At 37.8% G+C, this 70534-nt stretch overlaps 2 protein-coding genes across 5 annotated transcripts in view; both read right to left on the reverse strand.

Moving 5' to 3' along the window:
• Positions 1-39633: 39633 nt before the first annotated feature.
• On the reverse strand, positions 39634-59103 carry LOC121368205. Its single transcript, XM_041492839.1, has 4 exons — positions 58988-59103; positions 54639-54816; positions 53718-53855; positions 39634-49510 (listed from the first exon to the last, which is right to left on the reverse strand). Exons 1-4 carry the CDS (start codon positions 59021-59023, stop codon positions 49269-49271), a joined length of 594 nt encoding a protein of 197 aa, XP_041348773.1. The 5' UTR covers positions 59024-59103; the 3' UTR covers positions 39634-49268.
• An 8136-nt stretch (positions 59104-67239) lies between these two features.
• The window catches only part of LOC121368206 (E3 ubiquitin-protein ligase BRE1B-like), a 47246-nt gene continuing 43951 nt past the window's right edge, over positions 67240-70534 (reverse strand). For 2 of the 4 annotated variants that reach the window (XM_041492841.1, XM_041492840.1), the window contains exon 19: positions 67240-70534. This exon is cut by the window's right edge and continues 479 nt beyond it. The gene's annotated coding sequence lies outside the window, so the exon portion shown is untranslated. The other 2 variants (XR_005957483.1, XR_005957484.1) reach the window with 2 other exon arrangements.

A 70534-nucleotide genomic window follows, 5' to 3' on the forward strand; every position in this document is an offset into this window, starting at 1 on the left:
CCGTGATCCAAAATATCTCAACATCGTGATATATAATGGCCGTGATGCGAAATATCTCAACATCGTGATATATAATGGCTGTGATGTGAAATATCTCAACATCGTGATATAATGGCCGTGATGTGAAATATCTCAACATCGTGATATATAATGGCCGTGATGTGAAATATCTCAACATCGTGATATAATGGCCGTGATCCAAAATATCTCAATATCGTGATACAATGGCCGTGATCCAAAATATCTCAACATCGTGATATAATGGCCGTGGTGTGAAATATCTCAACATCGTGATATAATGGCCGTAATGGGAAATACCTCAACAGCGTGATATGTAATGGCCGTGATGTGAAATATCTCAACATCGTGATATAATGGCCGTGATCCAAACTATATCAACATCGTGATATATAATGGCCGTGATCCAAAATATCTCAACATCGTGATATATAATGTCCGTGTAGAGAAGAATCACATCGTTTTGATATAATGGCCGTGTATAATTACCGTTATGCGAGGTATCTTATAATGCCCGTGATCCGAAGGATCTCATCATCGTGATATAATGGCCGTGATCCGCAGTATTCCAACATCGTATCGTCCATTGACCTGTTTTGGTGAGGGACCTCTTTTGGTGGTTGCGTCGTTTGTGCGCAACATTACGTACATTTGAAGATTTCTAACATCGTTGACTTTTGCATGAGGAAAGTAATCAAATGTCTGTCACATTCACAGAAATGTTCTTAAAACTAATATTAAAATGAGCAGAAAGCAAGACTGAACTTAACCCATTCATAAACACGGCACATTTCTTAATAGCTTTTTTCTATGATTTTCAAAGACTGTCATTTGAAAGAAAACTTGATTTTTAAAATTATTTTTCTTTGTTCTTGCCTGTATTGCTATTTTGTTATTGATGTCACATGACTGACACATCGTCTGCTGGCAAAACTCTCTTTACAGATACTTGCCAAAAATATATGGACCGTATATGTTTTAGCATAAATATCTTTCTGGATGTCTGTTTATATATTTATTAAAACTCAGAATGCAGTTTATATTTTTTAACCAAACAATTTTACCATTATAACCATTCATTTGCTCAACTTATAACACGATTGAAAGACATCATAATTGCTATATTCGTTTTCCAAAAAGACTGTCTGTTAACATTGGTTCTAGAAGACTCCATTTTGTAATTTGCCTTAAAATGTTTAAAATATTTTGTTATAAATTATTATAAGTACGTTTTATTGAACAATATACGTGCTTTGGTAAAACACTGAAAAGTTTTGTTTTGGAACTTGGAACGTTTTTGCTGTAAGCTATACCACTAAACGTTTCACTCACCGAAACAGGTGGCGCAGTTAACAATATTTACGGCTGATGCATACTACATTTCTTGAAGCATGTGCGGTAAACTTTGTAATGTAGTGACCAGTATAGTGCTCATTTGAAGCGTAGCAATACTAATAAAAAAAAAGGTAGCTATTTGGATAACAACCGTCTGTTTATAAATACTGATATGCTTTAGAACCAAATGCCTATGTTCACCGAAACTGGTTCACCCATGATAATATAATGGCCGAGATTTCAACATCGCGGTATAATGGCCGTGATCCGAAGGATTTTAACGTCATAGACATCACATCGCAAGCTGTCGACTGTTCAACATAAAATACTAGTAGGCCTAGGTCACATACCATGTCGGCGCTAATAGGTGTGTGTGTGTGTGTGTGTGTGTGTGTGTGTGTGTGTGTACGTGCGTGGGTGTGCGTGGGTGTGGAAGGTGAAACGTACAGATATAGTTGCTAGCTTGATTAAGTTTAAAACTTCTTTAACTAACAATAAATGCATTTTTAAAAGTAAGCGGCGGGACGTAGTCCAGTGGTAAAGCGCTCTCTTGATGTGCAATCGGTCTGGGATCGATCCCCGTCGGTGGGCCCAGGGGTCTATTTCTCGTCACAGCCAGTGCACCACGACTGGTATATCACAGGCGGTGGTATGTGATATCCTGTCTGTGGGATGGTGCATACAAAAGATCCCTTACAGCTAATGAAAAAATGTATCGGGTTTCCTCTCTATGACTTGGTCAAAATGACCATATGTTTGACATCCAATAGCCGATGATTAATAAATCAATGTGCTCTAGTGGTGTCGTTAAACAAAACAAACAATTTTTAAAAGTAAACGAAAACAAACTTACGAAGAAAGCTTATTTCAGCCACATCCAATCACTTTATCTTGCGGCATACCCTTTCCTCAGCCCGTGTATGAGAAATGAATACAAGTAAAGAGAAAGAGTCGTGTGTCAGGAGCAATACATGGGGCGGGGTGTAGTCCAGTGGTACGGTGCTCAGTCTCCATGGACTGGGGATTTCCCATCTAACCAGTATTCCCCAACTGATGTATTTGAGGGCGTGATATGTACTGTCCTGTCTGTGGAAAAACGAATATAAAAGATACCTTGCTGCTTTTCCGTAGGTGTACTATACGTGATGACAGTGTGTTGTATATCTCTCGACCAACACTTTTATAAGGGTGTTTATTAGGTTAAAAAAAACACCATATCCTAACATAATTTTTTTAAATTAATATTATAAAACTGTTTCAAGATAAAACAGTGTTACATACACGACGTTGGTTTAAGGCTCCGTTTATATTTCAAGACATATAGTATGTCATGGATACACCTGTGGTGCAGTCATGTAGGTATGGGTTGGGCGAGATATCTAGTGGGTGTGTCGGTGGCTTCACCTACGACTTTCTAGTATGAAAAATCAAACTGTAGTGTTTTAGATGATACTGCATATATTCGGAAGTTCCTTGCAAATTTAATTTGGCTTGAAAGTTAAAAACTTGGGACATGTTCATTCCTTTCCTGTATTGGAAGTTTGTTTTGTTTAACGACACCACATAAGCACATTGATTTATTAATCATCGGCTATTGAATGTCAAACATATGGTCATTTTGACACAGTCCTAGACAAGAAACCCGCTATTTTTTTCCATTAGTAGCTAGGGATGTTTCATATGCACCATCCCACAGACAGGATAGCACATATCACGGCCTTTGATATACCAGTCGTGACCCTGTATTGGATTCCTATACGTCATGAGAATGCATACAAGAAAAGATATAGTATGGGGTCAAGCAAATGAAACATCGAATATATATCTCAATACGCTCACCATTGCTTTGGCGTCAGTGGGGGAGGGGCAACAACACTCTATATATTAATAGTGTTGTGGGCTAACAAAACCTTCGTCTTTAATCAGTGGAATGTTTGTAACAAAAATGAAATGAACGAAAATACATCTATATAATATTTGAATGATAAAACAGTTATCACAATTCGTATCTCTACACGGGGGGGGGGGGGGGGGGGGGGGGGGGGGCGGGGGAGTATTTTAACAAGGTCTGAGACGCTCCCACTAGTCAGCGGCATGTGTCTTACCAAAATATTTCTGGTATTAAATCTGCTGAGGAGACGTTAAAGAAATATTTTTCTTATTTCGTTTCCAAATCCTTAAAAAATATATATTGTTAATTAATCGTTGTGGTTCTAAACATGGCTTTCAAATGGAGATCTAAAGGCTATCTATTAAATGACATACCAGCACGAACACAACACCAGCTGCAGCGTATCTGTGGGCTAATCGTTGCAGGAACTGTAATATTTGCTCTCCTTCCGTTTAACGAGGCTATGACGAATCACTGTTAATTCGTCCATCGTTTCTTCGTGTGCATGTCTGCCATGGGTGTTTACATGTTTAACTACTGTGATATATTTACGCGTATTCCCGTAGTGACGCCAATCACTTCCCATCAAAGCGACGCTTCTTTGTCCACGCGAGATGGGCATGTAACAAAGCAAGACAAAAAGGAGCTTCAGAATGACCTGCCACAACTTAGAATTGGTCTCAAGTTTATCTGTTAGCAAAAGTGATTAACTGGCAGTTGAGTGTCCGCTTGAACACGTGTATCATGAACATATAGGTAAACACAGGCACAGACATCGTAAACCTATCTCCTGTTATTCTTTATTTGCCAAGGCCATATGTCATAGAATGGCTATAAACGACAGAAGTTCTATAAAGCGGTGCTTAAGTAAGGAAACTGGTGGAGGGCATTTATTCTCTCTTGAATAAGTTAACACCATGAATGACTATGGCATCATATCTTACTTTAGAAACAAAAAACGGTTTGGAATTGGTAATTCATTTTGAAATACTAGTACACCATATATATATATATACACACATAACTGACTGTGAAATTTACTTTCGTTAACGGTTGGTTGGTTTGTTGCTTGCTTGCTTGGTTGGGTTTGTTGGTTGATTGGTTGGTTTGTTGGTTGATTTATGTTTGTGTCAAATCAAGTTATGTCTTCTTAGGACGGGTATAATGCATGGGTAAATTTTCCGCCTGATACGAAAATGGAGAACGGACTTTAGGGTCCTTGGGTGATTTCTACAGTGAGCATAGCGGGTGAACTCTCGCCATCTAATTCGTTTAATATCCAATCATCCACAAACCAAGAATATTGTTCACAACAGCTCTAAGTGATCATAAATATGGTATTTCACAATGGTTATTGGTGTATAGTTTATTTTCTAAGCTCAATAATTTCATGTTTCACCGTTTGAAAAGGGTGAAAATGTTAAAGCCACAAACGTGATATTCTAAAGTGTTGTTAACCCAGTAAAATGATAAATGGTCCCTGTCCCTTAAATGTAGATTATCTAGAAAGTCACTAGGAAACAATACAGATCATTTATTTTCGACTATGGTAATATTATCTATTACAACTTTACCATTGAAGGGGCATATTTCAATTGGTTGTTCTTCGTACAATTTGCAGTGCTGTTTGGGGAAATTCTTACCAATTACAAGATAGTTTCATACCTTTATTTGAAAAGGAGAAAAGCGCACCAACTTTCAAATAAACTGTCGCAGTTCAATTGTGGATATGTTGGTGATATCAGGAACGTTTATTATTAAACAGACTCGAAACATAAATTTAAATGGGATCCTGTTGCACCGTCTTATTTTTATAAAGACATAACCGACACCTAGCCTACGCATAGCTGACCTTTTTGGGGTAATAGACTTGCATTGTTACAACATTGCACACAACGTGAATGACCGTCCATCCTGCACTTGCGGACACCCTTTCATTGCATTTGTTAGACACTTTTTACATTGTTGGTAATTTATAAAATTATTATTATCTTAACTAATACTTTATTATTTTCTAATCCAAACCTTTATGTCCAGTAAATATTCTATAGTAAAAAATTAGATTTTTTTTTTTTTTTTTTTTTTTGGGGGGGGGGGGGGGGGGGGGGTGTCCAAAACCTCTTTATCAATAGCAAACGTTTCGAAAAGAAATAACCTTTCACGATTTAATTTTCTTCGATCCTAATCAGGTCAAATATAATATAATGTAAATATAATTACTTTTCTTTTTTTCTGTTTCATCTCTTTGTTAGAAATTTGGAAATATTTTAAATTATTAATTGCTCCTGTCATCTTGTTTTATTAAAAAAGAATACAATGTATTTGTAAATGTAGGAAGAGGTCTTAATGTAAGCTTATATACAGTAAATATACAGTGTGTGTGTATCTATAGAGAATAATGCATGAGTGGCCGTTAAATACCATTTATCTTACAGCGAGTTGTTTTAAAATGTATCCAACAAGCGAAAACGAGTTTGATACGTTTTTAAACGAGTTGTAAAATAAATGGTATCTAACGGACATGAATGTATTATTCTATTTCTTACATATCCTCAGAAACCAGGTTTTAAGCAAAATTAATGTTAACATGTTTTTTTAACTAAAAGTGTTTTACAGCGCTTGCACTTCGCGTCACAGACAAATTATTGTCAAGTTAACTATACGTCACAGTGTAATCGACTTCACTCGTACCGTTTTTCATTGGATGTATGTCATTGGTGACATGGTCATCACCTAGGAGCAGCCAGTTGTATATCTTGAAATTGTTAACACACGTACATGTGTTAACAAGTATGTGTTATCAAAAATAACGAATGGTGTTCTCACCAACGGGTGTGTAAGAAACTATTGTTTGTATACATTTCGGATTGTAAAGTAAAGTAAAGTTTGTTTTATTTAACGACGCCGCTAGAGCACCTTGATTTTTTATCTTATCATCGGCTATTGGACGTCAAACATATGGTCATTCTGACACTGTTTTTGGAGGAAACCCGCTGTCGCCACATAGGCTACTCTTTTTACGACAGGCAGCAAGGGATCTTTTATTTGCGCTTCCCACAGGCAGAATAGCACAAACCATGGCCTTTGTTGAACCAGTTATGGATCACTGGTCGGTGCAAGTGGTTTACACCTACCCATTGAGCCTTGCGGAGCACTCACTTAGGGTTTGGAGTCAGTATCTCGATTAAAAATCCCATGCCTCGACTGGGATCCGAACCCAGTACCTACAAGCCTGTAGACCAATGGCCTGCCACGACGCCACCGAGGCCGGTACATTTCGGATTGATTACATTAACCACTATGGTAATTTTATGTGTTGTGTTTGGCTTCTATGTTCCTTTTTTTTCCAATTAATGTCTACATACATTTCAGATTAACGTGAGTGCGTATATAGCTGATTTTTATTTATACATGTATCATATAAGGTTTCAATAATATAATATCGTGATCTTCCGGTTACAAAGCATCAGTTGAAAATATAGCGTGGTTTGTTGTCTAACACCAGTCATTAACATACACCGGGTTTGTCTCATTTACAATAAGTATTAGCAGAATAGTACATTAAATTGTTTGAAGAAAAATATATATTAGGAATGGCTGTTGACAAATGAGTATAAATCTGGGATTTACATGTTATACTTGGTTATATACCAATACTGCCGACTTCCACTTTCTGTCTGTCAATATTCAATATTATAAAAGCGCTAATGGACTAAGCCATAAAACAAATATATTAATAATCAGGGTTTATTTGAAAAAAGGCACTCAGTTGTTCGTTGTTCGTTGGGTGGTTGTTGTTGTTGGGCTTGTGCTTTTTTGGTTGGGTGGGGTTTTTTTGTGGAGTTTTTTTTTTTTTTTGTTTTTTTGTTGCGGGGTGGGGGGGGGGTCGTCTTTAAAATGTATGTTGTTAGTGCATATTCCTCATGTAATAACGTAAGAAACAAACAAAAAACGTAAAGACAATATTACATTAATTAAAATAATTTATGTGTGCTCTTGTCTATGTTGTGGTGGTGGGTGGGGTTGTCTTATTGTGTGATCAGTTTAAGTTGGGATTGTGGTTTATATCGGTTTTGTTATTGTGTTTCACCTTTCGGTGTTTTGCTTATGAATGAATCTTTAATCTTTTTCAGTCTTAATGTTTTTAAGAGCATATAAATTGTGTCATGTTCATTGTTTCATTTACCTGTTGGGAAATGCTCAGTCAAAAACAAGCGTCACACTAAAGTAATTAAAATTATTTTTTATTTAAATACTATAGGTTATTTCAACGACGCATCAAAATTACCCCCTATGCCTTTTATAAATAATTCAAAATTGTCCCATTAATAAGTAATTTATCTGTCTCACACTCGACCACTGGCCATGCCAGAGACTGGGTGTGGGAGAGACGTGCTTGAACCTTAATTGGATAGAGGTAAGTTAGTAGAGTTTACGATTTGGATTATGAATGAATGACGCAAATATTATATATATATATATATATATATATATATATATATATATATATATATATATATATATATTTTGCGTCATTCATTCATATATATATATATATATATATATATATATATATATATATATATATATAATATATATATATATTGGATTATGAATGAATGACGCATATATATATATATATATTTGCGTCATTCATTCATAATCCAAATCGTAAACTCTACTAACTTACCTCTATCCAATTAAGGTTCAGGCACGTCTCTCCCACTATGGTATATATATATAAATTCACCATCACTGATCGACATAAGGCATGCTACCAGATTTACATTTAATTTGTACAGCTAATGCGCACATATACACCCGTAAACAAACACCTACACACGTCATATACACACAAACACGCGCATCCGTACACACACACACACACACACACACACGCACGCATACATACATACATACATACATACATACATACATATATACATGCATACAAAGAGGCTGAGCATTCTTTTTATTGATGCGTCAATAGCTCAGAACGTATCGTGGCAAGTCTGCAAGTTTTATTTCTGTAAGTCATTCTCCACCATTGTTCCGCACTATTGTACATAATATTGTATTTCTTTGTTATAATGCTAATAAGTTGGAAAACTTAACGCAATAAAGAACTTGAACTTGAACTTGAACTTGCAAGTTGCGGGAGATTCGATGTCATAGTTTCGAGTGTTTGAGGCTAGAAAGGATTTAATTACCCCCTGTGCTAGTGTTTTAATATATATGTATGTAATCGTCAACCTCGACATAATTACAATATATAGATATCCATACATCAATATATACGTACATACTTATAATTTGTGAAGTCAGAGAGGATTTACTTATATCCTGCGCCAGTGCATTAATATCTATATACATGTATGTAATAGTCAAACCCGACATACAATATATAGATATTCATATATCAATACATACGTACATACACATATTTATACGTGTGTGTGTGTGTGTGTGTGTGTGTGTGTGTGTGTGTGTGTGGTGTATGTGTGTGTATGTATGTGTGCGTGTGTCTGTGTGTGTGAGTGTGCGTGTGTGTGTGTATATATGTGTGTGTGTGTGTGTCTGTGTGTGAGTGTGCGTGCGTGCATGTGTGTGTGTGTGCGTGTGTGTGCGTGCATGCATGTGTGTGTGTGTGTGTGTGTGTGTGTGTGTGTGACAGATGATAAATCTACGTGATAGTATAGTTATAAATTTAGATATTAAATGTCTGTATATCGTTTAAATTTTAATCATTTGTATTTTATATGGCAAACACGTCTTGCGCTAGTACCACCGGTGCTGAAAGTATTAACACTAACTATTAAATACTATTTATCCCTCACCTTAGGTTTTACACACACTATATCAAATAAGTAAACATAGCGAAATACGATTGCGTGCTTTGATCTAATAAACGTAAAATAATACCTATTAACGTCTAATCGGGAAGCCGTTTAAATAATGCATGATCGAGTGCTCAACTAAATAAACGAGGTTCCGCGAAGATTGACTTCGGCATTTATAAGACGGAAAGCTGACCGCAAGGTGCGTGCGAGTTTTCAAGTCCCGACATGCATACTGAAATCGTAACATGGGAAGTCCGTAGGTAGGTCATACAAGCACTCCTATAGTCAAATTACAGCCATCAAGAGTGTTGTCCCTTCGCAGACATTTTGTTTGTTTACAAATATATTAACATGACTGGATTTGTTGGGTCCATAACAATGACCAAAATCTGATCAATGATCATTTTATTATACAATAACATCAATAAAGGAGACGCCACACGATACGAGTGCCTTCTACGAGAATAGCCGATTGCATGGCAACCAAAAAATTCGTAGTGTTTGTCTGTTAACAATTGGCTATTCTCGTGGGTATTCTCGTACGCAAAATTCGTATCGTGTGGCGTCGGCTTAAGTTGTTTGCATTTCTCGCGATACGAGTCGAGTCGCTCCTACAAATCGTACCGCGAGAATGCGGCTTAACCCGCACTTCTAGGTAATGACAACGTTCGATCTGGAGTGAGTCGGATACGTGCTGGGAATAGACAAACCGGTCAAAGACAACTCATCACAAACAGGGGCGACACTCAGAGGAGGTACACGAAAGGAATCTTTGTTTAACGAGAGAGAGAGAGAGAGAGAGAGAGAGAGAGAGAGAGAGAGAGAGAGAGAGAGAGAGAGAGATTTTATTTAACGACGCACTCAACACATTTTATTTACGGTTGTATGGCGTCAAACATATGGTTAAGGACCACACAGATAAATGAGAGAGGAAACCCGCTGTCGCCACTTCATGGGCTACTCTTTTTCGATTAACAGCAAGGGATCTTTTATATGCACCATCCTACAGACAGGTAGTACATACCACGGCCTTTTTATATACCAGTCGTGGTGCACTGGCTGGAACGAGAAATAGCCCAATGGGCCCACCGACGGAGAACATTATGAGCTACAATCTTGTGATCTTTCCAGAGTGACAAAACAAAACATTCATTCTAATCCATATAATGATCTCCTTTCAACTGTGTTAACCAATATTGTGGTCCTACCCCGCCACAGGGGTTGAAACTTCAAAGTGGTTCAAAGTGGTTCAAACAGCACACCAGGAGTGCCATTTTATACATAATACCACATGTGATGAAAAACCACAGCAATTATGGAGATACACGAATCCAATAAAATACCACAAGGATTCAACACTGAATGAACTCCAAAATGTTGATATTTTAATTTCTACTAAAATGGTTCTATTTGTTTCAAAATAAAAGCTATGTGATAAATTGTTACACTCCTGACACATATCAATTTTAAATTTTTATGCCCATTTAATTGTGTTTTTTGGCTAAATTATGCTATGATATGCCTTTAATCAGACAGTAGTATGTAAATAGAACCGATGGAAATATTTCAGTCTTAATCTACATGTAACAATAAGATAAAAATTATGTCATTTTTGTTAAACTATACATTACATATAGTTAAATTTCTGTTACATTCATTGCAATATAATTCCATTTTATAATTACTGTTTTGCAATAGGCGTCTGGATTGGTTAAAACGCTATCACGTGATCTAAAAAACCAACGTTCATTCTTCCATGAACGCGAAAACTGCACTTTTTCGGTAAACAACGGAATCCCCGTTTCTATTTTTATCCCAAGTTCGTCTGCACTGTGAGTGACGGTGACAATTCAGGCTTGAAACGACTCCGGTTTTGAACTGAGACATATAATGTATATGGCAGGTCACAAAAACGAAGCTTTCATTAGAAGTTATAGCAGAGAATGCTCAGCAAATCAAAAGAGAGACATGAAGATTAAGCGCGACTCGTGAGATATGATTGCAAACTTCACTCGATGAGATATAAATCATATTTGACAAAAAACATGAAATATCATCTAATCTTAAATGGCTCGACATAATCTAGGTTAAGGAAGCGATCAAACAATCTTCTAAAAACAATTTCAGCCAGCCTTCCTCCAATAAAGCTGAATCAAAAACACATAATTATTTGTATTATTTACCAGCATTTCTTAAGATGGCTTTTTCTTTCAGAATTCTGCGAGACGGGAAGTTTGGACTTGCGCCGGGATGATCTATACAGACAGGTAATACTCTTCGAAGACATGGACACCGTCCACAGAGTACTGAAGATCATCGCCGGCGCCCATTACGTCGAGCTAGCCAAGACCTTGCTAGCCCACCGTTGGAGGAAACTGGTGCCGCAGTTCAACGCCAAGCACTTCATCTCGTCCCCGTAGTCGCCAACCGTTCCAAGGGCTTAGCTGGACTTTAAAAAATTTGGCTGGCATTCGAATTGTTTGTTTTTTTTATTATTTTTTTATTTATTATTATTATTATTATTATTATTATTTTTGGTAAACAATCCGACGCACTTTATTTTGGTAGCCCGTCTAAATTGCTCAAATCACCTTAAATTCATTTCGGTCGAGCACTCTAATTTTATTCTTTGGACTTAAATTTTTGTCCCGACACGAGTAGTATGAATGAGCTCATTTTGGCTTTAGGTCTTTGACCTAACTACTAAATTCGTATTCCAAATTCCGCCCTCCTAAAACTCCCCCCCCCCCCCCCCCCCCCCCCCCCCCGGCCCGGACCATATAGATCGGACTTTAAAGTTTTAGACTTCCGTTCAAAATTTTATGTCGAAATTACTTCTTTTTTTTTATTTTATTAAATAGTCCGATCCTCTCTTCTTTCTCTCGTTTATTTTTGGACTGCTCCAAATTATATAAATATTCGGCCGAGCAATCAGTTCTTTTTATTATTGGCTTGTAACTTTTTTTTTCATTTTTTTTTTAAATTCTATTAACTTTTTTTTACTAATAGCTATTTTCAAAATTCTGCCCATTTTCAACTCTATCCTCCCCCCATCCCGAGTCAGGCCACCGATCTTATCGGAGGTCGGACTCTGGATGGGCGTGTTCGAAGCCCTAGTGGTATATGGGCACGTTAAACTGTTATCTATCTATCTATCAGAATTCTGGACATTGTTCCAACGGATCCTTTTACAAAAATGCATTTACCAGCATTTGTCATGATGAATTTACTCGTAGAATGCAGGAAATTACATTTTAGGACATCTAGTTTTCAAAATGTTTGCTTCCGCTGTGCTAGCACCTATGAACATATAGTGTCGGCCTCTGTCCCAATACGCATCTCACTCGTGATCACTAGCTGCACCACTGTGTCAAAACAATCATAAGACTTAATAAGCAATAATTTGATTGGATCGTGATTGGAATGGACGATGGATCATCAACACTGAGTCAAACACATAGATCAGTAACTTAGTGTGCACGCGTCAACGCTGTCACAATTAACACTTACAGTGGATTTGTATCAAACAGTGCAGCTCGAGTTTTGAAAAGTAAAAGAAAGCTGAAATGAATCGACAAAAAACATGCTTGTGAGGAAATCAATCACTGCGAGGAAATATGATTATCGCGACTAACTAATGAGAGAAAAAACCAACTTTCACCGCAGCAAGATTTTATATTTTCTTTCATTTCATTTCATTTTTTTTTCATTTCACCTTATTTCCGTGCTTATATCAACTTAAGGTTCAAGCACGCTGTTCTGGGCACACACCTCAGCTATCTGGGCTGTCTGTCCAGGACAGTGGGTTAGTGATTAGTGGTTAGTGAGAGAGAAGAGGGTGTAGTGGTCTTACACATACCCATTGAGTCGTTAAAACCCGTTCTGGGTGGGAGCCGGTACCGGGCTGCGAACCCTGTACCTACCATCCTGATGTCCGATAGCTTAACCACGACACCACCGAGGCCGGTGATATCTTTTACTTGTTGTTGTTGTGCTTCTTCTATTTCGTCTTCTTCTTCTTATTATTATTATTATTGTTGTTGTTGTTGTTGTTGTTGTTGTTATTATTGGTGTTGTTGTTGTTGTTATTGTTGTTGGTGTTGGTGTTGTTGTTGTTACTGTTGTCGTTGTTGTTATTGTTGTTGTTACTGTTGTCGTTGCTGTTGTTACTGTTGTCGTTGCTGTTGCTGTTGTTATTTCCGGTCTTTATGTACTCCGTTACCTTATTCCTGTCCCGTCTGACGACAGCTGTTGTCTGCTTCTTACATTTGAACGCTAATATTAAATTATTTATTGCAAGTAACATGTGTTTCCGGAAAATTTTAAGCACGACTTTGTGATGCCTTGCACAGATGAAATGAGATTTGTCGTTTTATAGCCGCTCAAGGTAATATGATTTCTCTAGGAAAATGAAAGTTCTTTGAAGTCATCATTAATCACAATCCTTTAACGTGAATATTTTAGTTGAACAAACGCAATAGCGATACATAATGATAAAGACCGTCTGGATACGTGCGTTTCTTTATTGTACGTTTCATTATTCTGCTGGTTTTCATTTCATTTATACAGGAATGTTTGGGTTATATTTATGTTGAGAAATTTAGATCTGCACTCACTAGACTCGAGACAAAATGATGGGCAAAACCTAGCCCTATTTTAACTAATTAACTGTTAATGGTTGTTAGTGTATGACACAGTAGGCCTATATTTTATTATCTGAGTGATGTTTAAATACTAGTAGAGTAAGTAGTAAAATTATTATGACGGATCTCGTAAATCCAGGCACTCTGTAATCATGGTACTTAAGAACTGAGGCAGTAACATTCTGACGTCACACTGATACTGATTAATGTCAGTTTTAGCTAAAACAGATCAACCGGGCGATTAGTGTCATTATTGACGAGTTGGAACCAAGAGTTTAACGTACAAATTAAAATACGTTTACTTTTGAGCCGTACTAAAGGAAAGGCACATTTATCTAACGACACATTAGATCTTTTTCGACTACAGCTTTTAGTGTAACCTGCGGCAATTTCCACACTTGGTCGATGGTCGAGATCCGCTGCCGCCACAAAGATAGCCCTTCGAAAAAGCAGCAATAAATAATGCATTTTCTCATACCACAGCCTTTGATGTGCCAGTCATGGGGTACTTGTTCGGGTGGGGTAAAACTCGAGTCCATCGATGGCAACCCATGCTTTGGCTCATCATACCTCAGGCGCTCTACCACCGAGCTACAGCACCACCCCCACCCCCCCCCCCCCCCCCCCCCCCACCCCGTCCCCCGTGCTGCAACACACACACACACACACACACACACACAACAAACTTCAAAGTGTTCACTGTCATCCTGAATGTTACGGGCTGGCTTTGCTTCTGCAAACTTGTCATTTTGAAAATGTACAGCTTCCGATAATTGAAATAGTTCGCTTACTCAGATTTGTTTTTAGAAAACTGAATGCAGAAAAATGCCAGTAATTTGTCATCTGTGATATAAACCAGAGGTGGGATTAATTCAGTGCGATGGCGTCGTGTGAAAATCAAATGACCAGCCAGGCACACCGCCAACAGATAGAATGGGGTTTGAAAGATTTTTCAAACGTATTTTAAATGTGCATTGGTCTCTAAAAGCAAACATGCTCGTGTTTACATTCATGTATTATGCTAACAAGTAATTGAATGGACACAAAACGCCAGTCCCAATAGAAGTTTTAATTATTCATACAACACTGATGTGGTAATAGTCCTTATTCAAAATGACACACACGAAACAATTCCAATCAACTCACTTCACAATAACACGAGTTTTCGAGAACTTTGCCTTAACGTCTTTATTCGAAACACTGTTGGAAGGAAGGAAGGAAATGATTTATTTAACGACGCACTCAACACATTTAATTACGGTTATATGGCGTCGGACATATGGTTAAATATCACACAGATATTGAGAGAGGAAACCCGCTGTAGACACTTCATGGGCTACTCTTTTCGATTTGCAGCAAGGGGCCTTTTATATGCACAATCCCACAGACAGGATTACACACACCACGGCCTTTGATATACCAGTCGTGGTGCACTGGCTGGAACGAGAAATAGCCCAATGGCCCCACCGACGGATAATATCAGAGGGGTCAAGGTCGTAATATATACCGAACAACAAAAGAAATGCGAATGTTTTCTTTAATTGTGTGTAAATTATTCATTTTCAAGTGTGTGTGTGTGCGTGTGTGCGTGTGTGTGTGTGTGTGTGTGCCTGTGTGTGTGCCTGTGTGTCTGTCTGTGTGTGTACGTGTGTGTGTGTGTGTGTATGTGTGTGTGCATGCGTGTGGGTGTGTATGGGTAGGTGTGTACACACAGTTCAAAATTATACTTATCTTCATTTTTGTATTGTATTACCGGTTGTGACGGTACATGCTCTTAATTTCTTTTCGCCTGTGGCGATATTAATTGTTTTAGAGGGCCGTGTGCAGTTCCATATGCACTTAAGCCCAGGTGGCCAGTAGTTACGTAATACCTCCGCGAGTGCGGTTTTTACAAACGTGATTTGACGACTGGCGACAGAATGTCTGGTCATCTAAGAAAATATACCGACTCTGGGAGAGGTGGAAATATCAGATGATAGGTGAGGTACCGCGTTGTGCCCCCAAGCGATATTCGCTGTCTCTGAGAGTTTTGAATAAATAGCTAGGATTTTAGAGATATCGAGGAGAAACATAGGAAGGCTCCAGGGGATCGCTGTTCGTCCGGACTGGTAAATAATTTTATTTCTGCTCTGTGTATAACCTTGATGTGATTAATGTGACTTTAAATATATTAATACTGTATTATACCAATATTATTTAGACGGTGCTGCCGGTCATCTGACGCAGTAAACTGTAGGCTCGCTGTCTAAATAAATATATAAAGCTTAGCCAGTCATCCTAGAGGACCTAGGTAAACTGTAGGTTATTGTCTTTATTGTGATAGGTACCAGTATTAAGTCTGTATTACAAGTTTATTGAATGAGTAGTTAGGGTTAATTAAAAATTAACCAGTTAGGAATAGAGCTGTAATTCCTTTATTAATTAAGTTCCCCTGGAAGCGTTTGTCAATTATTACACGTTGCTGAACGAGTAGTTAGGGTTAATTAAAAATTAACCAGTTAGGAATAGAGTTGTAATTCCTTTATTAATTAAGTTCCCCTGGAAGCGTTTCTCAATTATCACACGTTGCTGAACGAGTAGTAAGGGTTAATTAAAAAATTAACCAGTTAGGAATAGAGTTGTAATTCCTTTATTAATTAAGTTCTCCTGGAAGCGTTTCTCAATTATCAAACGTTACTGAACGAGTAGTAAGGGTTAATTAAAAAGTAACCAGTTAGGAATAGAGTTGTAATTCCTTTATTAATTAAGTTCTCCTCGAAGCGTTTCTCAATTATCACACGTATGGGTGTTGTGTCACGGTGAAGTGATTAGTAAACTAGACACCTAGAGATTAACTAACTAAGTGATCAGTTCTGGGTTGTTATTATTTGTTGTTGTTAATTAACTACTGCGGCAGTACATTTGTCAGCGTAGGTTAATACAGATTCCAAAGTGTATTGTGTTTTTGTTGTGTTTTCTAGTGAACTAAACGTGCTATAATAATATATACTTTATATATAAGATCTTATCTCTGATCATACCTAGACGAGCCAGCGGGTATAACTGCCTGTTACAGAGAGATCTAATAGATATACAGTTAGGAGAGATATTTGGACAATCGTGTTTCATTCAGTTACGGGTATTATAGGATCCCCGTGACACCGGTATACTTTTTCCACATCTCTTTACACTGTTTTAACATTATTATATAACACTTATTTTTATTGTAAATAATAATATTCATGTTATACTTATCTTAATTTCACATCTAATAGTCGATGTATCTGTTTTGGGGGGGCGGGACGTAGCCCAGTGGTAAAGAGTCTGCCTGATGCGCGGCAGGTTTGGGATCGATATCTGTCGGTGGGCTCATTGAGCTATTTCTCGTTCCAACCAGTGCACCATGACTGGTATATAAAAGGCTGAGGTATGTGTTATCCTGTCTGTTGAATGGTGCATATAAATGATCCTTTGTTACTAATGAAAAAATGTAGCAGGTTTCCTCTAAGACTATATGTCAAAATTACCAAATGTTTGACATCCAATGGCCGATGATTAATAAATCAATGTGCTGTAGTGGTGTCGTTAAACAAAACAAACTTTAACTTTATTTATTGTTTGCATTGGGGTGTCGTTAAACATTCTTTCATTCACGCGTATACGTTTACATAATCCGTAATCCGCATCAATCACTTTCTATACTAGCCCGAGTACTCGCATACGTTTGACGATGATATATATTTTATTTTTTGGGTCATTGTCATGGGGATTCTACAATACCCGTAACTGAATGAAACACGATTGTCCAAATATCTCTCCTAATTGTATATCTATTATATCTCTCTGTAACAGGCAGTTATACCCGCTGTGGCTCGTCTCTAGGTATGATCAGAGATAAGATCTTATACAAGTATATATGATTATAGCACGATTAGTTCACTAGAAAACACAACAAAAACACAATACACTTTGGAATCTGTATTAACCTACGCTGACAAATGTACTGCCGCAGTAGTTAATTAATAACAACAATAATAACAACCCAGAACTGATCACTTAATTAGTTAATCTCTAGGTGTCTAGTTTACACAATATGCTAATCACTTCGCCGTGACACAACACCCACACGTGTGATAATTGAGAAACGCTAACACACAAACGTGCGATAATGGAGAAACGCTTCCAGGGGAACTTAATTAATAAAGGAATTACAACACTATTCCTAACTGGTTAATTTTTAATTAACCCTAACTACTCAATTTTTAATTAACCCTAACTACTCATTCAATAACCTTGTAATACAGAATTAATACTGGTACCTATCACAATAAAGACAATAACCTACAGTTTACCTAGGTCCTCTAGGATGACTGGCTAAGCTTTATATAATATATATATATATATATATATATATATATATATATATATATATATATATATATATATATATATATATATATCAGAACGGTGAGCCTACAGAATACTGCGTCAGATCACCGGCAGCACCGTCTAAATAATATTGGTATAATACAGTATTAAAATATTTAAAGTCACATCAATCACATCAAGGTTATACACAGAGCAGAAAATATATATTTACCAAAGTCCCGTCTTAACTAATATAGATCGTTCAGTGGACGACGTCCGTGATCCCCTGGAGCCTTCCTAGTTCTCCTCGATATATCTAAATCCTAGCTATTTATTCAAAACTCTCAGAGACAGCGAAAATCGCCTTGGGGTACAAAGCGGTACCTCACGTATCATGTGGATTTTCCACAGCCACCATGCCGGCATATTTTTCCCTGATCGTCAGACTGGCTGTCGCCATACCGCGAGCAATCCCCTGGCCATAAACAGCACTGCCGGAGATATTACGTAACTACTAGCCACATGGCCTCCACACCTGCACTAGGTGTGTATTAGAAAAGCTCGATGACCGTCGAGCAAAGGTATCACGTAACAAGTTGCCCATCTGGGCTTAAGTGCAATTTGGAACTGCACACGGCCGTCTAAAACAATTAATATCGCCACAGGCGAAAACAAAATTAAGAGCATGTACCGTCACAGTCATACTCAAATGAACGTAAAAGAAATAACAGACAATACTTATCATTAAATTTGAATCATACTTGCTTATAATAACACTAAAAGTTCATACTTTATTTTGAATTAAGTTTGGTCCATAACTATAATGCTCAGAAAGACAACTTGCCCATTATAAAATGATGTCATCAGATATGACGTTCCTTGACGACGTAATTTTTACGTTCATCGAAAAATGAACAAACTCCCGTTGCTATGCCTGGACCAATGGGCTGACGTTATATTGTAATGAATGTACCGGAAATTTAATTATAAATGTGTAATACTGAATAATTGAGTGTTACGCCTCGACCTGGATTTAATGCGAAGGAATTTAAAATAACCGAAGGCATGGAATAACGGCCATCTTGAATTTCTCAAAACCCTCAATGCTGACCGCGGTTCACCAGGCAGATTCTCCAAACGGACCCCTGACCTACACAAATCAATCGAGGTTCGAGGACGAAACTGTGTACAACATTCCCAGTTTCCGCTATGGTCCTGTCGGACTACAATGGGATCTGGGCGTCAACTGCCACACACGTAATATACATGTAACACTTTAGGGCGTGGTCGTTTGCACTAAACTTGTCATGCATTGACGGGTTCTTTGAAACGTAATGAAACCTATTGTATGACATTTCATTTCATGAAAACGTGTTAGGCTCTGTAACAGCTAGCATTCAACTGCCACAATATAATGTGGAAGTTTTCATCACGTCAACTATTGTTTGTCGCAGGTATGGCGGAAACAAGTAGACATTGGTGGGATGACTGAAATCGAGGGCGCAAAGCAAAGATTCTAAGGGGTTCTGGTATGGTCCTCCGTAAAATTATGAAAACTAGATGTCCTGAAATGCAATTTCCTGCATTCTATAAGTAAAATTCATCTCTGCCTTAAGATTTACTAGTTACCAATAATATTTTTGATTCCCACCGTCTGCTCCGATAGGTAATGCTTTGGCCGCATGTGTGAAGTCCAAATATACTGACAACGACCATTGGGTCTCACTTTACCGGTCGTAATACATAATAGTGGGGTGGTCTTAGTGCTGGAGAGTTTTTACTATAAAATAACAAAATGACAAACAATTCCTGTCATTAAAATATTGGTCTTTATAGTCGGGTTGACTTAAACCATGTGTGGTCGTAAGTTGGGGTTTTAAATACGTATATAAAGGTTTGAGTGGTGCTTATTGACCATAAGACGTATGACACAAATCGCTAACTACAGAATCTAAAACTGTGCTGGAAAATGATTAAATCACGCCAGTTAACGTCTCCTGACTACCAGACTTACACGTTTAAGTGCGGTTCAACAACTTGATGTGTCGCTTCGAATGGATTGAATAATCAGATTAAACAAGCCAGATTACTCGTCACTTTAACGGCGCAGCGCATTGATTGGCGCCCTGTAACAGTAAATTTCCCAAGGGTCACATTAAACATGCAGTTCATTCTTCGGACAACTGTAGACTTTTAGGAAATTTCACAAATAAAGAAAAGAGACCCCCTTTTATTTACTCATGACAGGCCAGAACGTGGTGTGTTATGTATAAAAGCTTGTTATGGTGTATGGCCTAATTTGTACAGATAGTGGAGAAATGTACGAGAAATATTTCAGTTGACAAACCTGTTAAGGTGAAGCGAAAATACCAACTATCAGTGACCACATGCCGAACAGCACACATGGCATGGTTAATTAATGACAGCACTCCAGTATGAGTCCATAAAATAAAGAGAAAAACTTACAATGTGTCTCTCAAGTCCTAGCGACCAGCTAAAAGAGTATTAAAAATTAATAGTTTAAGATGCATCTGCATGTAGTACCGACTATAATAAAACTTTGCGCGTTTTAGCAGTTTTCTATCATTGTCAATTACTAGACACACTTAAAAGAACTGTGCTAGCGCAACTTATTCATCGAAACTGTTCCACTGATGTACGTAGTCCAGTGGGGAGAGAGAGAAAAAAAAAGAGGAAAATTAGACCTAATATGAGTAGTCAATTATGTTATTTGGTGGAGTACTTTCTATTTTGGAAGTGGCACATTCATCAGTGCTGCTCTGAACAAATGAAATTCATCATATTAGTCTCGGTAACCCAGAACTGTTTGCTTCCCTACTTGTGCGGTATGGGCCCTCGTGAGTTTCCTCCACAATCGTGACCCGTTTGTTCAATCTGCACTAATTGATCTTCGATGTCTATAGATTCACGTTCCTGTCTGATTTGGCCAAATAACTTTTCACGTGGGCATTAGTGAGTTTCTCGTTTCTCAAATAATAACTACCCGTCACAAACAATATTTTATTTTTTATTTCAGGTAATAAAATTAAAGAAACAAAACGAAAATGAAGATCATGAAAAACGCTGTCTGTTCCATTTAAGTATTTAGTACTGAGGATATACGCAATGTTTCATATAGGAATCTTGGGGAATTGGTTGGATAATTATTTTACTGTTTAGATATCAGGTTTTTTTTTTAATATTTATATCTAAATACCCTCAAAACTAGCTCGAGTGTTATTTAGTAGACCATATTTATAGCCCCATAGCATATGTTGAGGAGAGATGTATCAAAAACAAGTTCAATTTTGCTGATTGCCCATTTTGTGTTACAGGTTTTAAAAATCGTATTTTAAGGCATCCGCAGTATATCTTTGACCTCTTTAAATACCTTCCAAGTAATTATCCCTCCACCGCCACCCCTGCCTATCACAATGGTTACTTACCTTACATGTATACCCTTCTGAACACACACCACCCATCTCATTTGTTCACAAATCTGAAATTTGTCTTTACTGCCTGTAGTAACATAGGTATTTACTCGGCAACTTTCAGTTTTGTAGTGATCATGTAACATCATGTTCAATGCAGTCGATCTAACATGCTTTAAAAGGTTGTACGAGTCTTGTTAAATATTTAATTCCAAATGTTAAAAAAAAAAGTAATCTTTTACTTGAGTTCTTTTAATCTTTTATTTCTTACAGCCTCAAATAAGTCCAATGAAAGGGGATTTCTTCCAAAAGTTACTTTTGCGTTTACAACTTAATGGCAAATACATTTAGATTTGATCAGTTTGATCACAGAAAGATAGTTTTAGTAAGTGTTTGCACATGGTCTGTTACTAAAATCCCACATAACGTGGCGTAATATCCTTGTACAAAAACAAACCGCGAACCTTTCATTGGGTGCTCGGAGATAAAAAGACGAACTCTGAATAGATAACTAACTGAGATTGTAAAAGGAAACACACAATCGTCTTTCCTGTGAACTGAGAAGAACGGAAATAAAGCAAAGTTAATGCGATTTCAACTGACAAATGTCATTCTGGAATAGAATTTACTTTTAGGTGCGGGAATTTTTGTGTTTCTCGTTGTGGAGGGTTTTTTTGTGGGGGTTTTATTGTTGGGTTTTATTGTTGTTGGGCTTGTTTGTTTTTGTTTGTTTTTTGTTGGGTTGTTGTTTGGGGGAGTTTTTGATGGGGGGGGGTTAAATTAAGCGGAATGACTGTCACGACAGAAACACATAAAAGCAATAATATGATGTATGTTGGTAGACATGTATATAAGGGTGATGGCCTCAACTAGTAGTGATGACACTAACTGGACCTTGGCTGCCTATACTTGTAGGTGCCGTCCTAGAAGCTGAAAGTGTCCGTTCAACAACCGACTTGACACATTTTAATTACGGTTATTTGGCGTCATGCATGAGAAAGGAAATCTGCTGTCGCCATGACATGGACTAATCTTTTCAACTAGTAGCAAGGGATCGTTTATATGCAGCACCCAACAGATAGGATGATGCATACCACGCAGGTGGACGTGGATATCACTGCAGTTTGCGCTACCGTTCGCCGGAAGGGAAGATATAATCAAGCGCTGCTACTTAAGGAGATGGACAACCCGTCACTACATCGCGTCCTCAAAATCTTGGCGGGGACAGAGTACAGTCACATCACAAAGTGGATAGCAGCCTCTCCCTACCGGCGTGATCTTCCACTACTGGACGCCACCGACTTCATCGGCTCGCCGTAGCCCCCAACCTCCTAACAACCTTTACCTCCGTGAGTACTAACCTCTTTTATTGGGCTAGTTAGACTTTAAATGTTTTGGAACGCAGTTCAAAATTCTTATGTTTATTTTTTTATAAATAGTCTAACGCATTTTATTTTGGCGCCCGTTCAATTGCTCAAAATCACCTTAAAACCTTTCGGCCGAGCAGTCTTAACCTTTTTTTGGCTAAAATTATAGAGTCCAGACATGTATCGGTATGCAGTACTCTTTGTAGACTTAGGTAAAAAACAGGCTTCACCGAGGAATCGAAATTCAGCCTATCAGAACACGGCTCCCACTCGGTGTTACTTCTTGTTTATGAAGTGTCTGCTAGTCGGTCCGCGCTTACTAAATGGCTTTTTTCCAAATTCCGCCCACTTCAAACTTACCCCCCCCCCCCCCCCCCCTGCTCCGGAGTCAGTCACTGGCGAAGTCAGAGGCTAATTCCGTAGTGGGCGTGCCTGAACCTTCGTGGATAGGGGCACGTAAATATAGTTACCCATACCCATACCACGCCTGTGTCCGAACACGCAGATGTGCGAGTACAATGTTGCGATATAGGCTGGATGTGGTCACACGCTGGTGTCCAGGCCTGGGGCAGTCGTGTGGAGCACGTTTACTGGCTACCATTTTGTACCATATTTGTGACACGTGATAAGATGGCGTACAGATGTGTGAGCAAATGCTGAATTTCATATTTTGCTGGTTTTTCATTTCAAGTGTTTTCAAGCACATGTTGCTTTAATGCAGCATTGGAAATAATCTTACGACTTTTTCCGCACGTTATCATGTGCAGTAATCTGTCACATGCCATAGCGATAACAATTGAAAATCGGCTGGTGTATGTCAATGGAGTTCAGTATATAGTTGTACTAAACATAACACAGATTATTACCACGGATCATTGACATCAATATTATAGTGGGGCGGGACGTAGCCTAGTGGTAAAGTGTTCGCTTGATGCGCGGTCGGTTTGGGATCGATCCCCGTTAGTGGGCCCATTGGTCTATTTCTCGTTCCAGCCAGTGCACCACGACTGGTATATCAAAGGCTGCGGTATCTGTTATCCTGTCTCTGGGATGGTGCATATAAAAGATCCCTTGCTGTTAATCGAAAAGAGTAGCCAATGAAGTGGCGATAGCGGGTTTCCTCTCTCTATATCTGTGTGGTCCTGAGAGAATAGGGTGTAGTGGTCTTACACCTACCGATTAAGTCGTTAAAACTCGCTATGGGTCGAAATTGATACCGGACTGCGAACCCAGTACCTACTAGCCTTATGTCCGATGGCTTAACTACGACAGCACCAAGGCCGGTATTGATGGTGGTCGTGATGGTAATATTTAATACATGTACAAGGTAGTAATTAATAATCAATGACGTGTGACCTCTGAGCCATGTACCAGTAGGATAACTACCGCACTAATCTAGGCTGCACTCCCAATATTTCCTACTACTTTTTGTATTCCTTTCTAAGTATATTTCTTTTATTCTTTCGGTGATAGAATTGTTTAGTCAGGGGAAGTTGCTCACCCTGGCCTTCCGTAACACACCACCGAGATTATCTCCTCTATTTCCGCTATTCAAAGATTAGATTGCTGCATGAGTAAACCTTTGTCGTTGGTTGGAGATGATACATCCACGTAAGCCACGGTATCATTCCGTATGCTATACTGAATTACAAAATGATGCCGTACACTAATAAATATACTGAATAGTTTTGCGTAGATGGAGATGATAATGGTAGTGATTATCTAATTCTCTCTCTCTCTTTCTCTCTCTCTCTCTCTCTCTCTCTCTCTCTCTCTCTCTCTCTCTCTCTCTCTCTCTCTCTCTCTCTCTCTGTGTGTGTGTGTGTGTGTGTGTGTGTCTTCTCTACTCTCCCTCTCTCGGTGGTGATGTCAATATTGGTAATGAAATTGCCGATAGTGATTGTGGAAGGGGCGTTTGTGTAGTGGTGACTGGTAGTAAGTACCAATATCGGTTCGTCATCAGTAACAGAAAAACGTAGACTCAGTCTAGCAGTAAAAGTAGTAATCGCGTTGGCGATAGTAATAACATTTATAGCACCTCAGCCTCTAAATAACTTAGTACTGATTAGTAATATAGAACACGTCCACACGACAGTTTTCTCGAGTTCAAAGAATGTCAACACATTTCCACATGCTTTGTCATATCTGGCGTAAACACCGTTACTTATACATAAAGATTGATTGTCGATTTCTGCTATACTGTCATCAAAAATTAAAATGCAATCAGCTGAACGGAAACGCTGTTCCTTTAAAATGCATGAAATGTCGAAACTACAAGGGAGGCGACTCTACTTCCGTATGTTTTATCTGTTTTAATTACGACAACTTAACGAGCGACGGGGAATTATTTGATGATCAGCGTTTAAAATGTCAACCTGTCTGTATCGATTTGTTCATTAGATTAATGCAGTATGGAACGTCTAGAGATCCCTCGGTGGTGCTGTTTGTAATACAACTTGATAGTAACTCGGAAAACTTACAGTAATCACGTTTGTCAGACTGTTTATAAATATGCGTACACGTAATAGCACGTCGCCGTTTAGTCAGTTTTGATTGGAGCATAATATATAGAATGACTCTGTTATGATACTGTGGTTTTACTTAATTGTATAAATAATATTTCCTTATACTTACCTTTTCTGACACCCAATAGCCGATGTGTACTTTTGTGCTGGGCTGTCGTTAAACATTCATTTATTCTGTTGTTAAAGGGACATTCCAGAGTTTGCTGCATTCTAAGATGTTTCCGACTAATAAAATATTTCTACGATTAAACTTGAATATTAAATATATTTTCTTCTTTAGAATATCAGTGTCTATATATTCAATGTCTTTCTGGTCGTTTTAATATTTGTAAGAAGCCCAAATTGAATTTTGTCTTCAAATAATTTCGTACGTACGAAAAAAACATATTTTAAGAAAAAAATGAAATTTAACCTAGTACAAATATTAGAACGATCAGAAATACGTTTAATATACAGCCACTAATATTTTATGCAGAAATATATATTTGATATGTAATTACAATCGTCGATAACATATTAAAATTGCAGCAAACTCAGGAATGTCCCTTTAAAATACTAATTTTTTTAATGTTACTGAATTTTGCCATGAATGTTGTTTTCTCTTGATAATTTAGTTTTTGTTTTATTGTGCTCTTAAACTGGGCTCACAACGTCCAGGCTAAGCCAGTGGATTATTATTGAACAATTAACTTATTTATTATTTGAATTTGAAACGTTTTAATAACTTTTATATGTACTTTCACACTAAAGGCGACAACACCACACGATATGAAAGTTTGTTTTGTTTAATGACAGCACTAGAGCACATTAATATTTTAATCATCGGCTATTGGATGTCAAACATTTGATCATTTTGAAATATAGTCTTAGAGAGGAAACCCGCTAGATTTGTTCCATTAGTAGCAAGGGATCTTTCTTAGACAGGATAGCACATACCACGTTCTTTGATATACCAGTCGTGGTGCACTGGCTGGAACGAGAAATAGCCCAATGGGCCCACCGACGGGGATAGATCCTAGACCGACCGCAAATGCTTTGCCACTGGGCTACGTTTTGCCCTCACCCCCACCCCAACCCCTCAAATTCCTTGTATGAGAATAGCTGACTGGATAGCAGCCAATATGTTTGTCTCATCACAATCAGCATTCTCGTTCGAGACACTCGTATTCAGTGGCGTCGGCTTTAGTGGTGTAGTTGTGAACATAGGCCACAAGGCTGGTAGGTACTGGGTTCGCACCTGAGTCACGGCTCCCACCCGGAACGACTTCTCCTTCATTAACTAATAACAACTAACCACTAACCTACTGTCCTGGGCAGACAGCTCAGATAACTGAGGTCTGTGTCTAGGACAGCGTGCTTGAACCTTAATTGGATATAATCAAAAATATAATTTGAAACAAACAGGCCATTACACAGACAGGATATTACATACCAAGGCCTTTGATATACCAGTTGTGATGCACTGGTTGGAACGAGAAATAGCCCAATGGGCCCACCGACGGGGATCGATCCTAGACCAACCGCGTATCACGCAGACGCTTTACCACTGGGCTACGTCCCGCCCCAACTATTTGTCGTCTAACATATGGTTATTTAACATACTACAACTGTGACTACTATTTTGTGTCTAACACATGGTCGTTTAAACATACTACCACTGTGACTACCGTATGGTTATTCAAGTTACTACCACCACTGTGACTACTATTTGGTGTCTAATGTATGGTCATTTAACATACTACAACTGTGACTACTATTTGGTGTCTAACGTATGGCTATTTAATATGCTACCACTGTGACTACTATTTGGTGTCTAATGTATGGTTATTCAAGTTACTACCAACACTGTGACTACTATTTGGTGTCTAACATGTGGTAATTTAACATACTACAACTGTGACTACTATTTGGTTTCTGATGTATAGTTATTTAACATACTACCACCGTGACTACTATTTGGTGTCTAACGTATAGTTATTTAACATACTACCACCGTGACTACTATTTGGTGTCTAACGTATGGTTATTTAACATACTACCACTGTGACTACTATTTGGTGTCTAACGTATGGTTATTTAACATACTACAACTGTGACTACTATTTGGTGTCTAACGTTTGGTTATTTAACATACTACAACTGTGACTACTATTTGGTGTCTGATGTATAGTTATTTAACATACTACCACCGTGACCACTATTTGGTGTCTAACGTATGGTTATTTAACATACTACCACTGACTACTATTTGGTGTCTAACGTATGGTTATTTAACATACTACAACTGTGACTACTATTTGGTGTCTGATGTATAGTTATTTAACATACTACCACCGTGACTACTATTTGGTGTCTAATGTATGGTTATTTAACATACTACCTCTATGAGTACTATTTGGTGTCTAACGTATGGTTATTTAACATACTACAACTGTGACTACTATTTGGTGTCTAATGTATGGTTATTTAACATACTACCACTGTGACTACTATTTTGTGTCTAATGTATGGTCATTTAACATAATACCAGTGACTACTATTTGGTGTCTAACATAGGGTCATTGAACATACTACCACTGTGACTACTATTTGGTGTCTAACATATGGTTATGTAACACACTACCACTGTGACTACTATTTGTTGTTTAACATATGGTTATTTACAACACATAGTGATTTCTACATATGGTCTAGATTATGTAAGAGAGAACCCGCTTTCGCCATACAGGTTTATCGACTACCAACAAGGGATCTTTAACATGTACTTTTCTATAGACATGACAGCACATACCACAACATTTGATGTATTAGTTGTAAGAGACCTAGTTCGACGAGGACCGACACAAGATCGTCGAGGGATTCTACGACCCGCTGCAGCGTGATATCCAAGTACACCTAGAGTGACTCTTACAAAGTAATCCTTATCTAGGCCTTTTTATAAATTTCTCTATTTTTACGCACATCCATGTTCTGATAATATTTAAAATTAAAATTACCTGATCATCTTTCTTATATTTCTTAGTTTCTTACTTGAAATATTACTATAATTCCATAATAGGCCTACCTGGTCGCCTGAATGAATGAATGAATGAATGAATGAATATTTAACGACACCAGAGAACGAAAAATATATAGGCTATTGGGTGTCAAACTATGGTAGATCCAAATATGAAGTGATTGGTAGCCTGAGATTTATTTCCGATTACCATAATCACCTACAACCTCTTCTGGCATGCCCCACCTCCAGTCCTGAATAGCCAGACTACCTAATGATTACGGCACGCGCTTAGCAATCGCCATTTAAAAAATAATAATAATAATTAAAAAAAGGTCTTGAACTTTTATAAATATTAGGACATTTGTGAAGTACCAGAGGAAGAGAGATGATAATCTAAGCAACAAAGTGAAAGTTTCAACCAGACGTACCTAGCAATGTTAAAGTTTCAACCAGACGTACCAGGCAATGTTTAAAGTTTCAACCAGACGTATCTAGCAATGTTAAAGTTTCAACCAGACGTACCTAGCAATGTTTAACGTTTCAACCAGACGTACGTAGCAATGTTTAAAGTTTCAACCAGACGTATCTAGCAATGTTTAAAGTTTCAATCAGACGTACCTAGCAATGTTTAAATTTCAACCAGACGTACGTAGCAATGTTAAAATTTCAACCTGACGTACGTAGCAATGTTAAAGTTTCAATCAGACGTACGTAGCAATGTTAAAGTTTCAACCAGACGTACGTAGCAATGTTAAAGTTTCAACCAGACGTACGTAGCAATGTATAAAGAACACCATGGGTCTTTAAAACACTCAGTGCTGTGGGAGAGTCGTGCAATCGTTGGCGAATTGTGTTATCAGCCATGAGTCTGTTCTAAAACAATCCATTCATATTTCTATACACGAACGTGCACGTGTCGGTGACATGTGGGCATCTTATACAATCTCCACCCAACATACACAGACACACCTTTCCCTAGCCCTAATTCAGCATCAGTTATCTATAACACCCTTTTGTCCCCTTTCCCCTTGTCTGGGATAAGTGGTTCACCACAGCCCTGAGTTAATAAATGAACTTTGTCGACTTACCTGGATCAATTTCAGTTCTGGCATCCGGAAACGATAACGGAGAATATAGTCACTAGAAGGTACAAACTACATCTGTCCACTTGACTGTACACTTGATTCTGCGTTACTCCACAACATCGACATCCTGATATTATATAATTTTAAATATGTTAAGGAACTTTTTGACAGCAAAGCACACCTGACCTATAACGAACTGCAGCTAAGCGACTCTCACCCGATAACCTCCAAGACAAAGATGCGGTACAGGCGAAGAGAGGTGGAGATAACATCATTTACGTATTTCTGTCACGCCCACAAAACGTTCACGGCGTTTTTCAACTGACCTTTTTGATCGACGTCTGAATCATATGTTTAATCACATTGATTTTAATTTTAAATGGCCTCATATACAATCAACTTCGTATTACGTTGCCTCTGTCCATTTGAACAAGCGAGTAATATGCTGTCACCCTGTAACATACCACTAGACGGGGTGAGCGAGAAAGTGAGGAGATGAAATGGGGGGGGGGGGGGGGGGGGAGTGCGTGTTTAGTGTTGAATTACAATTTTGAAGACAGGTGTAGCACTAAGTAACTGGACTGTATCCGCGGCTGTGTAGACTGATGTTGAACGATGCATATCGATCTGGTGCGACACGTTTCTCGTCCGCTGTGTACTCAACTCTTACAGAGCAATTGTAAGCGATATTATCATAGACCGCGGAGTAAAACTTCCTTCCAATGAGTTTATCAATATTAAGAAATAACTGTAATCATAGTCTCTTATGTTATTGTCCACATCCAGTCCATACCTAGGGCATGTCACCATAACTGTCAAAATATTCCTCAGATTCTGTCTTGTACATAAATTTTAGGGAGTAGGCCTACCAGTATGGGGAGTGAAAGTCCTAAAGACGAAGTAGAAAGGATGCATCGTTCTGGAGAATTATTCATAATAACTCAGGGAGCGTTCTGCACACAATTCACATTCTTCTTCTGCCAAGCTTACGATTACGGGTTTGTATTGAGAAACTGTGATATGAATTCCCCCTTCCCCACCCATGTTGCGATGATCAAACGTTTTAGAAAATTGGTGGAGTTCTGGATCCCATGCAACGGAGCGTCGGTGACAATAAGGAAAAAAACCGCGGATGAGACCACCAGGAGAAATAGTCCGTATGGGGCTGACCCTTCTGCGTCGACATAAGTCGGAAACATCTTTACAATGTAGCAAACTCAGGAATGTCCCTTTAACGTCTTTTTTGACTAAAAATTATTTACAGCCATTGCACTTGTAGCTGACTTACGCGTCATAGACACATGAGTGTCAGGTTAACTATACGTCACAGTCTAATCGATTTCCATCGTGTAGTTTTTCATTGGTTGTATAGCATTGCTGACCTGGTCATCACTTAGGAGCAGCTAGACGTATGTCTTGAAATTGTTAACACACGTACATGTGTTAACAACCATGTGTAACCAAAAATAGCGCATGGTGTTCTCACCAACGGGTGTGTAAGAAAACTACGATAGTCAGCTTGGCATCCATGTAGCCAAAAACACGTATAACGTTGACACGACCGACAACATCATCGTCAACTATTCCAGGAATCTAACTCACGACAGCTGCTTATCATCTACAACTACATCAGCCAAAGTGAATTCGTCGAATTCACGGTACCAGGCAAAGACCTAGTTAATGGATGAACGTCTCGTAGTGAGCACAACAGCTCAAGCACGGGACACATTGTTTACATAACGCAGAACTCGAACTTGATGAAACGGGGACATTTAAAAAAGAAATTATTTTTAGAATAAAAGCTACATGCTATCCAGGGGTACTCACATAGTGCTACAATTTTAACTTTATAACAATACAGTTCATATAGTTATTTTTACATGTGCATTGAGATTTAGGTTATTCATTAAAATTGTCTCCCTGCCAATCAGACCAATCACTGCAATTGTAATATTTTACGAGCAAGTTATTTTATTTGTTGCCCCCGGTATTACAGGCAGTCTTAATGGACATACCATGACAGGTATATAACACTTTATGCATACGTGTATAATATTTATAATACCGCGGTGGAAGAGATACCCATGTGATATGTATCGTCTATTCACATTGTGGAATACGTCTTTTGAGAGGTCATGACCTCTGATCAGGCGATTGACTTTTTCACACAGTACAACTCCGCATAGATCAAGTGTGCCCATCGTTCTTTCGATTTATATTTTTATAACGGAAAAATACTTGCTGTCAATTTGTATAATTAATGTTAGCAGCATAATTTAACAAAATATATATTTTAATAATTTTATTTAGCCTTGAATATGTTTATAATATTGTTTGTGTAAACGTCTTTGATAGATGTGTGGCGTAGGAATGCAACGTTTTATTGGTAAATAGCTAAATGCAAGTGACCACAATATGACGTCATTTTCCCCAATCTTTAATCTGTGCATTTTCGTGTCTTGCTTGGTTATTTAGGACATTATGTGCTCTCTTTTTTGTTTCATTGATGTGCGGTGTAATAAATAAAATACTATACTCGTTCCTGTGTGAGACTGTTTATATTACAACTGGTGTCTTTTTAATCATACATCACCAGCTTTCGCTCGTGATGTACAGTTGAAAGCACACTCGTAATATAAACGGCCTCACACGGGAACTCGTTTAGTATTCTCTATGTATCTGATAAATATGCGTCCTTTACCCATGGATGTCAGAGTCGGAGAGAACAGTTTCTGTTCACACGCCTTGACGTTTCCCGGAAGATCCGAGCGACTTTACTATAACTACGAGTTTTGTTCAATAGTCATAAATTAGTATTACAGTATGAGTTGAAAATAACAACTTACAATCAACATGGTGACGTCTGTGAAAAACAGAGACAAGACAAATTACACGGAATTACTTTTTTTTTAAATGTTTGATAACGAAGTGTTCTATAACCTAAGATATATTCACTTCAGTCGTAAATTTGTAGATGCTGATTGTCGATTTGGCGTCTGTCGAACATCTTTATTACATTTCATCAGAATACATTACCATTACTATCAGTCGTTGGGGGGGGGGGGGGGGGGGGGGGGGGGGGGGGGGTGTTCAGAAGACCGAGCACTCACAAAGCGCTAGTTACAGTGTGGTTAGCCTATATCGTTCTCAACTGATCGCAAGCGCGTGGAAATGTTCACTCTCTTTAATCCGCTACAGGTTTTTAATCTTAATATATATATGCATGACCATCAATACAACTTTCAATTATTATATCATAACCGTTAACTTGTGTAGAATCATTGCTAGCTCGAGTCACCTCCAGCCCTCTCCTTATTGATATTGATTTGTAGGGGATACCAATATAATATTAATATCAATAAGGGGAGGGCTGGCTGAAGGTGACTCGAGCTAAACAATTCCAAGTTCACACAATAGGTGGTCCTGATGTCACAGGAATGGATTAAAAACAAGTCTGTTTTGTTTTGTCATGAGTATGTTTGTCACGTAGAAAACCCACACTTTATCGCGTGCAGTTATGATTGTTTTTGCTACGAAGGTCAAGCCTTGTGATAACGCCAATCTATTCAAAACATAACGGTAGGTTCATGAACTCTACATTGCATGTGTAATAATAGGAACTAATAGTCGGTCTGCGCATAAGATGCTCCGAGTAACTTCAAACAACATGTTGAAAACCAGGCCAGACATTAAGGGGATGAATCAAAACAAACGACGCGAGTGATTGGGTGGGGTAGTTTTAAAACGTCAAGAAAGGTTATTTTGCAATAGGATGTTATCGGCCCCAACTCAGAGTGTTAGACCACTCGTATGTGGAGGTATGACGTCAGCCGGTGCTCCACGACTGCTATATCAAAGCTTTGTTATGAGCTGTTCAGTCACGATAAAGTTCGTATGAATCATCTCTTGCTGCTACTTAGAATCGCACGCACATATTCACACACACGCATATTCACACACACACGCACATATTCACACAACCGCACTAAGACACACATTCACATACGCACTAACATACACACATTCACACACACGCACTAACACACACATTCACACACACATTCACACACGTAAGAACACACACATCCACACGACCACCACCTTTTTAAAATCCATCAACAAGAATCATGTACGTATGCGCCCAGCACATCTCTATCCAGTACTCAGTCTCAACCTATCTAGTACTCAGTCTCAACAATAATTGTACATAATGGCAAATTTACAGATTTTTTGTGAATCGCAGAATTGTCAAATACAGGTCATTTAGAAGATTTCTATTTCATATACTCATACAAGTCATCCATCTGGGCGCCACCCTATTGAAGAGCAATAGATAACCCGAATATAGATACAATTTAATGTATTTGTACATGCATTCGCCAATACAATTTGACTGGGGTGTGTGTCGACCTTCCCTGTTCAACTAATTTTCTCTGGGTTTTTTCAATACATTTTCCAGGGGAACATGTCTCGAACACCCCCCCCCCCCCACCCCCATAAACATCGTTCCCCCTGCTAAAATTCCTTCGCCTATTTGATGTATCTTTATAGCCTCTGGCAGCGGTTACATCATTTGCAACAAGCGGATTATCAGTGGCAGATCCAGAAAATCCATTTAGGGGGCAGGCAATGACATGAGGCGGAATGCCAAGGGAATTTTGGAGGAGGTTTGGAGGGGGATCGTAAACAAATGAAAATGATAACTGTCGCAAAATTTAAGGGGGCTGGGCCCCTGCCTCCCCCCCCCCCCCCCCCGATCCGCCTCTCATTATGAGTAGCGTATTTTAATCTATATCAAAGAAATACATAATAATTGTTGAACAATGTATTTAATATTCATTATTTCTTCTAAGTCAGGTAATAAGTGTAGATAAATATAGAGCGATTAATGATTGCATTTTGAACTTAGTGGTTTCCGTCTCGATAACAAAGAGTGTATACGCGTACATTGTAGTAAGTAGGTCAGTGGGCTTTATGATAAGCAATATTGTAATAAAGAGGTGTATTTTAAAAGGCGATTATTGCACATTATAACTCCAATTTCATTACGCTTTGTCTCCATTTAGATTGAATGTATTTAAAACTTTGACAATTTCTTAACTTCTATTTTGGTAAATGTCACACACCGCAATAAACTACAAAAAATAGACGTATCCCCCAAAAAAGTATCAAAAACCGCTATACAAATTCTCTAAATAGCTTTAATTCATATTAACAAAACCAGCTAATATGCTAAATTTAGCCAAAAGAAATCGATTTTCCCCCCTTATTACGGTAATGTTGCAATAACTTATTAACCAAACTTATTCGTGTGACATTTCAAAGACCAAAAACCAAATTTCAGGATTAAATGTTAATAGCAGCGTTCACTGACGGCCGCACCTTCTTGTGGATAAGCTGGTAGATTATTGACGTGACGGGCGGATGGACGGATAGGCGTCTAACCCGAAACAGAATGGAGAGAGAGAGAGAGAGAGAGAGAGAGAGAGAGAGAGAGAGAGAGAGAGAGAGAGAGAGAGAGAGAGAGAGAGAGAGAGAGAGAGAGAGAGAGAGAGAGAGAGAGAGAGAGAGAGACAGACAGACAGACAGACAGAGAGAGAGAGAGAGGGGGGGGGGAGGGGAGGAAGATGCAAATAATGTATATGTGCAGTTTAAAGTTGGTTTTGTTTAACGACACCACCAGAGCACGTTGATTTATTAATCATCAAACATTCGGAAATTCTGACATACAGTCTTAGAGAGGAAACCCGCTACATTTTTCTATTAGTAGTAAAGAATATTTGATATGCACATCCCTGTACATTCCCAAGACAGATTAGCACATACCACAGCCTTAATTTACCAGTCGTGGTGTACTTGCTGGAACGAGAAATAGCCCACTGGGCTCATCGACGGGTATCGATCCTAGACCGACCGCGCATCAGACGAGATCTTTACCACTGGTTTATGTCCCGCTCCTCGTATGTGCACAACCACAAAGCCACACACACGCACGCACACTGATGTGTTAAAAGCACACTCATTTACTATACGATATTGGGGGGAGGGGGGGGGGGGGGGGGGGGGGGGGGGGGGGGTACACATAAATTAATGTCGAATTCGTACAATATGTATAGAGAGCGGATTAAGATGGCCCTGTTCTTGTAGCACACGTCCCCAACTTTTTATGGCTCCCACCCCTTTCATAGAATCGCGTGACTGCGTGTAGCTGTGGCGTTACTCTTTATAAACGTGTTGGTCGTGAACTTATCGATTCTGTGGGGGAAACTTGATAATTCCAAGGACCTCTGTAAACACGTTGGGGGACGTTCCAGTTAAATTTACCAGTGGAAATCCATTATCTCCAACTATCGACTTCCCTCCACAATGCAATGGATCTAGGAAGTTATAATGAAAGGAATTATTGTCTCGTTAGCGCCACCCAAGCGCATTGTTTAATCAGTGGCAAATAGGTGTCCTATATGTGTTAACGATCCACTTCTCATTTGTTATAAGCACCTTTCCCAGACTGGACAGCACATACCACTGCGTCTGTCAGCCGTACAACACTGACTGGAACGGGAAATGGCTGCTCCTACAAACACAACCTCGTGTGGCTTCTGAAATAGGTTGGAAATCCTCTATCCATAAGCAGCATGTCAGAATCTAAAACATTGAACTGTTTCACTCAGCTCGACATCTGAATGATGTTTAAGTGGACCCATTATTTCTTCTTTCGACTCCAACATATGTGGACTTCTAACAGACAGTCCAGATAGTGGAGGTGTGAGCTCAGGACAGCATCTTGAACCTTAATTGGATACATAAATCAATTAAACTGAATGAATCGGAAATGTTGTCCCTGCGGCAGCAAACGGGCATCTCACATTAAACGTCGTCCACCTCCCTCGATTGCCTTGCCTTTACCCATATATACATGATGCACGCACAGGGTTACCTCCGTCACAACTATTCCTCCACCACTGGCTGATCGAAGGCAAAGGTGTGTGCTGTCCAGTCAATTGTGAAGTGTACATAAAGCATATATGATTTGTTGTTAACGACTCCACTAGAGAACATTGATTTTTCTAATCACTAGCTTTTGGATGTCACGCATTTGGTAAATTTTTACTACATTTTCCCATTAGCAGCAAGGGATCTTTTATATGAAATGTTCAAGACAGGACAGCACATGCCACGGCTTTTGATATACCAGTCATGGTTGGGAGTAGGAAACAAAATCAGAGAATGGGTCCACTGAGGTGGTTCGATCCTACGTCACAAGCACTTCAGGCGAGCGCTCGGTGTCTAGATACCAAATCAGCTACATCCCGCCCCCTAAAACACATCATGTTGCTAATCAACACTAGTGTGTGGCGGTAGACGTTTTTTCTCAATCATTAAACCAAGTACTATAGACTAGTAAAGGCGATGCCACACGATACAAGTGTTTCGTACAGAACCACGAAAATAGCCGATTGACAAGACAAACAGTGCGATTTCAATTATTGCTATGCAATAGGTTATTGTCGTGACTATTCTCGTACGAGGCACTCGTATTGTGTTGGCGTCGCCTTTCCTTTCGTTGATTAAAAACAATGTGCTGGGGTGCCGTTAAAAAAATAGTTCCGTTTGTGCGTTTATCCAGTGAATGTTCAAGCACGCATTTTTGCACATGTAACTCACCTATTACGACTGCTTGTCGAGGACAGAGGCGTGTGGAAGAAATTCGCCACATAGACTGCTCCTGATCGTCAGCCACAACTGTTATTAGCACTTCCCAGACAGCACATATCAATGGTATTCAATCCTCCTTTTTGTTTCAAGTGTCTGGGCTTATTTACACACTGCCATAATATATTTATTTTTTTATTTTATACGATAGCATGACGTTAATAGAACTTAATAAGACATCCAGATGCGCAGTCTCCATAAAAATATATCTTTAAGACGACAATCTTTCAAGCCTAATTAAACACGAATCCTCCATCGTATTGCCTCTCCAAAATCAACGATTGAATTAAAGCCGTATTATTTTACATTCTTCATTTAATGGATGCAAGCTTTATTATTGTAAACCTAAAACATGTTTTCTCCTTTCACAGGTCAGTAGGGTTCTGTTGTTGTTATGTTGTTTCAGGGGTTGGGCAGTCTGGGTGTGTTCAGTACGTAGTTTTCCTGAAGTTTTTCAAAAGGTTGGATGCTGTAAGTACTACGTACGTTGGGGAGCTTACTTTAAACCGTTAAGTAACGACAGAGGAATCAATATTTTCAATTATGGAAATAAAATCCTGTCAGTAGAATTTCGTACGACAAAACTGATCATGCATGAACAGAACGTTTTTCAGTATTCAAAATTGACTAAAGATTCTCCTAATTAGCGACGAAACTATGTATCTGAAGATTGCACACAGTGATAAGACAAGCTTAACGGGCTAGTCTACACGTGTCGGGTGTGTGGGTAGATGTGCGTAGATGTGCGTTCGTACTCCCCGTCAAGTCTTAAGTATGGAAAGCAAAACAATATTCTACGTTTCAGATTATAAATACATACCGGTACCGTACGTTTTTCTTATTTAACATCCTGGGGGAAAATAATTATAACTCCACATTTATGGTCTCCCACTTTTGAAAAGGCTCAGAATCTGAATCAGTGAATTGTTTGACCACACCGCCATTATACATATCTGCGCCAGACTTTTATCAGGCTTTAGAACGGTGAGCAAGGCTATTAGCCATCTTAATATTCGTAAAATAATACAGTGGAAAATATATTGAATGACACAGCGCTATAACCACCAGACTGTCTCATGGACTGAATAACAAGTTATGGCAATCAAATTAACATTCTAGATCACATAAGATAAATTGTATTACTTTTGCTGAAAAACCAAATTGCCTAACACTTAATTTTTCATATCAATAAAATGAGTAGCTTGCAGGGGATCTAGCGTTAGATGGGCAGCATCTTTCAACATCTCTACAGTGGGCAGTCTTCTTGCTATCATCCGGATTTGATTGTCAAATCTAATTTGCTATGTCTTGGCCATAATGGACTCCGCGGTGTTCGTACCGACCTAGAAGATAGTGATGTTAATCTCGTCTCTAAAAGACGTGTAAGAGAACGACGGATAGTTAGAGACCACAAACGAGAAGTGTGCATTGAGTAGAGCAAGAAGGTCAAACTTTCTCTTAGGGGTGCATTATTGAATTATTGCTTGTATTGATGCAGACTAATCAAGGTATACACGCACTTTTGTCAATGAATCTGGTCCGAGATTGGATTACCGAGGACAGGCAAGTGATCACGTGTCCAATAGTTCCGCGACTGCAAAACGAGCTAATTTATGATTTGTTCAAAATACATGTCCGACAGATTATTTCTGAGGAAACAAGTTTGATCACAATTGTTATTTATAGTGCTCTGATTTGTCAGTCATTTTAAAGCGACGTATCTGAAAGTGGTTTTCCCTTTACAGCGATGGACGTCGTCGACTTGACCGGCCTCGGTGGCGTCGTGGTTAGGCCATCGGTCTACAGGCTGGTAGGTACTGGGTTCGGATCCCAGTCGAGGCATGGGACTTTTAATCCAGATACAGACTCCAAACCCTGAGTGAGTGCTCCGCAAGGCTCAGTGGGTAGGTGTAAACTACTTGCACCGACCAGTGATCCATAACTGGTTCAACAAAGGCCATGGTTTGTGCTATCCTGCCTGTGGGAAGCGCAAACAAAAGATCCATTGCTGCTAATCGGAAAGAGTAGCCCATGTAGTGGCGACAGCGGGTTTCCTCTCAAAATATATGTGGTCCTTAACCATATGTCTGACGTATAACCGTAAATAAAATGTGTTGAGTGCGTGGTTCAATAACACATTTCTTTCTTTTCTTTCTTTCGTTCACTTGAGAGCTTTGATAAAATATTTTAATCTGAAAAAGATTACTGTTTCAAGCAAATCAGTGAAAACAGAATACAACTAATACACTTTGTAGTGAAGGGCAATGACTTCATACTGAATGGCTAAATTCAAAGCATTTGTTTAATGAAGTATGGGCTCCTACACTCCGGGTAAAGGAACCTCGGAGGACTTACAATGTTCTCTGCCATTTATATCTAGACAATATGATGACTAAAGGCTTTACGGATTTTACATGTATCGACATCACAACAATTAAACTTTTTTAATATAATTTTTTTTATTTTACAACTATAAATAGAAGTCTGTACATTCGTAATATAAATTTCTAAGTTGCACATTGTTGCAACATTTGTTTAAAAAATAGTGTTTTTTATAAATATTAACAATAGTAATATATGCCATTCTAAAGCTGCTAAGCAAAACTGCCATATGTTGATATTAAATAAAAGTTAATTCCATGCATAAAAAGCCTACAAAAAGCACATACATGTGTAATGATAAATAAGTCATATAACAAAACAACCAGAACATACATATCACATACAACTCTAAAGTCACAACCGTAAACTAGAAGACAGTCCATAAAAGTATGGTATAAAATTACATATTGATGTTCTTGATTCAAATTAAGATAACAACTTATCTAAACATCTATTTCAAGTCGCTATTAAAAATAATTTCCAAGAACATGTATGTCATTCTAAAACAAAAATTACAGGAAAATCCCAAACTTGGAGATCTTAAACGTGTTCATCGTCAGCAAGTTGCCTTCCTCAGAGTGCGGCGGTTTTTACTAATATATTTGATATCCATCTTAACTTCAGAATAGCTGTTTAATATTAATATTACAAAGCTACTGTTAAACTAAGATCTTTCTTACACATCCGTTGGTGAGGACATACTCAACACATGTACATGTGTTAACAATTTCAACACATACGACAGGCTGTTCCTAGGTGATGACCAGGGCCCCGTTCCACAAAGCGATCTTAGCGCTAAGATCACCGTAAGTGCATATGTTAGCTGTGCAGTTACGCTGATCTTAGGGCTAAGATCGCTTCGTGGAACGGGGCCCATGTCACCAATGCAACACGTCCAACAAAAAACCCAGCGCGATGGAAATGATTAGATTGTGACGTATAGTTAACGTGACAATCACGTGTCTGTGACGCGTAAGTCAGCTAGAAGTGCAATGTCTGTAAATAACTTTTAGTCCAAAAAGATGTTACAATTTGCTCAAAACCTGTTTTTTGCGGATATGTAAGAAATAGAATAATACATTCGTGTCCGTTAGATACCATTTATCTCACAACTTGTTGTTTATAAAAGTATCAAACTCGCGTTCGCTCGTTGGATACATTTTAAATGAATGGATGTTTAGATACATTTTAAAGCGACTCGCTGTGAGATAAATGGAATCTAACGGTCACTCATGTATTATTCTCTATATATCACACAGATAATTAGAGAGCCAGATTGCCCCGAGTATGGCTGGCTGAAAGAACTTGAAATTTTATAATTATCACACAACGTTTTAGAGATTTCGTTCTTTTGTTTGGTTGTTGTTTACTGCATACGTGTAGACACAGTATTACAATTAAATGACCGTCGTATCGAATGGTCTCATTGGAATATGTATAAACAATCTGTAAATTATTCGACAAGAATAAGATTCCAAAACCCCGTTATCTTCTCTTTTGTACAGTGGACAAATAAATTGTTCATACACCTAAGCGTATTACAAAATGAGATACACTGTGAAAGAGAATTTACCCAAGTATAGTTGTACAAGTCTATACTCAGGGATGTGAGTGACCAAATGTCAAAAACTCTGAAAATTGTTCGGTGGTGTCTGGGGCCGACAGGCCCCGACTAGGTTCCAGGGGCAACGCCCCGGTGGGGTGATCAAGGGGCAACGCCCCCCTGAAGGAGGAGCTATTTTTTCTATTTATATCACAAAAATTGTCATATAATGGTACTTAACAAATTTGTGAAGTGTGTTAAATCACTGTGTTAAGACCCCGCTTGGCGTATTTGATTTCCTTCTGACAAATTTTGCAATAGGCTTTTCCACTTGCCGACAGTTTCTCAAAAACGCTTTCTAACTGAACACCGTCCACCTGTTTCTCTAGCCATTCCCATCGCCAGGGATTTTTTACGTTTACGTCAAGTTTTAATTTATCTGATTTCTTCACGATATCTTTGCGCCGTGTTGCCATTGCCGCTTCACAAAATGCGGGCTAATTGTCTAACGCTATACACGGTTGGCGAAAACGAACCAATGAAATGTCGCCTAACAACAGAAAATCTCGGCAAACCTCGTTACTGTTCGGTGCGGGAAGGGAGATAAGTCGAATGACTTCCGTGTTGATTAAAAGACGGAAATACCGGTAAAAAGCTTAAAAGTCGGACAAAACCGTTAAATGTATAGTTTTATTTATTCGCGGAAAAAAAAAAAAATGCTGAATTTGGGTCATGAAAACGCGAAATTCCGCGAAAACTCCGAAATCTCACATCACTGTATACTACATCTACTGGATTTTATACTAGGCAGGCATCCACAATGTTTAAGAATCGTGTTGTGAGGCAACCGGCAAAATAAGGTGGGAAAGAAGGGTCGGGGTGGGGTACCGCTCCCATGTCTCCCTACCTTGACTATGCCTGTGGTGACATCTGTCAAAAATATCCATCTCTAAACTAAACTAAATAGAAACAAAATACTAGCACTCTTCAGCTGATATGTCAGTTCTATACATACACCTGTGTAAGTATGTTATGAGTTATAAAGCGAAATCGTCCAGTTTACCAGTGGCGTGAAGAAATACTATGTGCTCAAGAGACTGTCTTCAGTCTGCTGTCACTGCCAGGATGCTCGCTAAGAACTGAGCCTTAGTAACGACTAACATTATATATTAAATATCTCTTCTTTTTTAGAATATCAGTTTTGTACATTCGTGTTTCTGAATGTCTTAATAGTTTTAATAGCTCAAAATGTATTTGATTATACATGCATATACCGTCAAAGAGAACCACCACCAATACACTGAATACTGACACTAATATCCTAAATACGAAAAAGTATTTAATACATCATTGCAATCGTTAATAAGGCTATGTTAATCAGAAACTTGTTATTATAATAAGGACGGTGAATTCTGGACAGTGTTTTTAACTTCGAGGTTATTGTTTAGACGCTCTCAAAACTCTGTTGAGACATTTATACATTAGTCATAGTCTTCCTCAAATTTACACTGTATAATTATTATTATTATTATTATTATTATTACTACTACTATTATTATTATGTTTATTGTGCACAGTTGTTAGTTACTCAATGTAATGTTAATAAAGAAAAACTTACTGGTGTACATTTTTTATGACTTCTGGAAAATTCACTATTGTTTGTTTCTTAAAAGACTGCAGTAATTTTTAGTAACAATAACAAATTCATGCAATGAAATGTTCATAGACTTCATCAAACAAAATATTTTAACAGAGATATTAAGTTATTAATGATGACTACAACAAAGTACCGAGACATGATTTCCTTCAACCACAAGTATTTCAGTGAACAAACCCCTGACAATTCCATCTGGGAATCAAACAGTAATAAATTAACACTTAAAATAAATAAATTAATATATGTATATTATAAATCAAACCAGTAAGATACAATCACATTTTAGTCATAAATTTAGATTTAAAATCAGATATCTTTTTTCATTTACCTGCATATACCTGTACCTAAATGATTCCCAACAAATGACAATTAAGCCATTTTATATAATACAGGGCTCCAACTTAACATAAGGCAATTGCCATCGTTGAGATATAAATTGCCGTAGGTAAAGCTCCTCAACAATGGCAAAATGTATATACCTGGTGTACATTAACTGCCAGTATTTAACATTTGCACATTTGAAATGTCTACATACAACAAAAATCATTTTAGTTATGTTTATTTGCTGCAAATTAATGTCACTTTTTTAAAAATATTGCCATAGGCAGGCCCAAAATTGCCATCAGTAAGCCGTTTCACTTATGGCAATTCTTTTAAAAATTAGTGTGTGAGATGAACTGTTATGTTTGAGCCCTGTAATACACCAATAGTGATAGAAATAAGCATAATTTGTCACTAGGCCACCGGACAAATCTACTTGTCCATCAATATTTTTACATGTACCAAAGAAGTTGTTAAGTTTTATTCAAGAGCAAGGACAGTGTTTTTCGCTGCTCAAAATGAAATTTTAACTTGTCCACTGGACAATCTCTAGGGTACATTTTGCTTGTCCCGCAGCTTATCACTTGTCAGGACAAAAAGGGCTAGTGCTCATTTCAAACACTGATCAACTAAACAGAAAACCTACCCCTTTACCAACAAGTGAGGTATTCCTGATATGTTTAGTATCACATGCATTGTTTGTATACTATGCAGGAATATCAATGCACTGGTTGACATCTCTAATATAAAACACATTCTGAACACAAGAAGTAAATAAACATTCCTAAAGCTACTATGGAACCTCTAGCTTTAACACCCGAAGCTATAACAAGTCATCAGTTTTCAATTCATACAAAAGTACAATAGAAACATTTGGAAGAAAGACATACAAAAACATTTGGAAGAAAGACATACAATAGAAACATAATAAGAAGAATAGATATTCTATGGATGGACGCATATGGTATTAAAAATATTAATATTTCAATAGTCAGTGATATGAAAACTATTCTCTGGATCATAATCTTTGCAGTAAAGTTGGATACAGTAAAACAACATCAACATGGAACATAATGATGATAATCTGTTTAAAGAGCAGACTAAAGTTTCAGCATGTGAAAATGGACGCTAAGTTTGTCTAATCAAAATTGAAATGGGAAAATACCCTCTAAAAATAGATTCCATTACTTATCAAAGGTATGTGCATTTTTCGAATTATAGAGAATGCATTTGGCAGCATTACAGACACCAGGATGACCAGAAACACTCAGAGATATGGAAATAGATAATCTGAACAGTAAAACATTAGTAATGTCTGATTTCAATTATCAAAAACAGATCTAATAGTGAAATATATGCCGTAGTGTTTAAAAATAACTGAATACTCTTTAACTGCTAATATTTTTAATCGACAGTTGCTAGAACTAGCAAGTTGTTCAAACTCAATCAATTTAACATACCTTTTTTTTTTTTTAACATACCAATACCTCAAAATATTGGACATGCCACACAATTTCTCAGGTTAAAACTAGGATTATACTCAGTCTGATTAGTGCATTTGACAACCTACAGCAGTACTTAAAGGAATGCTTAAACAAGGCTTTTGGACTGATATGCATATTCAACATATATAATGCACATTCTTGCTTAATATCAACAAGTATAATCTTATATTTAATTAATAAAACAGTTAAATGTCAGGGCTATTATATATAACGGGCACAGATATTTGGTACCATCCCACTGACTATGCCCTCTGGGGAGCCGGTGGTTATGTAATACTTGATATGTCATACATGATACGTCACGTCAGGAATTAGTCTTAGAACTGAAGATACAAACACCTGATTTTTGCGGATGTATTGGAGTGTTCTGTAATAATATCCATCCCAGTAAACCAGCAATATGTATATATTATTTTTCAATACAAAATAAACCACCATTGTCAAAGTGTTGATATAACTGTGTTATGTTTTGTCCATACATTAACCCACCGACTAAAATGATAATCATAGTGTTTTCTTAGTTAACTGGTCTTTTCTTTCCATGGCCTGTACCTGTGGTTGCTGTTGGCAGATGTGTATTTGTATGGTATCCAGTCAAGGTAATTACTTAGTCCTGTCTAGACACAAAAACATATGTGCCTGTTTTATTAAGATCATAGGGTATTGTGGGATAACCTGCCAACCCTAAAATGACAATGGACATTATCAGCCGTCCTGCTTTATTACTGTAAATAATTATGTAAAACCCTTGATTAAGTAGACTTTCCCATCTAAAATCAAAATACTGACCAATTACGTAGTCCTAAAGAAAAGAAAATTATCACTTGGGTATCTTGATGGTCGTTTTTGCTCCAACATACCACATAAAAATCATCATCACTGGATATATTTGGCCATGTAGATGCATTAGATAAGTTTGTGGTTAAAATGATATACCCAAAACGTCCACTCCGTTATTGTGTACAAAAGCACATGTTATCGTTATGTAATTGCAAAACTCCCTAAAATAATAAGTGGTTGCCTTTAAACTGCAAAATATAAGTAAACCACTGATAAATAGATAAGTTTCTTAAATTTCAATTGAAAATATTAATATAAAACTACCGTACACTACATACAACTTTAAGTTGCATCTTTTATTTTTCATTTTCTTGTCTTTACCTTTATATAATTATATATAATAGTGGTCACATTTTTACTATTTTATTAATTAAATACAGCAATGAACTTGTTAATATTAAGCAATAATGTGCATTAAATATCATTGCATATGCATACCAGTTCAAAATGTCTCTGCCTGATTTGTTTTGAAGTAAGATCTCTGATATGCACACAATGTGAAAAGAAAATCAGTTCAGTGAAAGCACAATTTCACTGGTTGGATATGTACTATGGAATGTTGATGCAAACGTACATGCTAAATTCTGAATACAAATGTATAAAACTATTCAAAACATTAATAACTTTTGTCAAAATGTTTTGACTTAAAAATTTAACAGAAATATTAATAATACGCATATATACACACATATTATATTGTTATTGATATGTGTATTCAAACTCAACAACTATAACAAGATTTTAACTAGAAAAGAACTCATTTTGCACTATAACAATCTACATTGTGTAAACTTTTATAAAACCCACAACCAATAGTAAAATCTTCTACAGACATGCATGTACATATGTAAATGTATATAACACATTATACATACATACATACATAAAGACACTGATTCATTTGAATACTATACATCATATCAGTAATTTTTCCTGGGGGTAAAATGGTTAAAAATCAACACCCTCAAATTTTATAAAGTATAGATACATAGTCTTAAATTGCAAGATTTGTTGGGGGCTTTATTATTAAACGTGTTCACAAAATATGGTTTCTCCAAACTGAGATTCAGTGAGAAGAATGTAATTAATCATTACACTACAGTAACTGTGGTAATGGTTAAGATTTATACAGCAGTTGGAATGGACTTATCAGAGGAAAATAAGACAGTCTAAAAATCACTGCCTGTAAGTTAAAATGGAATTTATAAGATTTTCTCCAAGCATTTGGTACCGTAGAACTAGTTATTGAAAACTACCAGTCTGCTATATATGAGGCCTTTATAACCTTCTTAATACCCATGGATACAAAATTTCATGTTTCTATCTACATTATTTGCTGGGATAATGGGACTTGAAATACAGGATAAAAATTATGGTGGCAATTTGTTTTAGCTAAATTTAACATCTACCATGATTCGCAAAATGACAATTTCTCAAAAACTACTTGGAATACAGAGCCAAAATTTTAGATTTATTCACGTAGATGACAGAAATATTTCATACAAATTTCAGGTGAATCTGAAACCAAAGTGTGCAGGCCATTTGTTGATTTGAAATGGACTGACCATTTATGAATAACCATAATATATGATGCCCATAAGTATGTGATGTGTGCCTATACTATTTCCTAAAACAAACATATGTTCTATAACAAAAGATGACAAATGTAGATGCAAACATACACTGCACACAATGGAATGAAACAGAATGTTAAAATTATTAAAAGCAAATGCTATATATTAAAAACAACAGTTGATCCTGAACTGATCAGTTTAAGATAATAAAACACAACTAATTAATGTTACAGATCATTGTTTCATACACATTCTTTGGTCTGTTTGATCTGCTAGACCATAGCAATAGCTCGGAGAAGTTTGGCAACCAAAATCCTACTCTGGCTATGTGATTCACAAAACCGATAGTCCGGCATGGTACTAGATATTTTTTCACCTATCAAATATATATGTATATATAGCTCAACAGTCACAATGGATACTTGAATCAGTTGATGGTGCTGTAAATAACATACTAATTTATGTACTTTGATGATACAGGAAACCAATATCAGGATATAAAATTTTTAATAATACCCATCCCTAATTATTTATGATCTCACATGGCAACAACACATACATCTATGTGTTATCAACTGAAAGGCATATGATTGGCTGCTCTAGGTGATGACCCAGTTGCCAAAGCCATACCATCCAATGAAAAAACATGATAAAAATTGACTGCTCTGTGATGTGTATTTAAAAATAAAATAAAATAAATAAATATAGCTTGTTCTGAATGTGCACATAAAACCCTATGACATGACAATAAATATAAAGGTGCAATAAGACAGATTTGAAAAGTTTTTATTGTACAGTTCGCTGTGTTATTGGAGAGCCTGTTTCGGTGTATGCAACGACTGCGCAACAGTACATACATCTGGCAATTTCAGATTTCCGATATAGTTAAAATTTGCATGGAGAAAGTAAATATGTGTCTGTCATATTTAAAGGGATGACATTTCGGCAAGTCTATCTCAGGTCCATATGAACAATATCTGGAGTGTGTGTGTGTGGGGGGGGGGCACAGTTTTTAAATTTTGTTTCATTAAATGGAGGTGCATGGGGAAACAATGTGGGACAGCACCCCCTCGCACCCGGACACCCCAGTTCCTAAGGTCTTGTATCTACATTTGTATATTGTGTGTGATTTTTTTAATAGACAAACTTGCAAAAGTGTCGTGTTTTTTATAGACAGGCTTGCTGAATGAGGTCACATTCACACATATGTCCTAAAAATGAGATTAAATCAAGCAAAAAAAAAATTCAAGATTGAACTTAACCCACTGATAACACTGGGTTAACTCAGGAGGGGACAATTCAAAGTAAACGTCATTTTAATTTCTTTGGGTTTTTATGTTGTCAGCTGTACTATTCTCTGGTTATTGAAGGTACATGATTGTAATAACTTAAATTATTTATAAACATTTTTATAAATAAGAACAACAAGCAAACATAAAATGTTTTGATAAAACACTGAACAGGTTTTTTTTTTTAAAGTTCTTAATGTAATCGAATCCACTAAATGTTTTAGTTACTGAAACGGGTGACATTGCTAATATTTATGGCTGCTGCAACAGTTCTTAATGCTCACGAGGTATACTTTTCTACATAACAGTCAATTTAATGCTCATTTGCATAACCACCACCTCTTTATAAACATTGATATTCTTTAGAACCAAGTTGCGTATGCCCATTGAAACTGATCTCCTATGCCAAGTATAATACTTTAAAAAAAAAAAAATGGGGCTACTCAAAAATTGTATTGGCCAGTCAAAGTGTTGACGTGACTTGCCCGAATGGCAAGTAGAAGCAAACCCCAAGAGAACACCCTGAGATTGCAAGAAGAAAACCACTTGTGCCACACACACGTACATGTAGGCTACTATTTAATTAGTCAACCGTTATATTAATATTCCACAGACAGGATAACACATATCAGACAAATTGAGGTCTGATACAGTTTTACGTGATGTAATGCACCAAAACATCATTTCAACACTGTAGGCAGGAGCTGCTGACTGGTAGTTAGGTGTAAGAACTGTTGACACTGTAGGCAGGAGCTGTTGACTGGTTAGTTAGGTGCAAGAACTGTTGACACTGTAGGCAGGAGCTGTTGACTGATAGTTAGGTGTAAGAACTGTTGACACTGTAGGCAGGAGCTGTTGACTGGTAGTTAGGTGTAAGAACTGTTGACACTGTAGGCAGGAGCTGTTGACTGGTAGTTAGGTGTAAGAACTGTTGACACTGTAGGCAGGAGCTGTTGACTGGTAGTTAGGTGTAAGAACTGTTGACATTGTAGGCAGGAGCAGCTGAAGAGTAGGTGTCGAGATCCTGCTCCTCCTGCTTGAGGAAGAAGAAGACGGCTGATGCCACCATGAAGAACATGCCACCAAGTCCCACTCCGTATGTCCAGTCCACGTCCCAGCGGAGAATCAACTTACCGTTCTCTAGTGACTGGATGTCTTCAGAAAACTTTACAGGGTAGATTATGGAGCAAATCAGAAGACCAACAGCTGAAATTATGTAACAAAAGTTATCAGCAGCCAGACGTTACATCAAAATTGGTTTTTAATAACACTCCAGAACCAAGTTGTTAAATCTTATGTGATCAATGAGGTTTTGGGGTTTTTTTTAAGATGACTATTTTGAGTTATTTTCAAAGTTTATGTAACTTTTATTTTGACAATCTTTATATTTTAATAGTGTTGATTTATTTATTATTAATATTATAGTAATACTGTATCATATATTAAATGATTCATTAATTTATCTTAAAATGTTTAATAAAAATCAGTTAGTTTTCACTTTATTTGTGATCTTTTATTTTAATGAAATGATGTGTTTAAGGATAACCGCTTCAGTGGATCACATATACACATCTCTTTACAGATGTACTTTAAAAAAAAAACTTCCATCACAATGCTATGGTAACATAAGTTGACAATGTTCGGCATTTGACTGATGTCACACAGGGCATAAAATTTGGCACGAACGATTTTGTCATTCGTCTGTCGGTTATGCAAAACCAATATCAACATAAACGACGGATCATTCGTGCAAAAGCTGTAATCGTTTGTCAGAAAATCTTTTTGAAAAATATCACTCTTTTTCAAAGGAAATAAGCCTACACTGCTGAGGTGAGAATGATACAATGTATCCGATTGAAATCAGCATCCCAGTCAATACAAAGTCAGCATGGCGTTGATACAAAGTCAGCATGGCGTTGATACACAGTCAGCATGGCGTTGATACAAAGTCAGCGCTGTCTTTAGAAGTATCGAAACAGTTTAGTAACACACATGTAGCTGCACGTTTCCTTTGATCATTTTGCTATGTGCACAAAATCAAATGCTGTTCAGAAATGAAAGGGACTGTCCTGAATTTCTGCCATAGTAAGAATTTCTCCTCCCCCCCCCCCCCCCAAAACAAAATAAACATAGATATCCTACTTTTTCTTTATTATTTAAACAATATCACATGCAAAACACAACACACATAAAAACATTCGGGATTTCCTATGACTTACATGTAATTATTTCAAATTTCCAATGGCAGTTGGAAGAAAAATATATTGCAGTGCATAAAATTTGGCAAGCACAATTTTGTTGTTCGTCTAGGTTGTGCAAACCTAATATCAACATAAGCAAAAGCTGTAATCACTTGTCAGAAAATCCAAACAAACATGTGTTGGCTAATATTATATTATATTACTATTATAATAATATTATGTGCTTGATGGTAACCTTTTAAACAGCTTTTTCTCCATCGTTCAACGTGTCCTGCTATTTCCTTCACGACCACCATCTACTTTCGTTATAAAATGCTACCTGCATTAGCAGGCCACCGACATATTTACAATTTACAGAAATTTGCTGAAATTCTTAAAGTCCTGACGTCACGATATTCGGTGTTTGAAGCAAGTCACAGAACATAAATTTATTAGTAGTTTTTTAGAATATTATATTATATACTGATGCAATTTAATGACACTGATGAGAACAAAATATGTTTAAAAACAATTATAGACGAATGACATGAAAATCTCTTTCACTGCTGTTCTAAGCCAATCGGAGTAAGTCAGTTTCTTTAGGACTGAATCGGGTCTATCAATAGCAAACGTGATGGCATTCTAGCGACTGTACCTAGTATCAGACAAAATGACCTCTAATATTAATTTTGTGACTGTCAAGGCATGCCAATACATAGCCTAATCTGGCTCGCGAGAAGGTACTTGTGCAGCTACCGTTAGAAGAAGAAGTTTATTTTATTTACCGACGCCACTGGAGCACATTGATTTTTAATCTTATCATCGGCTATTGGACGTCAAACATATGGTCATTCTGACACTGTTTTTAGAGGAAACCCGCTGTTGCCACATAGGCTACTCTTTTTTACGATAGACAGAAAGGGATCTTTTATTTGCACTTCCCACAGGCAGGATAGCACAAACCATGGCCTTTGTTGAACCAGTTATGGATCACTGGTCGGTGCAAGTGGTTTACACCTACCCATTGAGCCTTGCGGAGCACTCACTCAGGGTTTGGAGTCGGTATCTGGATTAAAAATCCCATTCCTCGGCTGGGATTCGAACCCAGTACACCCAGTACCTACCAACCTGTAGACCAATGGCCTAACCACGACGCCACCGAGGCAGGTAGCTACCGTTAGATTGATTTAGTTTAAAATCCATTTTGCCTGTCACAAAAGCATGTACTATGTATTACAAAAATTGAATTATCATTACTATGAATAGCATTTTACAGAATTTCTAATTTCCAACAAATGGAAACTGATTAATACATTTTTGTTAAATTATATCAAGATTTTAAAATGTTTGACAGATATCATCTACAGATCAATATTATACTTGTTTAAGCCTAAATTGAAATTGGTTAAATATTTAATTAATAGTCCATTTTCGTGGGTCGGTTGGGTTAGGACAAACAAACCTAATTTTTATTTGTGCCTTTTGGCTTTTAAGTTAGTCCTAGCACACAAAAAGAATATTTTCTTATTTATGACAGGAGAAAGGTATGAAAATCGCTCATCTTTGATTCTCATTTGAATATGTTTTGTTTAACGATATCACTGAACCACATTGATTAATTAATCATTTTAACAATGCCAGAAGTAACTACTGAACACTCCCCGAAGTGGTCAGACTAAGCCCACAGCTAAAAGCTGATGGGGAATGGCAGGTGTGTGGCACAGATAGCCACAAGAGACAAGCACCTGTCGCAGTTGGAGAGACAAGGACTGGGATGTGGAGGTGGACAGCGAATGAAGTTGAAAGATAGGAGTTGCTAGATCGGGAAGAAATGAGATGGAATTTAAAGGAGAGAAAGGAAAGGCAGTGAGACAGAAAAAATAAAAATAATAATTAATAATCGACTATTGGATGTCAAACATTTGGTAATTCTGACATGTAGTCATCATAGGAAACCCGCTACATTTTTGAATTAAAAGTTATTTTTAATTTTATTAATGCAGCAAGGGATATTTTATATGCACCACCTCAGACAGGATAGCACATACCACGGCCTTTGACATACCAGTCGTGGTGCACTGAAATAGAGAAACGGGCTCACCGACGGGGATTAATCCCAAACCGACTGCACATCAAGCGAGTGCTTTACCACAGGACTACATCCCGCCCCCTCGTTTGAATATCGTTGCCTATTAACCTTCGCATTTGTATCTAAACTACTGAAGAAAATCATTCATGTAAACACTAAAATCACATGAATTACATATTGGTTGTCTGAAAAATTCAAATTTTATGCCCTGTTGCAAAACTGTCCAAATTACATGGGCTGCCAGCACACGTTTAATCACCAGCTACATTAAGAAAATATAACACCCTGATTTAACAAACTTGCCTGCATTTTTAAACTGAATGAATACTGTTGTTTGTGGTCATTCTTGTGTTGTATTAAATTTCATTTCATTTTAATTTATTTTTGTACTTCTATCCAATTAAGGCTCAAGCTCGCTTCCTGGGCACACACCTCAGCTATCTGGGCTGTCTGGCTCAAGCTTGCTTCCTGGGCACACACCTCAGCTATCTGGGCTGTCTGTCCAGGACAGAGGGTTAGTTGTTAGTGGTTAGTGAGAGAGAAGAGGGTGTAGTGACCTTACGCCTACCCATTGAGTCTTTAAAACTTGCTCTGGGTGGGAGCCGGTATCAGCCTTATGTCCAATGGCTTAACCATGACACCATCGAGGCCGGTTTTGTCTTAAGAGGAGATGGGACAGAAGGGGGCCACATGCAGGTACTGGCAATTTGGTTTTCAAATGTAGCCCATGATAAGAAGGGTGCCAATAATTTGTGTTGGCTTTTTAATGTTTCATTAAAATTTTGAACTAGTTAATGTAATTTCAGCAGCTATATACCATAGAAAAGAACATTTCCCTACCCCTAGGCAAAACCTATTACTGTGCCACCTTTCCACCTAGCAATCCACTCTGCACATATAACAAATATTGTTCAGTGACCACTGGTTATAAAATGTAAGTGTTCTGCCCACAACAGTCAGGACTATTTGGACACTACAAGCATTTTAAAGTTCTCACCGGAAATGCTACTGTACCCAGCCACCACTTGTAATAAATACTCTTAGTAAAATTATGAATTTCACACTTTAGTGTGTTATTTTAACCACTCATAAAAACACTAGGCAGAACCATATGTAGATTTTATCAACAAATAACACAACTTACCTGCAAATGTGCAGAGTACTCCAGCAATCACATACCACATCCTGTTGTGTGTAAACAGGCCGAGGATACCCAGCCCGACCGCACCGATACAGGCAAACAGAGCTATCAGGGTCAGAGCAGCACAGGCAGCCATCCAGTCTGGGAATAAATTAAAATTAAAACATGTTCTTGCATCACCGATACCAAAAGACATCAAATACAAACTTGCAAAGTCTTAGCTTTATATTTTGCAATATTTGTCAACATTTTAGTTAATAGTGGTAGTATTACCAAAAGGAATATTTGTTTCAAGATTACAGTGTGAAATGAAGTCATCCAATTTACTTGCAGTTTCAGTTTTATGTATTCCAAATTAATTTTAAAAACTCTGAAATTAACAATTTTTCTGTCCTCTTTGATGTCAAGTTTTAAAAGTTTTACCATACATTTACATGTATAATGATAAAAGGCATCTACATGTATATCCAGCAAAACCACTAGGAAGAAGGTGAAATAACTTACTTTGTGAAAACTTTGTAAAACTAAGTTGCCTTGGTCACCCTACTATAAAGGAAATGCTTGCCTTGGTACCCTACTATAAAGGAAATGCTTGCCTTGGTACCCTACTATAAAGGAAATGCTTGCCTTGGTACCCTACTATAAAGGAAATGCTTGCCTTGGTACCCTAATTATTTGTATTAAACCAAAGGCAACAGTAGTCATACTCTAAAAAGAACTTTAAAATTTGACCCGTGATAGTTATATTGTTGAAGGAAGGCTTTCCCTCAAGAGGTTTGGGCAACAAGATTCAGAAGTCAGGTCCATGATAGAACCAAGACTTCAATAACTTAAGTACATCTTGTCATCTCTCTTTCATATCCTACTTCACACAAACAAATGAATTTAAGAGTCAACCTTTGAATGCTGCTGTGTGATACTTACCATTGTGTACGCAGACCGTAAGAGTTGGGTTGGTGGGTGATGAGTAGCACTGCTCCCACAGACCCCACGTGTTGTGCTCCCGGTTACCCGATCGGAAAGTGACATCCACCCAGTCAGACGCCGCCACCGAGATGATCACCAGCAGGACAGCAATACAGGTGAAAATCACGCCAATCAGCTGACAACAGATTAACAATACAGGTGAAAATCACGCCAATCAGCTGACAACAGATTAACAATACAGGTGAAAATCACGCCAATCAGCTGACAATAGATTAACAATACAGGTGAAACTGATGCCAATCAGCTGACAATAGATTAACAATACAGGTGAAAATCACAGCAATCAGCTGACAATAGATTAACAATACAGGTGAAAATCACGGCAATCAGCTGACGACAGATTAACAATACAGGTGAAAATCACGGCAATCAGATGACAACAGATTAACAATACAGGTGAAAAACACGGCAATCAGATCACAGCAGATTAACAATACAGGTGAAAAACACGGCAATCAGCTGACAACAGATTAACAATACAGGTGAAAATCAGTGGTATAGGAGCATGTAAATACTTTATTGAGGTGAAAATCATGGCAATCAACTGACAACAGATTAACAATACAGGTGAAAATCATGGCAATCAGCTGACAACAGATTAACAATACAGGTGAAAATCATGGCTATCAGCTGACAACAGATTAACAATACAGGTGAAACTGACGGCAATCAGCTGACAACAGATTAACAATACAAGTGAAAATCAAAGCAATCAGCTGACAACAGATTAACAATACAGGTGAAAATCACGGCAATCAGATGACAACAGATTAACAATACAGGTGAAAAACACGGCAATCAGATGACAACAGATTAACAATACAGGTGAAAAACACGGCAATCAGCTGACAAGAGATTAACAATACAGGTGAAAATCAGTGGTATAGGAGCATGTAAATACTTTATTGAGGTGAAAATGATGGCAATCAACTGACAACAGATTAACAATACAGGTGAAAATCATGGCAATCAGCTGACAACAGATTAACAATACAGGTGAAAATTATGGCTATCAGCTGACAACAGATTAACAATACAGGTGAAACTGACGGCAATCAGCTGACAACAGATTAACAATACAAGTGAAAATCAAAGCAATCAGCTGACAATTAACAATTTAACAATACAGGTGAAAATGGCATAAGAAGAAAAGTAAAAGTGTTTTGGAAATAACAAAGAAACACAATTTGTGCGTGCAATTCACAAATCAATTGGCTCAGAAATAAATAACTTAATTGTAGTAAATTACATAGTATGAAAAAATGCAATCCCTGTGGGACGGACTATAGAGCATACTTACATGTACATGTAGTGTTGAAAACTGTCAAATTTCAAATTTTTAAACACTGTGTGTTGAGAATATGTGTACTTAGCTAAGCAGCCCTCAAAATAAGTAGCAACCAACAGATCAGCTTTCATATCAGTTATGTCTTGTAGTTACATAACCCATACGTGTACTTCGTTCACGATCAAGATTTTTTTAAAAATTAATTGCACAAGTTTCATGATTTCTGACGATTTGAAGGAAGGAAATGTTTTATTTAATGATGCACTCAACACATTTTATTTACTGTTATATTGCGTCGGACATATGATTAAGGACCACACAGATATTGAGAAAGTAAACTCGCTGTTGCCACTTCAAGGTACTCTTTTCGATTAGCAGTAAGGGATCTTTTATATGCACCATCCCACAAACAGGATAGTACATACCATGGCCTTTGTTACACCAGTTGTGGAGCACTGGCTGGAACGAGAAATAGCCCAATGGGTCTACCGACAGGGTTGGTGATTTGGTGCTTATTTTAACACACAATACCTAAACAAAATAACATGTTTTTAATTATGTTTATTTTTTTTTACAATGCTAAAAACTGTTAATGACACAATTTTAATTGCATTAACATCTTACATGTTATGAAAATTAAACATCAAAACGCACTGAAATTTTTCATACATTTGTTTTTTAAAATGTAATTTGTCTGCCATGTTTGAACTTTGTCATTTAAAATATTTTGTTTGAAGATTGCTTTCAAGCTCTTCTGAACATATATGCCACAAACAGATCATTCAGTGCAAACAGTTTGGTGTTGTTAACGTAATGCTCCTTTCAAGCTCTTCTGAACATATATGCCACAAACAGATCATTCAGTGCAAACAGTTTGGTGTTGTTAACGTAATGCTCCTTTCAAGTTAATTAAAAAAGTAAAGTTTGTTTTATTTAACGACGCCACTAGAGCACATCCATTTTTTTATCTTATCATTGGCTATTGGACATCAAACATATGGTCATTCTGACACTGTTTTTTGGAGGAAACCTGCTGTCACCACATAGGCTACTCTTTTACAACAGGCAGCAAGGGATCTTTTATTTGCGCTTCCCACAGGCAGGATAGCACAAACCATGGCCTTTGTTGAACCAGTTTATGGATCACTGTTCAGTGCAAGTGGTTTACACCTACCCATTGAGCCTTGCGGAGCCCTTACTCAGGGTTTGAAGTCGGTATCTGGATTTAAAATCCCATGCCTCGACTGGGATCCGAACCCAGTAACTACCAGCCTGTAGACCGATGGCCTAACCATGATGCCACCAAGGCCAGTTTCAAGTTAATTAACGCATTGGCATAGCAGGATTTAAAAAAAAATATATGTATATATATATATATATATATATATATATTGGAAAACCACCACATTTAGGGAGAGGCCAGCTTGTCTATCAGTTGTATTATGGGGATATAGGCACATGTAAATAAACGGTAGTGAATCAAACAGAACTTGAAGTGTGACTGAATGACATACTCACAGATGTTTAGTATGGTCCATCTATCTGGCGTTTAATACAATCCGTTTAATCAGCAATCTATTTTGCCTGAAGTTTATTTAAAATTTTGGACTATTTTTCATTTATTGTATAGTTTTAGTTCATTTTCCTGGCTAAAATTCCCCTTTTTGATGGGTCTTAATATGAAGTACATGCGGTATGCATGTATGTTGTACATGTGCAGTGTACAGGGGAGTTAAAGTTGACCAGCTGATCCAACATGGCTATTTTCTCACTCACTTCAAATGTTCAAGTCTGACTTAACTATAGGCTCACAAGATTCAGACCTTGAAATTCGGATCATCTTGCAACAAGTCTTGTACAAATAACATAATATATACCCAATAATGTTTAAAAAATGCTGTTGCCAAACAAATTTGCTGCACTATTTCTGATAGTCTAAAATTAAGGGACGTAGAAAGTGTGGTTCTTTCTAAGTCTGAATATTGTTACATGCACTATATATAGCTGGTATTCAAAACTTATGGCACCATGTTTCAACCAAAATAATGCAACAAATGGACACACAAACCAAAAATGTATAACCTACCGTACTCACTAAATCCCGATTGAAGTATACTTGTGTCATTATTAATCAAATAAATCTTCCAACAACAGCATAAAAAATGTCCCAGCATTTTAAATTTGCTAAATAAAGGGAAGCAACACACCCTGCACATTAAGAAAAGTATTGACTAAATGTGTGCCCTGCACTATATTTCTGATTGCCGATTTGAATATCCAAGCCTGTAGATTTATTCAGCTCAGAAATAAATATCTTGTAGCACAAATACTTTAGTAAGAAAACAGCATTACAGTAAATGTGTTGGTATTATTACTTTAGTAAGAAAACAGCATTATCGGCTATTGGGTGTCACAGTAAATATGTGTTGGAGCTATTATTAAAATTAATATAATTCATGATTAAGTCGAGATTGCTGCTTTAAAAGTTATCTCAGTACTGGTAACCTTTTTTCTTGTATTGATCATCTCACACATGCAGGCGTAGGAAGGTGCCAAAAAAGGGGGCACAAACACATATATGTATCAATACATGTATAAATATATTTTAAAAACATCGCTGCTCCCACAAACTGGGGGGGAGGGGCACAAGTCCTCCCCCCCCCCCCCCCCCCCCCCCCCCCGCTTTCTACGCCAGTGTTTCATTATTATCATTATGATCATGTATGGATTGCGAATTGTAATTATAACAGTCATGTTTTCTAGATAATATGTTTTCAGAACTTGGCAAGTAACAACATCATAAAACAACATTGCAAACAGAAATACAATGATTATACATACCTTTCGCCTGTGACCTAAATATTTTGACAACAAAGTGCTACTCATTGCAAAAATATGTCCATTGAATTGAATCATTTAGGGCTATGTATTTAACATTTACATTACATAGATCTATGCCAAACAACCCGTTAGTGACTTGAAGTGGTCTTCTACTTACCTTTATGGGGCGATATTTTCGTACAATTTCACCCATTTTGAACACAGTTGCACAGACCAACAAACTTTAATACAGTAAACATTTATTACATCGTCGTTCTATAATTTAGGCTTTTATTTGGGTTTTTTTTTTTTTTTACATTCGCTATTTCCGGTACAAACAAAGACTATTTTCCTAACGGATATCCATTTTTAGTACACCTCGAACACCACTTTCAAAGGGATCACGGAACGTGACCGGGCTGGGGGGGGGGGGGGTAGAGAGAGAGCGGGCTGGGGAGAGAGAGAGAGAGAGAGAGAGAGAGAGAGAGAGAGAGAGAGAGAGAGAGAGAGAGAGAGAGAGAGAGAGAGAGAGATGTCGAAATTTCCACCACCTCGGGTGTACTTTTTCTATATCCCACATGACCACATATGATGGAGTCTATTAATCTGTAGTCTATTAGTCTGTAGTTATGTTGTAATTTTCCAGTTATTATTTTCTTTAGTGGGTTTTTTTAGGGGTTTTTTTTGTTTGTTTGTTTGGATTTTTTCCTTCTTTCTTTAGAATAATGCTGAATATGGTTTTTCTTGAGCATGTTGACCGGCCTCGGTGGCATCGTGGTTAGGCCATCGGTCAACAGGCTGGTAGGTACTGGGTTCGGATACCAGTCGAGGCATGGGATTTTTAATCCAGATACCGACTCCAAACCGTGAGTGAGTGCTCCGCAAGACTCAATGGGTAGGTGTAAACCACTTGCACCGACCAGTGATCCATAACTGGTTCAACAAAGGCCATGGTTTGTGTTATCCTGCCTGTGGGAAGCGCAAATAAAAGATCCCTTGCTGCTAATCGGAAAGAGTAGCTCATGAAGTGGCGACAGCGTGTTTCCTCTCAAAATCTGTGTGGTCCTTTACCATATGTCTGACGCCATATAACCGTAAATAAAATGTGTTGAGTGCGTCGTTAAATAAAACATTTTTTTCTTTCTTTCTTTTCTTGAGCATGTTAGTTACATAGTTGTGGAAACTGTTTTTGTCATTCCTGTTGATCAGTTTGCTGTACTGGACTGCATAATATAATAAAGTACGTTTCTGTGGTATGTTTTCTAGATGTGACGAGTGAACTTAAGCTTTTTGTATTTATTTCAGTTATTAATGGTTATCGGCCTAATTTACATTTGCATGCGATATTTGTTGTATTTTTTCCTACTTGCAAGTTGTATGTGCAGAATTTTGTATGCACTTTTTCAAAAGGTTCCGTTTCCAATATGTCTAAAAGCTTGTCGTCTAGGTTGTGTGTCTTTGTTTTATTATTTAGTTCTTCATCTCACACTTCGTAGTTATAGACCAAGATCAGTTTGATTGGTGAATCGATTAGTTTCTTATATATTTGGGGTGGTGGCGGTAAACCAGAGAAGGATTTCTGAAAACTGATTTGGTGTTTTACTGTACGAGTACCGTCAGCATATTTGGTTTCGGTCATACTGTTTTTCATAATTTGTCCTTGATAATTCAGTAATACTAGACGACAAGTCATAATATATAACTAGGTTAGCTACCAGCCTACCAGTCACTACTGCATTATGACTTTCATTTGCTTTCTGTCGTAACTTGCTTTTGGGGAGTTTCAATGTTCATTAGGCCCAAGTAAGTTCATTACACAGTTCAATATACTAACAAAAAACGTAAATTTCGGTCGTTAAGTTAGTATTCGAATATTCGCTTTTCATTTTTATCAAATACCATTTTCAGACCGAATACTAGTTGGGGTTTTTTTTTTTTTTTTTTTTTTTGGTTTGTTTGGGTTTTTTTTTTTTTTTTAGGGGTGTGTGTGTGTGTGTTTGTTTTGGGGTTTTTTTTAAAGGAAGATTGCTTTCGTCAACATATAAAATATGCGTGTTTACGTTACAGTACGGTAAAAGGCATTTTTGATGTCGGAACGTTCTCATTACAAAATTGTAGCCAACACTGAATTCATAGTTGCCATTCATTTAGTACAGGTTGTAATTCCATCAAATGAAGAGTTTTTCCTTTACAAAAAAAAAAGAAAAAAAAGAAAGAAGGCATTTCATACCGTTTCTGTATGCCTCATACCCAAAATCAATTAATCGAAAAGATTGGTAATTCTCGGAAACACCAATTTTGAGTTGTTCTGGGCATTTGATGAGAACGTCTCAGACACTGACGTTTAATATGCTTCCGATGCCTAAGCAAAGAATACATTTCTATTTTGTACTTTATACTTAGTTGTAATCCATGGTAGTCCAGGCCCTTGGGGGAGGGGGGGGGGGGGGGGGGGGGGGGGGGGGGGGGGGGTATTGTGCAGATTTGTCTACAAGCATGAAATTTGGCACAGATGTAGATCAAGACATGCTGAATTCATTTTTTGAGAGCGCCAAGGCCGGCGCTCGTTGTGGCAGCCATATTGGCGAAATCCAAAATGGCCGCCGTTCGTTACTTGATTTGGTCGTAACTTCAAAGCTATAAGTCATATGATCATAAATAATGACTGTTTGTATAGGTTTTCGACCACAAGGAATCCAAATATGAACTCTGTTTTGAGATATAAAAAGTCATATGGCCAGTTTAGCTACTGAAGCTTTCAATTTATGCCAAATTATTCATTATTGTTCACACATCCACCTTCACATTTACAAAGAGATGTGCAGTGGACTCCAGCTTTACTGCATTTACAGTTACCAGTACATGATTTTTCACAACCACAATGCAAAAGGATGGGGCAGGCTTTACTAGCATCTTCAAGAGTTGTCCAATGTGGCATCCAGACATCGCGGTCATCCTTGTACCACCTCCATTCACTGAAGTCTGGAATTTCCTGCTGAACTGACGTTGCCCGATTCCAGTAAAACCCTGCCTGCAACAATGTCCTCTTGGTATGCTCAAACAAAGCAGCCTGTGTGGGTGGTATATTCTCCAGAGTCCTTGTTTTCCACTTGTAAAAAGATGATGCCTCGCTTCATTCACTTTGGCCAATCCACATGTCTTGCTGTACATGACAACGACAAATCGTTCCAGGTTCTCCATGTGCTGAGACTCTACGCTGAAGATGTTTGGGTCAGTGGTCAGTGCCACAAGTGTTTCAGTAAGACCTGGTGTGTTGTGCCAAGATGCCCAGGCAGTCTTCTTACCACATCCAAGGAATTGAGATGCCGTGTCACATCCTGTAATCGCGTGGAAAAGTGGCAATGCCAGAGACTTAGTAGGCCCAAGACTGGAGGAGATGTCATGGATGGGAATATCATGGATTTTTTCCCCAGTACCGAAGTTCACCCACAGCTCCGAGAGACCAAGTGTGGAGAAGAAGTGTATCGCAAGGACAACCACATCACTATCAACTGTACGAATACAGGCTCTTTGGTGTCCATGTGCAACAGCATGCTTCAGATTCAGAAATGTCCTTGTGTCTGCCTCGCTGTGGTTACAGGGTTGCAGACCGGATACATCATATGGCCTATTACAGAGAACGCTCTCGTATTTGGTACTGAGAAGGAGTTTTCCACCAAGATACTTCTTGACAATCTCTTCACTGAGGAAAGGGAATAACTCTTTTTTGTTATCCTCATTTTTGAGGAATCCATTGTTCCAGTCATGCTTTGGTATGCACGTGCGGCCATCCCCAATCCTTGTACGTGCACCCATGCCACGTCGCTGATGTGTCAGAGACTTCAGGCTGACATCTGGGTAGTTGTCCCATACAGAATCTAAACGTTCAAGGTTTGGGGTTATCTGAGACTTCAAGAATGGTATCATGTGTTTCGTAGCATACTCAGCAAAGGTTTTTTGCTGATGTAGGACGCACCATATGCACAACGGCTGCCATATCCAGCACAACAACTGTGGCTGTTTTCGCTCCAACGTGTTGTCCGGTTGGTGCTTTGATGCACTCCACAATGTCAGATTTGCAGCCTGACCGTAGAGATCCATGATCTGCCAAACTTGGTGGTTCTCGTTGATTTTCAAAGTGAAAGATCTCTGCCATGTCTGTATCTGGACGAGACTGTAGTGACAAGAAGAGTTGTGTCATCAAAGTCATATTTCTCTTCTGTACATTGCTGGTTTTGTTTCCTTTCTTAGTGAGATCAGGACGATTGGCAAATGTCAGAATGTTATTCCGTCGGAGTGTTTGACACTGGCACTGTTCTTTTGTCAAGTGTTTGTGAAACATATTGCTTATGAATGTCCTCGCCAACTTCATGGACCCGAAAGAGGGATCTCACAACTTCTTGTTCCATATCTTCTAGTGTATCAAGAGCAACAAGTTCCTGACTTGCAGTGAATGGATTGCCCCACTGCTCTACCGTCTCAACAAATGCCAGAACATCCTTTCTAAACTTAACCTGCAAACTGTGTGCTTCTTCATGATGAGCAGTGTTCGAAGATGTGGTGTCTAGGATGGCTTCAAACTCTTCAACACCGCGAGCAGTCAGGACCGGCCAGCATGAAAAGTGTGAGTGCTTCAGGATTCTTATATAGCCCAGCTGCCCCGCCGTGTGCCTGCATACTCTTATTGGACTGTTCGTGAGATTGATCCTTTCCAATGAGACTGAACTTGTGTTGTGATTTTTGAACGACGAAGTTTCCTCTGAGAAATTCAGTATATACATCAGGGTGTTTATCTGGCAGCTGGACTATATCCCGCACATGCACTGTCAACCATCGTGCATAATTTGTGTGATCCATCACATGAAACCATGGACAGAGCTCATCACAAACTTGGACATAAAGATTGAAATCTCCTTCACGTAGAGACCGGATAAATCGACACATCAAAAGTTCAAGATCCATGATTGTAGACCAGTACTCGAACTGTGGATTTTCGGTTCTGGACACTCGGTGCCATATCTCCTGTGGCTCAGGTGGCCCCTGGATATTAGAACAGTAAGCAGTGTATGCCTTCTGTTTTAGGATGTAAAGAGACATCAGGGACACTTGATGTGCATACCGTGTGCGCTTGATATGATGCTCATTGAGTGCTGACTGTGCCAGACCAGATGTTAGAACCTGTGCCTGAGAAAGTACTGTAGTCCACCCTGACTCACGTAGCAACTTTCCGATCATTAGATGAACTTTGTCTTCAATATGCAAAGCTCCCATCAATAGAACCAACTTATCTTCTCCTATAATATCTGGAAATGCCCACTGTAGTTGCTTTGCTATAGCATATATTGGTTGATTAGCTCCAAGGACACCAACCTGCCCAGGATTCAGAAACTCTGTGCCTTGCATAGTGAGTTGCATTGCATGGTTTATCATTGCAGGCGAGGCCGCTTTTTCAGGAAAGAGAGCGAGAACTCCAATAACTGCTTTTGGCTTCAGAGAGTCATCATTCGTTTGACGAGAGTTGTACCCTGACCATGTGATGATTTCATCTTCTGGAAGTGTGTCCTGCTGCAAGACTGTAGCGACATGTGCCATCCAGGATTCGTCTTTGATCTTTGCTGTTGTACCAGATTGTGAGAGGGCCGAAGCTGATTGTTGATGGCTTGCAGGTGCGAACAAGCCGTGTTGTTTAGTTGAACTGGGTGTATGATTGTATATGAGTCAGGAAGGTGAGGCACAGATGTATCGGAGAAATCCAGCTGTATCGGATCTCGTAGTACTCCATGATTATCTGCTGAGAGGTGGTTAGTTGTACTCAACGCAGTGCCATGAAACTCATCCTGTGAAAAATTCCCCTTATTGTCACTGTCCAAGTTGTCCATATCATAGGTGACAAAGACATTGCGTCGCAGATTGGTTGGCACAACAACTCCATCCTCAGCATGGCGCTTGCACACTGCTTGTGCAATAGCTCGTTTCACCTCCATAACACGGCCATAGGACACTTATAGTCCAAAATCATGGGCATTTTCGAGCTGTTTCTTCTGTCGTCCATCTCCATGCATCTTTAGGCCTTGGTATAGTGGGGATGGTGTTTCACGTTCTTTCGTGTGTCGTATGGTACTCGTCTTAGTGGCATGGTGTGTACCACTGAATGTGTTATAAATGAGCAGTTGAGAGATGACACATGCTATTTTTGTCCGGCCATGTACCTGTTCATACATTTCAACATTGCCTTGTTCTCGTAAAATTGATGAACCTTGGAGAATGATATTGATGAAGCTACAGAGCTCTACTGGTACTGGAGATGTTAAGCAGTTTGGTGCGAAAGAGCCATTGAAGGGTTCTTGCTTCTGGAGACAACGCTTGCGCAAAATCACTGCTGCCCGCATCAGTAACAGAGCTTCATCTTGGTAAATTTTGAAATCATGAGTTTTCGCAAGTAAATCAGCGACCTTTGCACTATTTGTTAAGTAGACATCCTTCCCCTATGAAAATGCAACCCATTTAAGAAGAAGACTGAGAAGATGTTCTTTGAACGGTGTTGAATGAGGATCCCTAGGATCAGGGCACGGACTTCCCTGTTCTTTCATCAATGTTCGATACATCTGCCGAAGTGCTGATAGCTTAAATACTGATTCAGAATCCTCAACTAGAGCAACTATTTGCGCTGTGACAAGTGGATCAAACTGAGGTGGAGCAGAGCCTGTGGCTTCTCGACGGCTGCTGGCACGTGCTGTATCTCGCAGATGCAGGTAACACTAGACATGATAGTAAGTATCACCAGCATGGGCATCAGCAGCTTGTGTTATCAGTTTACCCAATAAGGTAAAATTGTTATTGGACTTTGACCAACATTTTAGGTTTGCATCTACGTTGGCAGTTACGACCTTACGTAAATTGCTTTGGTCATATCCTTCACAGAGAATGCAGCAGTTAATATGACGATCTTTTTCAGCTGATGTCGTAGCTGCCCTGAGTTTCTTGGGGGAACTGTTGGCACCGGACTCCTGCTTTTGACGCAGCCTTTTCACACGTGAACTGCTGCAGTAACTCCTGCATGTTTTGTGATATTTTGCATTATTTGCTCGGAGTGTTGCCGCAATACCCGAACCATCATTTAGATCATCAAACGAGACTGTAGTACCAAAGGGGACAGCATTGATTTCCCGAAAGTCATTCAAGTCTCTTTCAAGAGTTAAAAGTCCTTCCTCCTTTGGTGTCTGCAATTGTTCGTTTTTCTGAGATTGACAAAGACAGCAAAGTTCCCAATTCAGAACCATTTTGACAATATCACAGGTGAGTGTTTTCTTTATAGATCACCACCACCAATACTGTAGTACCACCACTAATCCAGCTGTTATCGTTACTCTAGCTTGCTATTTCTACTGTGACACACACCTGGAAAAAAACCCGAAAAACATATGTTAGCCACCACCAATTACTCGAACCAAAATAATCTGGAGTAGTTATTCACCTTTGATGAATATATATGGGGGAAAGCTGTGAATAAATAAACATTTAACAAGCAATTAGTGGAAGGTATACGTTTCCATGCCTGAAAACAAATTAATTCGTGTGGGACAAAGGGCTTTGAAGCTGTAAAAGTTAGCCTAAAATTATGCCCATAGAGATATTATTGCCACATAATTGTCTAAATAGCCATCCTATCTCAAAACAGGGTTCATATTTGGATTCCATGTCATCGAAAACCTATACAAAGAGTCATTATTTATGATCCTGTGACTTACAGTTTTGAAGTTATGACCAAATCAAGTAACGAACGGCGGCCATTTTGGATTTCGCCAATATGGCTGCCACGAGTGCCGGCCTTGGCGCCCTCATAAAATGAATTCAACATGTCTTGATCTACATCTGTGCCAAATTTCATGCTTGTAGACAAATCTGCACAATAATATCCCCAAGGGCCTGGACTATGGGTCGTGGTTTGTTTGCAACTTTATAAAGCTGTTTGGTAGTCATTGCAAATGCAAATTAACATTATTATCAATATGCGGTTATTTTCGTTTAAAACCTTTAAATTAAAAAATAGTCTCATCTCCAACCCTGACAAAAAAAAATCAAAACAAAGGAGAGTCCATACGTCTATAGTGGCCAAACTACCAATAACACATGCACCTTCCGCTGTGTCCCTGGACTAAATTCGTGACAAATGTTCTTTATCATTTTAGCTGCAAGTCCCAAGTCCGACTAATTTTATATCCTTTATTTTGCCAATCCTTTAAATGGTACCAATGGTCTAATTAAATTAATTTCTTGCTGCCATGTCCCTGAAGTCATCTTGGCACAAAAGGATCTCATTCAGATCCAGACATTTATATATATGCCTCTAAGTGACAATGGACAGGGGAGGGGGGAGGGGGGGGGGGGGGTGTAAATTCAGTTAATATATAAAATATTAAAGCAAAGATGTTTTTTATGTTCAATTTTACTTTATTGCTGAAATACCATGCTGCTTCGGTTTCACCTACCGCACCACACACAATGTTACAAACACAAAAAGCACATTTTAACAGTAGCCACATTTGTTCCATCACATCCACACAATATACACATCTAATCACATATGGAGACAAGCTTTACATCAACTTGCAGAACTATATTATAGATTTTTGGTTTTATATTTACTTGTAGTTCAAGCATGCTGTCCAGACCACCGATTTTCCAAGCTATTTTAGCCCTACAATATCATAAAACCATCGTAGGCTATGACGTAACTACGACACATGCCAGTCTATGATAGCTTTACATACTATAGTGCTAAGATAGCTTTGAAAATATGGGTCCGTCAGCTATCTGGATTCTATCTGTCGAGGACAGTAATTGTTAATGGTTAGCTTTTGATGAGAAAGAAGTCAATAACCTTGCTGAGGAATGTATTCACTCTACGTACACCAACCTAAACCCAGAGATTTAACCACAGTATTACCAAGGTCAGTCACTTAGGTACACCAACCTAAACCCAGAGATTTAACCACAGTATTACCAAGGTCAGTCACTTAGGTACACCAACCTAAACCCAGAGATTTAACCACAGTATTACCAAGGTCAGTCACTTAGGTACACCAACCTAAACCCAGAGATTTAACCACAGTATTACCAAGGTCAGTCACTTAGGTACACCAACCTAAACCCAGAGATTTAACCACAGTATTACCAAGGTCAGTCACTTAGGTACACCAACCTAAACCCAGAGATTTAACCATTGCATTACAGAGACAGGTGACTGAGGCGATTTGAGGAATCTAAGTAAAATAATATTTTTATTTCCAGACATTTTAAGCATTACATCTGAAACAGCCCATATAATATTTAACAAGAATTCTGCTGCATTTAATGTCTCGCTTACCACAAACGTATTCCACGGCTGCATCCATATGTTCATCTCAATAAAAATTTAACAAATAAATAACTTTTTTTTTTTAAATAAATAAAAATTCAATTAAATTTTGTATTTAATTCTCTCTTTTTCATATACACTGTAATGAACATCTATGAAACCAGGTGTCATTGACCTAGGACTTAAAGTTTGTGAGAAATGGAACTCAAAGTGAAATTTAAACACAAAAGTTAACACAATCCCCACCAGAAAAAGAATACTGGTACATATATCTTGCCTATTTACTTTGTAAAGAGGAAAGAAAATTGGTGATTTCATTTCATGTGTTGTCAGAGAAAATCATTTGGGCTCAACAATCGTTTATACCTGTGCTGTGCCATGAAACACTAAGTACAATGGTACAGTATGACATACTGGTCAGGGGTTTCTCATTCTATGATTCATTGCAGTGACTTTGATTACTATTTTGTCTAAACAGATGGATATATGGCAACCCAATGTTTGATAGAGTGAACAAAAGAGAACATATTAATTTTGAAATCTGGTTGTTCCAATGATCAATATTTTTTGAATGCATAGTAGTGTTAGTAAGCGTATAAAATTTTGCGACAAGTCAGCATTAATTAATAATCACTGGTATTTTATATAACATATACATATACATATACACGTACATATACATACACACACACTATTAAATAATACATAAAGATTAAGAGATCAAATGAAAAATAAAAATTTGTTTGGACAAAATGTTTATATATTTAAGTCTTGTATTTTCTTATGAAAATACAAATTAAAGAGCAGCATCGAAAGTCTGGTTTGTTAAATAATGAACTGCTGCCAATCACTGGATAAGTGGAAATATAAAATGAATATAACTGTAAAGTTCTATTTATTAGAACATTAAACAGTAAGGGAAGTAACTCAGTTTTATTTGATCCTAAACTTGCACTTCATTAATTGATTAAAGCATGTTATGCTTGACAAATTTTATTAATTAGAACATCACTGTTGTGTAGTGTACAAGGCAGTTGATTTGAAATATGTAATAGTATACACTTTATTTTATTAAGGTCGAACTGCATTAACACCATGTAAACCACAGGATGTCAAATAGTTGCATCTATATTTTGATGATCATCATTCATACATTCAAACATATGTACAAATGCATTTCCATGTGACAAACACTATCATAAAAAAAAAAAAAAAATGTAATCACTCTAAAAAAAATTAACCATTTTGTGAAACTTAATATTATTTCTAGACTTCAGTGAAAATTGAAATGCAACTGACAAGCAATGAAAAAAAGTCATAAATACTTAAGACACTTTTAAGTACTGGTGTATGTATATGTGTGTATTTATAATGATACATGACAAATGTACTAAAGTTTTGTTGGTACTTGACACAGCTCCAGTCTTCCTTCAACATCTCTCATCTCAAAACTATGTATATTCACTGGCCATATATACTAACAGCATACAGACAAGGAAAAAAACAAAAAGTTATTTTCACTTTTTTTTTTTTAATAGTCAGTGTTGACAACATATTTCAGCTCAATGATATGTGATACACTGGAATCTTGAACCTGTTATTATGATAAGAGTTGTCATTATTTCAATAGAGTCTGAGTGTAAAGAGATTTAGAATCTATAATATAATACACAAGGCTGTTTTAACAGTTTCCGCTCGGTCTGACCGCTAGTTCTCCTCTTTTGATTTGTACTGCCGACCACCTTGTTTGTACTGTACCTGATGCAGCACTCCGTTTCAGTTGTCTACCATACACACATTGTGTTTATAGCCTCGGCTAATGAGTGCTGGCTATCTACACGACTGTCGGAGGGAAAAGCCCAGTGTTACGCCAGCACACCCCATCTAAACTTTCCCCATGCTAGGCACAGACTACATTAGTAAAGATGGACATCAATTAATAAAATAAAAACACTTTTCCTTTTGATGTAACATATAAAATGCTTGTAATATTTCTATTATTTCCAACAAACAGGTGCCCTACATGTGTCACACATTGAACTTCCTCATGATGTCATTTTAAACAATGTTTACTATGAATGACTTTACTATGAATGACATAATACCTCATCAGTACTCTTTTTCTCATACATGGTCACAAGAAGTCTAGATCTCTGCACACGGTCAACAAGAAGAACATATCAGATAATTTCAGTCAACAAAATATCCTCTCCTGCCTGATGCACACTACCGGTAATATAATCTCAGCCAACCAACCTTAATATAGACATCGCCTGTTGGTCAATCCCCAACGTTAATACAAACGTCAGTAAATATTGTTTAAAAAAACTACAATAAAACAATGAATGCCTTTTTGTTTGCTTCAAC

Source organism: Gigantopelta aegis, chromosome 3 (genome assembly GCF_016097555.1).
Source record: "Gigantopelta aegis isolate Gae_Host chromosome 3, Gae_host_genome, whole genome shotgun sequence".
NCBI classification, from domain to species: domain Eukaryota; kingdom Metazoa; phylum Mollusca; class Gastropoda; order Neomphalida; family Peltospiridae; genus Gigantopelta; species Gigantopelta aegis.

Bases quoted from the DNA above. Each gene is read 5' to 3' on its own strand.
- LOC121368205 (XM_041492839.1), bottom strand. From the start codon at position 59,023: ATGGGTGAAATTGTACGAAAATATCGCCCCATAAAG. The intron at 54,817-58,987 runs GTAAGTAGAAGA...ATCTGTTGTCAG, and splicing joins GAAAATATCGCCCCATAAAG to CTGATTGGCGTGATTTTCAC. The intron at 49,511-53,717 runs GTAAGTTGTGTT...ACATAATTTCAG, and splicing joins AGTACTCTGCACATTTGCAG to CTGTTGGTCTTCTGATTTGC.